Raw genomic sequence first — 72,089 nt, forward strand, 5'->3', positions numbered from 1 at the left:
ATTCAGACCGGGATTATGATGGTTCAGGGTATTTATAGCTCGTATGAGCCCAGTGATTGTTGTGTTGGAGCGAGTGAAGTATCATGGAGTAGTACTCGGTTGATAAGTGTGGTTATCAGAGGATGAGGCCGGTGACCGGCTTGAAGCGGTGGTTAGGACACCGCAAGAGGGTAGTTGGGTTTTGGGTTTCGATGGCTGTGTTTTTAGGAATCTGGTCTGGTTAATGCCAGGAGGTGCATTGTGAGAGTAGTTCTGGAGTTGTGCTGTCGTAGGCTTCGAGGATGAAGCCTAATTTAAGTGGGGGAGAATTGTAACATCCCAAGTTCAGGAGTGCAAGTTCAGGGTTCAAAGTGTAAATATGAAAAGCCAACTCGGCGAGTCCATGAGTGGACTCGGCGAGTAGGGTCACGACTCTGGTCGCGTGTTAAGTGGCCAACTCGGCGAGTCGGAGGCTGGACTCGGCGAGTAGGCGCTGAGTGGAGATAACCCTAATTTCGGGGGATGAGCCCTATATAAAGGATATTATACCCTCTCCCCAGCCTCTTTACCCTCTCTTGAAGTCCAGAAAACCCTAAGACGCGTTTGTGAGGGATTTAAGTGCATTTGAACCTTGGAGAAGAGAGTTTTGGAGAAGATCTTGGAGAGATGGGAGGCTTGGAGCAAGGGGCTTTGCTAGGATTCAGATTTATCTTCTTTTGGAGCTTCCTTTGAGGTATTATTTTGTTTCTTGGGCTGTTATTCATCTAGATTCATCATTTTGGAGTATTTGGAAAGAATAGCTTGTGATATTTTGAGTTTGAAGGTTAGATCTGGGGTTGCTACCTCAGATCTGGAATGGAGAAGGTCTAGAGTGCATTAAAGTCCCTGTTCTTGAGTGATTGGTTAAGCCATCTTGTCCCAAACCCTAACCCTAGAGTGTAAAATGCCTAGATCTCGTTGGATTCACGTAAAGCTTGCCACTTTACATGATGGATGGGTTGTATAAGGGCAGATCTATGTTTTGGATCATCTGCATGGCCTGGAAAGCTTCTGCATGGGTTAAGATCTAGAGGCACTCGGCGAGTCACAAAGGTGTACTCGGCGAGTTGCTTGAAGATGGACTGGAATTCGGCGAGTTGGAAGAACAACTCAGCGAGTAGGTTGAAGATGGCCTTGGACTCGGCGAGTCTGTTCTTGGACTCGGTGAGTCTGGTCATGAGGTCCAAACTTCTTCTGGTGAAGCCATGAATCAGTGAGTCAAGGGAGGAATCAGTGAGTGAGTGCGAGGGGACTTAGAGTTGTGAGACTCGACGAGTCTCCGGGTGACTCGGCGAGTTGAGTCGCGGTTTGGGGAAGTTCTGAGCATGGGGACTCGACGAGTCATTAGGTTGACTCGGCGAGTAGAGTCAGTCAGAAGGATGACTTTGACTTTGACCAAGGGTTGACCAGTTGACTTCTAGGAGCATTTTGGTAATTGTTGGCTTTTGTTTTGAGTTCAGTGTTGGTGTTAGCCAGTGGTGGAGGTCGTGTAAGTAGTCGGAGCATCTCGGTCTTATCTTTCCAGTCAGCAGTTGCGAGGTGAGTTATCCTCACTATATCAACAGGGTATAAGACACCAATGTCGACCCTTTATCGGATTGTAATCCGGGTATCGTTGTTATGTTGTTTCCTTGTTATGTTTGCATCTGGGTATTAGGATGGTATATACTAGTGACCTGTTAGGTCGGTATCCTGTTTAGAGTATGTTATGATACGTGATCTGCTAGATCGGTTTGACTGAATGTGAATTGTTATATGATTGTATGTTATGTGCACATGGTTGTTTGACTGGGGTTGGGTTGAGGTGGGACCTGCTTTGTGCTGTAGGCCAACATACCCAGGACAGACCGGTTATTCCGAAGGCCCAACGAGCGGTCCGGATAGGCTGTAGGCCCCACGAGGGCGGACCAGATGTGTCGAGGCTCAGAGAGTGGACCAGGCCGAATGAAGGCCCGATGTGGGCGGACCAGTCATACTGTAGACTCAGAGAGTGGACCAGGTGGGTTGAAGGCCCGGTGCGGGCGGACCAACCATACTGCAGACTCAAGGGACATGACTAGACTCGGAGGGTGGACCAGGTGGACTGAAGACCTGATACGGCGGACCAGTCACACAGTAGACCCGATATGCAAGGCTGTTTTATGATTTGTTATGATATAGCATGTTATGTGTGTATGGTATATGTGGTTGGTATTTTGGGCGTATCTCACTAAGCTTTCGGGCTTACAGTTGTGGTTTAATGTTTTTCAGGTTCTTCAGGAGACCGTGGCAAGGCAAAGGCGTGATCGTACCGCTCCTCGTGTTTATGTTTTATGTTATGGTTCTGGGAATACTCTGATAATAACTGTATTGAAAACCTTTTTGTAAAAACTTAAAGTAATTGGGATGTTTTTGAAAAGTTAAAATGTGTTGAAAATTTTTGGTCGTTACACGTAAAGTCTATGGCTTTACGTGATAAATGAGCCTTAAGAGTGTGGATCTGGAGTTTTGGAATGTATCATGCCTTAAAATCGTCTGAATGCATGTTGAGTTTGAACGTACTCGTCGAGTCGGCTCATCAACTTGACGAGTCCATTGAGACTTAACTTGCATTCAGACGAGTTTAAGGCAGGATACTTTCCCAAACTCCAGATTCACACTCTCAGGGCTTATTTATCACGTAAAGTCATAGACTTTACGTCCATGCATGGAATTTTGGGCATGAAATGCCAACAACATGATCTAAATGGGTTTATCACTCATAAATTTCCACTAAGGCTGAATAAAGTAGGAACCTTTAGATGCTAGGGACCTCCTAAGGTCCAGATCTGAAGTTCAAGCCTCCTCATGAACCCTAAATCCTCAAAGTACCAAAATATAAAGAAAATAAGCCCTAATCTTCAAAATGAGAGATCTACTCAGAAAAGATAAAAAGGTTCAAACTCGATACCTCTAACAGAAGCCCTTGGATGAATATTGACAGATCTAGCAACCTTTTTTTGCTCCTTGTTGAAAACCTTCTCCTTTCCTTGCAAAGATACACCAAAATGCTCAAGTTTAGCTCTCTCTCTATCTCTCTCTATCTCTCTCTCTCTCTCTCTCTCTCTATATATATATATATATATATATATATATATATATATATATATATATATATATATATATATAAGCTCAAAGATCGTTTAGGGTCTCTCTCTGGGTAATGTGGCCACAAAAGGAAGCTATAAGTGCCTTTAAATATGTCACGTGCTCGATAAATTAGGGTTTCCTTCAGCAACACTGTTGCGTCGAGTCGGCTCACAAACTTGTCGAGTCCATTCATTAATCCATGTCACCAGTCGCGACTCTACTCGACGAGTTGGGGCACTAACTCGTCGAGTCACTCCACAAATCTCAAATTAAATAATAAAATAATATACCTTGAAATCCGGTTGTTACAATTCTCCCCCAATAGAATCAGACTTCGCCTTCGAAGTCATGCTCAACTAAAAGCTCAGGATGCTGCTCCCGCAATTCCGACTCTAGCTCCCATGTCAAATTGGACCCCTCCAATGTTGCAACTGGACCTAAACCAGGGGCACTTCCTTATTTCTCAGAACCTTCACATTTCGATCTAGAATCGTGATCGCCCTCTCAATGTAGTTCAGGCTCGCAACTACCTGAATATCCTCCAGTGCTACTATTTCCATCTCATTGGCCACACACCTCCTCAACTGGGACACGTGGAAGGTGTTATGGATATGGTTCAACTCCGCAGGTAGATCCAACTGGTCTGCTACCTTGCCCACTCTGGCGGCCACTCGGAAAGGACCGATGTATCGGGGTCCCAGCTTACCCCGCTTCCTGAATTGGATCATCCCTTTCCATGGGGATACCTTCAGGAGCACAAAATCTCCGACCTGAAAGTCTAGCTCAGATCGTTGCCTGTCCTCATAACTCTTATGGCGACTCTGTGCCGTCAGTAACCTTTGTCTGTGTAACGCCCGCAGATCCAGGCTAGTCAATTTAGAGACATTAAGCATCAAAAAATGAGTTTTTGATGGAATATTATTTAGAAGGATTAATATTTTCCAAGTGGTAGTATATGTTACAAGGGTTCCGTAGATATAAAGAACGCCGAAATCCGAGTTATAACAAAGAAGTTATGACCCGTCGAAATTTTTTGGCAAAACAGGCACGACATCGGTAAACATAAACAGTGAATTTACGATGGAGGACTTTTTAGCCTTATAAATCTAAACAAAAGTTGTAGTATACATTCAACCAAGAACATACAAAAAATAACACCCAAATCTATCTTCGTATGAGAAAGTTATGAATTTTCTAAGAATTGGCATAGGAGTGCACGACCCGAAACTCGAATTTTAGTTTGAGCGGGTTTTGGCCTACGCGACCTAAATAAGAGTTGAAGATCTCATTAATAGGAACTCAACGATAAAAAGACAGACGAAAATGGAGTCCGTATGTAGAAGTTATGAATTTTACGTGAACATTTAACAGTATCATCTCCCTCTACTGTTAAATTTAAGATCAGTCGAGAATTAGTCGACAGAGTCTAAATAAAAGTTGTAGATATTGTTTTTAACTACGCGTGGATATAAAAAAAACATCAAAAATGGAGCTCGTATGTGAAAGTTATGAATTTTTGAAAATCGGTTGATTTCCACCCTGTGTGCGATACCACGTGTCAACACCAGGCTGTGCCTGGGTGTCTCCAGCTGGCTCACGATGTGAGCATCATAAAACTCACGATGTGAGTGACCGTATAGCCCTCTATAAATAATAATTGAAGCCCTCTTCATTCCTCACACCTCCCATCACTTCCCTCTTTCTTTAGAACCTTTCTCTAGCCCCGAAAGCCCCCGAAAAGCCTAGGGAACCTCCCTAGCATAAGGTGGAAGCCCCGGAGTGCCCAATGGCTCTGAGAAGAAGAGCCTTTCAGCTCAGGAATGCTACTCCAGCGGAGCCCAGTTTTGAGAAAAACCCGTTGTTTTGTCAAATGAGTTGTTTAAAGTAAACGAAGTGATGTCCGAGTACCGAGTCACCACCTTTACAAGTGAGCGTATAGTTACTTTCATCTTACACATAGATATGAAGTATTTGATATAAACTACGTGCTATGTATGCATATTACTTGAATACTTGTTGTTTATGTTGGATGAACTGTTTTATATATGTTTTAAATGATTTAAACCGTATACGTATTTTATATCTACAAAATGTGTTGGGTAGAACATGGGTAGATTAAAGATGAGATAAATGATGAGCGATGAGAGATGAGATGAATGATGAGTGATGATATATAAGTGGTAAAAAATGTTGAGAAGCGATGAGCCAAACGATGACCCAAGCGATGGCCCCATCATCTAGTAGAGTATGGATGACAACCATAGACTATTCTAGACAGTCTAGTGGAACACTCGTAGATTCGCAACCTGTAGGTGTTGTGAACGATGTGTTCGTCGGTGTACTCTAAAAACCCATTGACATGTATTGCGAGTGGACTCTCGAAAATGACACTTTCAATAAACGAGATAAACCTCGGCGACTATTGAGTTAGCGCCTGTTGAGTAAACCCCGACGACTATGGAGTTAGCGTCTGTTGAGCAAACCTTGGTAACTATGGATTTAGTACCCATTAAGAAAACCCTGGCAACAATGGATTTCATTCTCATTCCTTAGGATGATCCTTAGGAACGAATGAGCAAGAAATAGTTGATTCTTAGGGTAGATCCTTAAGAGTAAATAAGATAATGGGGATGGGTAATAGGGTCAATTGTTTGATGATTAAGCATAATAATTATATTATTTTGGGTTGAAAACCCTAAGTACTCACCAGGTTTCCCAACCTGACCCACTCGATTTATTTGTATCACAGGTTTTGATATGAAGTCACATTACACTGAGAGATTAAGGAGATATATATCACTAGTGATAATGAATGTAAGTTCTGTTTATGCTTATGTTTTTGTATTGATGATGACATCCCAAATGTTTTAAAAGGAATAAAAATACTTTTCTTCGGAAACGCCTTGATAACGTATTTATCATGTTTTACTGGGACACAAATTCTACAACATTTTTATTAAAATAGGTACTCTGATATTTATAAAGCATAAACAAAATCGGTCTTTTCTGGCCGTGAAAATGAGGATGTCACAGTCTGACTTGTTGAATCTGCTTGGTCGTTTTCAGCACTATCTCTGTTCCACCTATCACTCTATGTCCCACTTCTCCCCAACAAATAGGGGTCTGACACCTTCTCCCACACAGAAGCTCAAAGGGAGGCATACCTATACTCGAATGATAGATGTTGTTGTAGGAAAACTCAGCCAGTGGTATGTAGGTGTCCCAACTTCCCCCGAAGTCCATGACAGATGCACGCAACATGTACTCAAGTGTCTGAATCGTCCGCTCGCTCTTCTCATCTGTCGGTGGGTCATACACAGTACTGAAATGCAAGCACGGGCCCAACTCCTCATGAAACTTCTTCCAAAACCTGGAAGTAAAACGCACGTCTTAATCCAACACTATCGAGACCGGAACTCCATGTCGTTCTACACTTCTTTTACATAGATCTTGGCCAATCTCTCCGCATAAGACCTTTCACTAATAGCGAAGAAGTGAGCACTCTTCGTCAGTCGGTCCACAATCACCCAAATCGCGTCAACTCCCCGCGCAGTCCTTGGCAACTTGGTGATAAATTCCATCGAGATCTGCTCCTACTTGCACTAGGGAATCTCAAGAGGCTACAATGGACCAAGTGGATGCTGGTGCTCTGCCTTGACCCGATGGCAGGTCAAGCAACATCCCTCTTCATACATGGCCACCAATAGTCTCTCTTAGGGTATAAATACATCTTAGTGGCCTCGGGATGGATAGAGAACCTCGATTTATGCGCCTCCTCCGTCAGTATACAACGAACTCCACCTGTATAGGGCACCCACATCCGTCCTTGGAAAGTTATAAGTCCTCGGCTATCCATCACAAAATCGGACGCCTGCCTAATCACCCGCTCCCTCTTGCGGTTCTCCGGCTTCACGGTCTTCGCCTGGGCCTCTCGAATGGTATCCAAGACTGGAGCCATCACTTTCATCCTCATACACACATCTCAGATCGGGGCACTCTCTGCTCTACGACTCTAGGCGTCGGCTACCACATTAGCCTTGCCTGGATGATATAGGATCTCACAGTCATAATCTTTTACCACATCCAACCATCTCCTCTGTTGTATATTTAGGTTGGGATGGTCCATGAGGTACTTCAAACTTTTGTGGTCCGTGTATATGGTACACCGAACCCCGTACAGGTAATGACGCCAGATCTTGAGGGTGAACACCACCTCCCCCATATCTAGATCATGGGTGGGATATCTCGTCTCATGAGGCTTCAACTGCCTCAATGTGTATGCTATCACATGTTCTCTCTGCATCAGCACTGCACCTAATCGGGATATGGATGTGTCATAGAAAACCACAAAGTCCTCCACTCCCTTGGGAAGGTCTAACACTGGGGCTTCGCACAATCTCTGGTGAAGAGTCTCAAATGAGGTCTGCTGCTCAAGGAACGGTAACATGGTCTTTTACCCATTTCTAGGGCTAAGAGTGTAAGAGAGATCAATGAAGTGTGTATTCGAGTGTAAGGAGAGTATAAATTAGAGATATTATCCTTGTGATAGGCGAAGGCTAGATCGAGGATCCTGAGCATGAGATTTTACTAGCTAGCTTACGAGGTAAGTCTTCTCACTATACTTTACCTAGTGTGGTAATTATGTTTGACCAGAGGCTCTTATGTGCTTACTTAAGTTATGCATGTTCTGTGTGATATGTGTTGTATGCTATATTATGTGATACTTAGACCGGACCGGAGGGTCCAACAAACTATGAGGCTAGAGGGTTCTTACTTAGACCGGACCAGAGGGTCCAACGAGCTACGAGGCTGGAGGGTCCCACTTAGACACATTGACTGCAGGGTCTTACAGAGCTATAGCCTCGAATGGCTAATTATTTGTGCATGGTACTTCGGGGAACTCGATAAGCTTCGTGCTTACTGTGTTATTGTGTTATGTGTTTCAGGTACTTCTGAGGATCGCGGGAAGGCACCGACATGATTGTACACACCTGTTCAAGACCTTGTTGAGGATTCTGGGATTTGAATTTTTATTATGGATTTATGTTGACACTTGAGACTTGTGGTTTTATGAAATATGATATATAAGTTTATGTGTTCTGAAAATGAAAAATCTGGTTTGAAAATTTATGTTGTTACAAGTAGCTAAAATCTAGAAGCTCTCAAACGCTTCCAAAAGCTCTGTGTCGAACAAACCCATAAAAGAAAGACGCATCCACAAATAGAAGGAGAAACTAAAGATACTTTAGAATTTAATAGGAAAGGACTTGTATCCACTATTTTCTCTATTAAATTGTTTACATTAACTAAAAAAACACAAATATAAATCATCCTAAATTAAAAAAGAAGACACCATCTCAAACTGATTACCAAAAACATTGAATTCAGAGTAGCCTCAAATAAGTTAGCAAATATAATTTTTTACACTATAAAAAACACAAATGTTAAGGCATTTACTAAATTGTACAATTCCAACATTTGTTTTTTCTACAACTTGTTGGGTAATGCATGGTCTATCTGATCAGAGTAATTGCAATCTTTGTCTAGATCATGCAACTTAGGCTATCCACATTAGTGCAATGCCACTGATATTTCAATTGTGACACATTAGCTTTGCAATAACTACTCACATGAGTGCAATAAAACTCATATTTCAAAAGTGATCCCCACTGCCACATCAATAATTACTTTATATATATATATATATATATATATATATATATATATATATATATAGTTACTTAATAATAAATAAACATACATTTTATTATTACAATTAAAATAATATTTTTAAAATAAAATAACAAAATAATAATAAATATTAAATTTATTTTACTTTATTAATTATTTAAATATTAAGGCGTTACAAAAAACATGAATTATAAGACTAATATTACAATATTATTCCTCATTTTCTTCGTGTTCAAATCAGTTCCAAATCTCTTCAATCAAATCCACTTGTAGTTTTTGATTTGTGGATCTGTTACGAATTTTTGCATGACTCTGAAGATACATTTCATATGAAGGTAGACGATTTTGGGAAATTTCAGGCCTAACTATATTAAAATTAACATCATTATCTGTATAATCAAATTGATGAATATATGAATCACGTTCATATTCCACAATCATATTGTGCATAATGAAACAAGCTCTCATTATTTCTCCAATTATTTCCTTGCACCACATACGTGGTGGTCCACTAATAATAGCAAACCTTGCTTGTAATACGCTAAACGCTCTTTCAACATCTTTCCTAGCGCCTCTTGCTTCTTTGCAAATAGTGCATGTTTCGGTCCTTGAGGTAATGATATTGATTTTACAAAAGTAGCCCAATTAGGATAAATTCCATCTGTGAGGTAGTAACCTAAGTTGTAATCGTTACCATTCACTTGGAAGATAATCTTTGGTGTTTTCCCTTCTAACACCTCGTGAAAAATAGGAGAACGGTCTAACACATTGATGTCATTTAATGTACGTGGAAGGCAAAAAAAGCATGCCATATCCACAAATCTTGTGACGCAACAGCTTCTAACATTATTATTGGAGTTTTATGATCTCCTCTAGCATATTGCCCATGCCATGCAACTGGACAAATTTTCCATTCCCAACGCATATAATCAATACTACCTAACATACCTTGAAACCCTTGTTCGTGTCCAAGATGAAGTAATTGTTGAAGGTCTTCAGTAGTTGGTCTTCACAAGTACTCGCCCCCAAACACACTAATGATAGCTTTTACAAATTTCTTGACACGTTTTATTGTGGTGGTTTCCGCAATACGTAGATATTCATTAACGACATCTGCAGCTACACCATACACTAACATACGAATCGCGACAGTGCATTTCTGAATAGATGATAAACTTTGTTTACCCGTGCAAACTCTATTACTTTGAAAGTATGGATTGAACATCGTTACCGCATCAAGTATGCACTTAAATAATGGTCTTCGCACTTGAAATCCATGTTGGAATAAATCTTCATTATAGTTCGGATGCTCATTAAAATAGTCTTTATACAGACGTTCAGCTCCATCTTCACGATTCCTTTCAATATATCGTTTTTTCTTCTTTTTTTGTGTTTGATGAAGAAGCGTCGTCCTGTAGTTATTGTTTTAGCAATTCAATATATTGATTCATAAACTTGCAGTATGAATCATCAGTAAACCATTGGACAACATTTACAGGTGAAGATAAAGAAGAAGAAGAATTGGACATGTAAAAACCTTTTTGGCGATGAAATTAGAATGGGATGTATATAGAAAAAAATGGTCTAGTTTAAAATGAGTATCAATGTCACACAAGACGACATTTCATTTGTAACAATTGGCTCCACGTATAGTAACTTATCATGACACAAACTACTATGTAACTTATTATGGCACACACTACTATGTTACAGAGAAACAATATCTTACTATTCATATAATTGTATAGTAATTTATCTATGACACACATACCCAAATCTTAATCATTTAGCTCTAATATATATACATGTATACATGTACATGTTACAAACAACACTCATTTAATTCCATAATATGGATCCATCAAAGCCTCAATTTAATCCATTTTTCAATTTCCCCCAAGATTCATCTAATATCGCTGACGGTAATAGTCAAGACGCAAATCCTCGTATGCCTGTATACAATAATGTCAAACCCCAAAACCGGAACGGCGGAAACGTTCGGGGGTGGAGGACGTCATGTTTAGTATCACAAGACATGCATCATAGTAAGAAAAGTAATGAACAACCATTTCATTAGAAAGAAAGTGTTTACAATATGTGTGTTCACAAAACATAGAATACATAAGCAAATAAGAAAATAAGACTTGGAGTTATACTGCTCCATCTTCAGAATTCCTAGCGCGAGTACCTGTCTACTAGTTTCCTGAGAATACAAGTTATTTGAAATAGTTTATCAGCAATTAAGCTGGTGAGTTCATAAGATTTTAGTAATGTAAGTATGTTGTATAAAGTTATTGTAAAATGTAGTGAGTTATAAGTTATGCAGGTTGTAAGTTATGTTTAGAAATGTTCGCCTGTTCCTCCAGAAAATCCTATATTTCCTACTTTGATGAAAGATAAGTAACAATGACTCTACAATCCTTTCTATGAGTACTAAATGGATATAAGTTATATAAACTTAGAGTAAACAAACAATCAATTGTGTGTATCCGCCCTAATCCCACAACCAAACAAGGAACAGGGAATGAGGCGGATGACACACATCCCATTGGTTGTTAGAACCTTGTTGTATATAACCGTGGCGTATTCCCTTGGTACTCACAGAGTTAACTGTAATAGTTCCTTTATAGTTTATGAAAAAATTCTTTTAAGAAAACCCTTATTTCTTATAATAATATAGTAACCACAGTGGTTCCTTCTATAATCACTTAGTTTATACTAGCTATATATAATCTAATATCAAACAGATAGTTAATTGTGTGAATCTACCCTAAGCCCACAACCAAATAAGGAACAGGGAATGAGGCGGAAGACACACACCCAACTACCTATTGGATATTAAATATACATAACGTTCGATGTATAAACTAAGGTATGATAGAGTTAACTACCTAAGGTCCTTTAAAATGATGGTTTGATAAAATGGATTATGCATTAAATTAGTGTCCTATGACCTGACCCATACCTGGTACCCCTTATGTGTAACACCGTAAATTTACAAAATAATTTTTTGCATTTATAAAAACATAATTCATTTGTAAATCATAAAAACATCATTGTTTGAAACTCAATTTACAACATATAAAAATCCCAAGATCTCATATCATAAAAATCCCGTGTGTATACTGATCAAGTCGGCGCCTTCCTGCGATCCTCACTAGTACCTGAAACACATAACACAAAACACTGTAAGCACAAAGCTTAGTGAGTTCCCCAAAATACCACATATAACACATCTTAGCCACTCGAGGCTATAACTCTGTGGGTCCGTGCACCCAAAACTCTGTGAACCCTCAGGTTCTAACTCTGCAAGCATGCATAACATAAATCACATAGAAGAATGCAGTGCAACAAACAATATATATAAAACACTATATCACATAACTCTATTTACCTACTCAAGGTAAAGTATAGTGAGAAGACTCACCTTGCGTATCTCGGTAACTCGTAAATCCCTGAAATCACTAGTGCTCGATCTCCCAAGCTATAGTCCTCCTATACAAAAATATATCTCTAATTAACACTTTCCCAACTAGGATTGACTAACTTTATCAAGTCAACATCGGTCAATTCTGGTCAATGGTCAACAGTCAACCCAACTCGCCGAGTCCGGCGTGGACTCGCCGAGTCCCTACGAGGACCCGATTCCTCTGAACCCCTTCCGACTCACCGAGACACTCACCCAACTCGGTTACCCAACCCCTGGTTCAAAAACACGGAATAACTCGCTTCAACTCGCCGAGTCTGCCAATGGACTCGGTGAGTGCATTCCATGCATAACCCCAAACGATCTTCTGAGGTCAGATCTGTTCCACTAGCTCATAGATCCAGTCTTTCCAAGATTATTTATCACGTAAAGTTTATGTATTGGCGCTCATATCACACCTATTGACTCATAAACGGTGTTTTAACCTCACACACAATGATCCCAAACCAAAACCTCCATAGACTCATAAAAAGCTTGGACAAAGAGGCACTCTGGACCTCCATGGGTCTACATCCAGAACCTAACTCACTTAGGGGACCATGGGAGCACTAGATCTTGTCACAAAAGGTCTCAATAAGCCCTAAATCAACATGAACATCACCTCAACAGAGAATGGTTCGAAAATAGTACCTCAAACGTGATGTTCTGGACCTCAGATCTTCAGGAAGTTAACCCTCTTGCTTCCTCTTGGCTAAAGCTTCCTTTCCCTTGCTAGACAACACCTCCAAGGTTGATAATGGCTCCTTCTCTCACTCCAAACGCTCAAGTTCACTAGGGTTTCGCTTTGGGGGTTGGTGAGCACAAATGACAGCCATAGGCCCCAAACCCAAGAAATTAGGGTTTCATTAAACAGAATGGACTCGCCGAGTCCACGAATGGACTTGCCGATTCCGGTGATGAAATTGAATGAACATCCGTGTCCCTAGTCGGCGAGTCTTGGCACCAACTCGCCGAGTCCCCTCATAAACCCCAAAAATATAAATGAATAAAAATATACCTGGGAATCCGGATGTTACAATTCTCCCCCACTAGAATCAGACTTCGCCCTCGAAGTCTCACTCTGAAAACAACTCCGGATAGTGCACACGTATCTCACGCTCCGATTCCCAAGTAAGCTCCGACCCTTTCCGATGCTGCCACTAGACCTGTGCCAGGGGCACCTCCTTGTTCCTCGGAACCTTGATTTTCCGATCCAAAATCGCAACTGGTCTCTCTGCGTAGTTCAGGATCGCATCCACCTAAATGTCCTCTAGCGGCACTATCGCCGACTCGTCGGCTATACACTTCATCAACTGAGACACGTCGAAGTTATTATGAATCCGCTCCAACTCCGCAGGTAGCTCCAAGCGATACGCTACCCTTCCCACCCTCGCGATTACTCTGAACGATCCAATATACCAGGGCCCTAGCTTGCCCCTCTTCCTAAATCGAGTCACTCCTTTCCAAGGAGATAACTTTAGGAGAACATAGTCACCGACCTGGAACTCAAGCTCGGATCGTCGTCTATCCGCATAACTCTTCTGGCGGCTCTGAGCGGTCAACAATCTCTATCCGACCCGTTGTATCTGCTCTGTCTTCTGCATTACAATCTCTGTACTTCCCATCACACGTTGCCCTACTTCTCCCCAGCAAATGGGGGTCCGACACCTCCTCCCATACAACAGCTCAAAGGGCGGCATACCAATGCTCGAATGATGGCTGTTGTTGTAGGAAAACTCCTCTAAGGGAAAATACGTGTCCCAGCTTCCGCCGAAATCTAGCACACATGCTCGAAGCATGTCCTCAAGCGTCTGAATCGTCCGCTCACTCTGTCTGTCAGTCTGCGGGTGGTATGCGATACTAAAATGCAACCTCGTACCCAACTCCTCATGGAATTTCTTCCAAAATATGGAAGTGAAATGCATATCTCGATCTGAGACAATCGAGATTGGCACTCCATGTTGCGATACCACCTCTCTCACGTACAATTCTGCCAAACTCTCAGCAGAAGGGCTCTCACTGATGGCAAGGAAGTGAGCTTCGTCAACCTGTCCACAATCACCCAAATTACATCGACACCCCTAGCAGTCCTTGGAAACTTGGTGATAAAATCCATGGTGATCAGTTACCCCTTCCACTCGGGAACCTCCAATGGCTGCAACTTGCCATGCGTACGCTGGTGCTCAGCTTTAACCTTGCGACAGGTTAAGCACCTCTCAACGAACCATGCTACATCTCTCTTCATACAGGGCCACCAATACTCCTTTTTAAGATCTAGAAACATCTTAGTGGCTCCGGGATGGATCGAGAATCTCGATTTATGTGCCTCCTCCATCAAGATGGTATGTGTTCCTCCAACAAACGGTACCCAAATCCGACCCTGGAATGTCATAAGCCCTCTGCTATCGGTCACGAACTCCATCACCTGCCCGATAACTCGCTCTCTCTTGTGGTTCTCGAGTCTCATTGCCTCAGCCTGAGCCCCTCTGATGGTGTCCAATACCGAAGTCATCACTGTCAATCTCATACAAATATCCCGAATCGGGGCGCTCTCTACTGTACGAATCAGGGCGTCAACCACCACATTAGCCTTGCCCGGGTGGTACAGGATCTCACAATCATAATCCTTTACCACGTCCAACCATCTCCTCTGACGCATGTTCAGATTCTGCTGATCCATCAAATACTTCAAACTCTTGTGATCCGTGTATATCGTACACCGAACCCCATACAGGTAATGGCACCAAATCTTGAGGGTGAACACTACAGCCCCCAACTCTAGATTGTGGGTGGGATATCTTGCCTCATGGGACTTTAGCTGCCTCGATGCATATGCGATCACATGCCCCCTCTGCATCAACACCGCGCCCAACCCAGATATCGATGTGTCACAATACACCACGAAGTCCTCCAACCCCTCTGGAAGAGTCAACACCAGGGCTTCGCATAATCTCTGGCGAAGAGTCTCAAATGAGGCCTGCTGCTCTGGGCCCCAGCTGAACACCACACCCTTCCGGGTCAATCTGGTGAGAGGAACAACAATCTTGGAGAAATTCATGATGAACCTCTGATAATAGCCGACCAACCCTAGAAAACTCCTGATCTTAGAAGGAGATTTTGGCACCTCCTAACTCATTACTGCCTCGATCTTGGCCGGATCGACCAAAATCCCCTCTTGGTTAACAAGGTGACCAAGGAACTGCACCTCTCATAACCAAAAATCGCACTTGGAGAATTTGGCGTAAAGCCTCTCCGATCTCAGCACGCTGAGGATCTCCCGCAAATGCTCCTCATGCTGCACCCGGGACTTTGAATACACCAAAATGTCGTCAATGAACACAATCACTGAGCAATCCAACATCGGTCTGCATACCCTATTCATGAGATCCATGGATGCTGCAGACGCATTGGTGAGCCTGAATGGCATCACCACGAACTCGTAATGCCCATAACGAGTCCTGAACGCAGTCTTCTGAATATCCTCCTCGCGCACCCTCATCTGATGATATCCACATCTCAGATCAATCTTGGAAAACCAAGATGCTCCCTGCAGCCGATCGAACAAATCATCGATCCTTGGCAAAGGATAACGGTTCTTGACCGTTAACTTATTCAGCTCTCGATAATCTATGCACATTCGGTGCGAACCATCCTTTTTCTTCCCAAACAGGATCGGTGCTCCCTACGGCGAGCTACTCGACCGTATAAACCCCTTCCCCAGCAGCTCCTGAAGCTGCGAGGATAACTCCTACATCTCTGGAGGTGCAAGGCGATAGGGCAGCTTGGCGATAGGTGCTGCCCTCGGAATCAAATCAATGCGAAACTCCACCTGCCTCTCGGGAGGCACACCCGGTAACTCCTCAAGGAAACATCCGGGAATTCACACACTATCGGGACCTCCTCAACCGCACTCGGTCTCCCTGCACCAACCCACGTATCCAACACATACACTACAAAACCACTACAGCCCTGTTGTAGACTTTGCCTCGCTCTAGCAGCCGAACAAAACGCTGAATGTGGATGGGTACCCTCGTCGTACAAAGTAAGAACTTCCCTACTTGGGTCTCGTATAGTCACCATCTGTCGCTCGCAGTCGATAACTGCTCCAAATCTGCTCAACCAATCCATGCCTACGATGACACAGACATCCCCTATCGCAATCGGGACCAAATCAATAGGAAAATCTACACCGAAAATCTCGAGTACACATCCTCGAATCACTTCCGTGGCATATACTGCTCTCTCGTCGGCGATGGAAACTCTTAGAGATCGACTCAACGCCTCTCGACTAAGGCTGATGTGCCGACTGAAAGCCAATGATATAAGATCGACTCACACCCGAGTCAAATAACACCAAAGCAGGTACATAATTCATAAGAAAAGTACCTACGCATATCATAATATAAGCATAAAATTTTAAACATTAAATAATTACATGAAAGAGTACATACCAGCCACGACATCGGGCGCTGCGCATACCTCCTCCGCGGTCAACTGGAAGGCTCTCCCTCGCGCCTTCGTTACCTCGGCCTTCACTGGCCGGCTCTCAGTAGCTCTAATAGAAGCAAGGGCAGATCCCTGTGATGCTCCCTGGGTAGTCCCTCACAACAGCGGACACTCTACCTTCCGGTGTCCGGTCTGGTTGCAGTGAGAACATACTGTAAACCCCTTTGGGCAGTCCTTGGCCATATGCCCCTCCTTGCCACACTTATAGAAAGATCCCGCTCTACAAACTCCATCATGACCCTTTCCGCACTTCCCACAAGTGCGGCCCTTCTGGCTCCCTGCTTTGGGATCAGTAAGCTTGGCCCGCTTGGCTACCGGCTGAGACTGTGCTGGTCGCCGATCCCTCCCCTGAGACTCCGCCTCCTCCCTCGCCTGAGTCTCTAGCTCAATCTCCCTCTTCCGAGCATTTGCCTGAGGCTCAGCAAATGTCCGGTGTGAGGAGTTCGCCACGAACTCCCGAATGTCTCTCCTCAAAATACTCAAGTAACGGCTCATTCGTGCCTGCTCAGTAGACACGTGCTCAGGGTAGAACATTGCCCTTTCATGAAACATCCTGGTAATAGCCGTAACAGACTCCGTACCCTGCTTAAGGGTCAAAAACTCTTGTGCCAACTGATCTCGTTCCACTGAGGGAACCTACTCATCACGAAACATGGTGGTGAACCTCTCCTAGGTCACCGCAGCAAGCTCTGCTGGAGAATAGTGTGCTGTCGCGAACTTCCACCAGTCCTTCGCCCCTAGGCGAAGCTGGTTCAGTGCAAACCGAACCCTCAAGTGCTCCGGACACGAGCAAGTATAGAAACATCCCTCAATGTCAGATACCCATCTCATCTCTGCAATTGGATCCTGCGTCCTATCGAACTCTGGAGGCATCGTGTTGCTGAACTCCCTGAACAACAACGAGTCACCCCCTTGTGGCCTAGCAGCAGCGACGGCTACAGTGGCCGCTGCGACAGCAGCCTCAGAAAGAGCGGCATAATGCTCGTCAAAAGTCTCAATCAGCGTGGTCTTAATAGACCCAAACATCTCTAGTATCTCTGCCCTGATGGCCGCAGCCACCTCCTCATGGATGATCTGGCGGATCTCCTCATCACTAGCCTCGCTGTTCCCTGGCATAAGTCGTGTCCTCACCATGATCTACCTCTAAAATATAACATATGATATATTAGAAATTCATTCGAGCATACTCGCACTCGATAACGCATCCCCCCTTAATCTCTGGCACCCCGAAGATTCTTGCTTGAAATGTACACCGCCCCGGTGTTTTCAGTATAACGGGCCCAATACTACTGTCCGCACCGTATCAGTGTACACCCTAAGTCCTCCTCTTAGGATCCCAAGTCCCAAGTACTCTATTATGCATAATCCACTCTCTATAGATCTCTCATAGCTCCTCACTGCTACCTACTCACTCTCAAGCATCTCATAGCAGCTCACCTTCCCCTAGGCTAAGGCATCATAAATCAGGCCACCCTATTCCTAATAGGAATACCTAGCCCTCTCTAGCAAGAGAATACATCAAATCAATCTCATAAACATATAACATAAGGGTATTTTGGGAAATCACCGTTCGGGCGCTGACTGATCGTACACACGTCTCTGCTCTGTGTTTCTCTGAAAATCTTTTAATTGTTTTAGAAAACTTGGTTCTCTTTTGAAAATATTTTCCAAATTCTCAGTTTGTGTTCAAATACTCCCGAAGGTGTACCCGAATCCCTCAAACCAAGGCTCTGATACCAACTTGTAACACCGTAAATTTCCAAAACAATTTTTTGCATTTATAAAAATATAATTCATTTGTAAATCATAAAAACATCACTGTTTGAAACTCAATTTATAACATCTAAAAATACCAAGATCTCATATCATAAAAATCCCGTGTGTCTACTGATCAAGCCGGCGCCTTCCCGCGATCCTCACTAGTACCTGAAACACATAACACAAAACACTGTAAGCACAAAGCTTAGTGAGTTCCCCAAAATACCACATATAACACATATTAGCCACTCGAGGCTATAACTATGTGGGTCCTGTTGGATTAATGTCTAAGTCCATAACTATAATTGGTAAGACTTGACCCGACCCGGCATGGTCCATTTGGGTTGCATGGCATCATGCACTTGGATAGACTATAATGAGAGAAATAAGACACTTACGGTTATTAATATATTATAAGTTCTAGTATATTAATAATAAGAATAATGAGATTATTTAATTAGTATTGATCAAGAATTAATCTAGAATTAATTAAGTGATCAAAAGAAGACTAATTAAATATATGGGTTGATTGTGTAAATCATTCATTCTTATATATGTGGGCTTGTGATCCAAGATTCCTTATGTTGGACTAAGTCCATGGGATGACCCATGGATACTCCATGGAGGTTAAAACCCATGGAGCATAAGGAATGGGTAAAGTCATGAGTTACATGGTGTAACCCTAATAGCCACCATATAAAAGAAACCCATGGCTCAAGAAATCGTGACTATGACTAACACTATGTGTATGTATGAGGGCTACACGATTTCATGAAGTGTTCTAATTTCTCTCTAAGTTATTCCAAGTGCTTATGGTGTTGTGTGAACCATTTGAGGTGTCACACTTGGGGCACTAAGCACTCAAGCTTCATGAAGACAAGCACTATCAAAGAGGTATGTATTCTATCTTGTTATATCCATTATTTTGTATGCTAGATTAGGATAATACCTTGGATGTTCATATTTGCATGTATAATAGAGAAAACATAGATCCAAGGTATTTAGGGTTGCATGTACACTTAGGAGTGTTAGAATGCTCAAAACCCAACAGGTCCGTGCACCCAAAACTCTGTGAACCCTCAGGTTCTAACTCTGCAAGCATGCACAGCAAAAATCACATAGAAGAATGCAGTGCAACAAACAATATATATAAAACACTGTATCACATAACTCTATTTACCTACTCAAGGTAAAGTATAGTGAGAAGACTCACCTTGTGTATCTCGGTAACTCGTAAATCCCTGAAATCACTAGTGCTCGATCTCCCAAGCTATAGTCCTCTTATACAAAAATATATCTCTAATTAACACTTTCCCAACTAGGATTGACTAACTTTATCAAGTCAACATCGATCAATTCTGGTCAATGGTCAACAGTCAACCCAACTCGCCGAGTCCGGCGTGGACTCGCCGAGTCCCTACGAGGACCCGATTCCTCTGAACCCCTTCCGACTCACCGAGACACTCACCCAACTCGGTTACCCAACCCCTGGTTCAAAAACACGGAATAACTCGCTTCAACTCGCCGAGTCTGCCAATGGACTCGGTGAGTGCATTCCATGCATAACCCCAAACGATCTTCTGAGGTCAGATCTGTTCCACTAGCTCATAGATCCAGTCTTTCCAAGATTATTTATCACGTAAAGTTTATGTCTTGGCGCTCATATCACACCTATTGACTCATAAATGGTGTTTTAACCTCACACATAATGATCCCAAACCAAAACCTCCATAGACTCATAAAAAGCTTGGACAAAGAGGCACTCTGGACCTCCATGGGTCTAAATCCAGAAACTAACTCGCTTAGGGGACCATGGGAGTACTAGATATAGTCACAAAATGGCTCAATAAGCCCTAAATCAACATGAACATCACCTCAACAGAAAATTGTTTGAAAATATTACCTCAAACGTGATGTTCTGGACCTCAGATCTTCAGGAAGTTAACCCTCTTGCTTCCTCTTGGCTAAAGCTTCCTTTCCATTGCTAGACAACACCTTCAAGGTTGATAATGGCTCCTTCTCTCACTCCAAACGCTCAAGTTCACTAGGGTTTCGCTCTAGGGGCTGGTGAGCACAAATGACGACCATAAGGCCCTTTAAATAGGCCCCAAACTCGAGAAATTAGGGTTTCATTAAAAGCGTGGACTCGCTGAGTCCACGAATGGACTTGCCGAGTCCGGTCATGAAATTGAATGAACATCCGCGTCCCTACTCGGCGAGTCTTGGCGCCAACTCGCCGAGTCCCCTCATAAACCCCAAAAATATAAATGAATAAAAATATGCCTGGGAATCCGGATGTTACATTATGATGACTTAATGTATATGGAACATATATATAACTAATATCAAATGGATAATAGGTTGGGTGAATCCGCTCTAAGCCCACAACCAAACAAGGAACAGGAAATGAAGCAGAAAGCACACATCCTATTACCTATCAGATATTATTAATATATCTCTCTTGATGTATACATTAAGGAATCATAAGGTTATCATTATGGACCCTTTCTACTGAATGTAGTAGACCCGACTATTCTGTTTGTTGTTTTGAAAAGATGTAAGTTTTTCCCTAATTTATAACTATCTTGACTCGAAAATAGTTTGCATTAACTTTCAAGTGGAACTATCACTTTATGAAAGTAATGGGAAAATATAAGTACTCAGTTGTCTTATAAATAACATACTGATCGTACTAATTACCTTAAAATATATTTGTTTTATTAAGGTCATAATGTGAAGGCTAGTTCCGATACTATACGCTCTCCCTGACAAAAGATTCTGGGAACCAAACACAACTTCAGCAAACCAGTTGCTATCTCGTGTAACTTCACACTAAGGTTATGTGTGTTGGGTTTTGGTATAATACAACATCCTATGGTTCACATACAACCCTAAATACCTTGGATCTATGTTTTCACTAATTATACATGCAAATGGTTTCCAAGGCATTAAACCTATAACTAGCATGCATTTGACATAAACCATATAATATACTAGTTAGGGAAACATACCTTTTATGTGGCTTGAAGTCTTGATGTATTTGGTCTTAAGAGCTTAGCACCAATAGTATGAAATGCCTCAAATGGAATCACAACACACCTAGGACAAAGATGGCTCTTGAGAGAGAATTCCATGCACCAAAAAACCTCCATATTTATCTAAGAAAAGAAGTGGTGATTTTGGCTATGGAGTAACCTATTTATATGTAGGATTCCAAGGATCATTGGTATAACCCATAATCCATACCCATGGGTTTTATGATCCATGGTTCATGTGGCCCAACTCTTTATGTATCCATACATAAACTTGGTCCAACATAGATCATAAGCCCAACACATATAAATATAACTAATTTTCATAATTAGTCCCCATAGATTTAATTAGTCTCTTTTGATCACTAAATTAATTCCAAATTAATTCTTGATCGATACTTATTAAAACATATGATTTCATATTAATATATTATAACTTGTAATATATTAATAAACCATAAATAACCTTCTCTCAAAAGTCCATCCTAACAAATTGTCCTGATGATATGCAACCTAAATGGACCAGGCTACTCTCGGGTCAAGTACATACCAATAATAGTTATGGGCTTAGACATCTAATCCAACAGTCTCCCACTTGGATAAGTCTAAAACTATTATTGCAAGTACAACTTCATAACCCGACTAGCAATCGTAGCTCTTAAAGCCACTGTCGAACTCTGAACAAATCAATGATGCGTCCATTAGATAAGGAATCATATATTCCTCCATTCTAAATATCATATGGACTGAGACATGGATTATAATCATTCTCTCTGTCCATTTGTTGTTTCCCGATTTCCGATTTATGACGACTGACTAATTGAACAAATCAAATCAGTCCTGGCCCGGCCGAGCACTTCCATTTGTCATCATCAAATCATCGAGGGGCCCACAGATATTGCTTTTATCCTGAAGTTAAAAGGAATGGATAAACTTCGATTCATATGGCTTGTTCTAGTACTTGTTGAATCATACACAAAGGCACGTTTTATAGCACCGAGTTACCAAATGCGTTTTCGTGCAATCAATGTACAACCAACTCATAGTAACAACTCATATCTCTAGGTTTGAAGAATATAAGATATTATCATCTCATGATCACTCGTGATAAAATCCATGAAGTGATTCCAATGAGCGCGGGTTGAATCCAATACTCAGAACATATGAGCACTCATGAGTGTTGTATCCCTTTGTCCAACATCTTAGACCTCTACAAGCCAACCCATGACAGTCTTGATTCATATCTACTTCCAACATATGACCGAATGTGGATGGTTTGAATAACTTAGTCATTCCGGAAGAATAACCTGGTTTATTCTGGAAGTCAAAACATGCAAAATGAAACACAAGAATAATTGAATCCAATATGGTATCAAAACCTATGAACATAAATAAAACACCTTTTATTTATCACCATATGATTACACATTATTCATTGTATACTGTTTCAGCTATCAACTATATTCTTGAATTTAAAACAATAGTTATCCCATGCTCCAAGCATGTACACTATGTTTTCTAAACACTAGTCATGTCATACAGCAAGTATGCATACTATGTTTGTCTATGATCTTTACTTTGTGAACTAGATCAATTGAACATAACTTCAATGATTCTCTTTCACACTCCCAAATCCTTACTGCAAATACAAGAATTCCAAATTCATGTCATTTACTGAAATCTGTTAGATTCTAAACTTATATGCATTGATCCTCTCGTAACGATTATGCACAAATTCACAAAGACTTGGCAACAATCATTACAGAGTATTCCAAAGGAGATCAATTCCTTGGATAAATCCTTCTTGCATTAAGTTTCCTTAATCTTACACAGATTGAAATTTCTGACTTTGAAACATTTCCAGATTCATTTTGACTATCACTTCTGAACAAGAGTTGCCTCCTTACAGATTATGTCAATATGGTCCTTCCAAAATTATCACTATACTTCCAATTGTCCTTGAGCAACCAATCTTTGGTAAGCCTTAGATTGTCCTCGATAATTGTTTAATCCTTTTAGTCATATCCAGTTCTAAACCTTTTCCCTTCTTAATGCCCCACGCATTTTGAATATTTTAGAAAGGATGAATATAACACATGTAATCGATCCTATATCCGAAGCATATGGGACACGATTCATGATGTCTCACATAAAGACTAAACCAGTCTTTTGCTATACTATATGCATTTCAATTTGCCAAGTTCTCATAATTCAGATTATGAAAAAGGATGCCGTAATCATAATCGAATTTAAGAACGCAAATAATGGACCCATATATAGAATTTCCTTATGTTGAGCCATCCAACATGAAATTCATATATATTTCCTTGACTAAATGATTAAAACCTCACGATCTAAGCTTATAGATTTGAGATGAAGTATAATTTCCTCTCCCTTAATTATAGCAAAACAACTTTTTCCTAATTGAAACCTTTTGTTTTCTATAATTAACATTGCTAGCTTGCAATACTTATCATAATTATCATGCTCCCACTAACATGATGATTATTAGCATAACACTTATTCTCCCACTAGCTTTGACATGTACTCAGAAATTAGCTGACTTTCTTACCAAAGTTCAGATTTCTAATACTAGATTGTTTTGATAAAACTTTATCAAAAACATACACCTTCCCTTAGATAGTACACTTGTGTGTCTAAACAATTATGAAGAGGGATGCCGTAATCATAATGGTTAGACCTTTTTGCCACTTCTCACAAGTCCAGGTTAGTGTGCCGGTAAACCACACACGCTCCACTAACGACTTTGAGAATGCAAATATCACAATTGCTATCTAACTAAAATCTACTTAGTGAAAGTGTTTCCTCACCATCATTTTCATGAATCGGAGAGAAACCTTATGACACTTAGATTTAATGGTTTTTGTGTTCTTATCCATGTGAATTGTCAAAACCATAGTCACAAGACAAGGATAATGAGAAATTGTCACACCCCCAAACCAAGGATGGCGGAAACGTCCGGGGGTGTAGGACTTCATGTATAGTATCATAACCACAATTTCAATAGTAATTTAAGCAAACACAACCAACATATATATAATTGAAAAAGTTACATCACTTGTATGAATTACATGTTTCAAAATCAATTACAATATGTTGACAAAATATGAAAAGTTTGACGCCTTAACGTCCCATCCTCAAAAGCACTTGATTACCTGTTTAGTGTTTTCGTGAGAATACAAGTTGTTTGAAAAGTGTCAACACAAAGGTTGGTGAGTTCATAAGCTTTTATTAATAAACTTAGTAGAAGTCTTTCACATGTAAATGTCGCGTTTGTTTCAGAAAAATCCGATATTTTCCTTGAAATCCGTAAAATGTAGCCTCATAACCAAAGACCAAAATGTATAAGAAATCATCATTACTTAGTAGAAATGTCGTGAGTTTAAAATGACATGGAAAGTAAATTTTTAATCAACCTAAAACCTACTTCGGTTTTATGAAATCCTGTAAACTTTATGAATTGTTAACTCCCTAGGTGAGTCGCTATAATCATACTGTGACTATGTAAACCTGCCACAACGTTTCTCAGGCGTCGCGAAAATGAAATGACATTTGTCACCCGTAGACCTGCAGGTCCCACTGTAGCTAGCAGCAAGGTGTGGGGTGTCAAACCCAATATAGATCTATATACAAGTATCACGTTCTCCCTCAAGGAGATTCTGATTATAACTACCAGGAATTATATCCCGCACTCGGACGTACGGGGGGAGAGAGAGTCTCACAACATAGGTTAACAAGTTTACGTGGAATGTGTGTGGATATAAATCTTTCTTGTATGAATGTACCCTTTTTGTACGAGTGTGTTGAGTGATGTATCATAAACTATACCTATTATAGTTTATCTAAAATGTATGTAATATGTATGAATTCGTTTATGGAAATGTATTAGTGTTGTGAATTTATCAAACTATACTTTTTATAGTTACATAATACGTGTTCTAAAATGAATGAATAATATTTAATATGAATGACTTAGTTTCAGTTCATAATGATAAACTAACAAGGAAACACATTCAAATATTAGAACTTATGATTATACACTTTGCTCAACATAATACAAAGTGTTATGATATTTACATGCTGTTGGCTAACTTTAGCCATTCTGCCCTGTTTTGGAAAAATCATAGAAAAATCATACAAAGTCAAAAACTAGATCCGTAAATTCTGAGAGTTCACAAAATGTGTCTAGTTTACTCATAATTTTTATCACGATTTTTAATGACCTCCAACTTGGGTGAAAAAGTCCATAATCACAGACTGGTCCGGATTGTTGTTTGAAATGATAGGCAGTTTTGTAAAAATCACAATAAATTGTAGAAAAATCGTATGGAGATGTGCAAGTAGTCATTTTAAAGCTACAAACTTGAACTATTTGCACCTTGTACAGTTTTGAAAACAAAAATGTTTAAGATGCCCAAAACAGTCCGTGAATGGAGTTGAACTTTTCTGATGAAGGTTGTTAGAAATATTTAGTTATATTCTTGATGTTTTAACTTGTATTCCCCCCCTGAAAACTTGAGAAAACATGAAAATGTAGGGGTATGAACTCACCTTAAGTGATTTCAGTAGATGATTGTTGAAGAATGGAAGTGTTTAATTCAAGAACACTTGGAGATGTCTTGAAGGTTTTCGAGAATCTAACATTATAGTTATGAAGTTTGTGTAAGCAATCAAAGATTTGAGTAGAAGGAAGTGAAATAATAATAGGAAGGATGAATTTTTACTTACTAAGAGTGGAAGAACACTTGAAATCAGCCTTGAATCTTGAAAATTTGTGTAGAAAAAGTTTGAGAGAAAAGTGGTGTTTGTTACTTAGTGGAATGAGAGAAATGAGAGAAAATGAGGAGTGTGGTTGTTTGTTCCAGCTCAAAAAAACGTGGGAGTGAGTGAAATTTGAGTGTAAGGGGACATTGAAGTGACATAGGTAAGGTGGGGAGGTATGGCTGGTCATAGAGTGGGTGTGGGGTGGTTGCTTGTGTCATAAGTTAAGGCAAAGTCAACACTCCACCTTAAATAAATTCCCCATTAGATCTTTATTATTTAGATAATGATTTTCATAAAAATATGTTTAAATTATGAATATTTAGAGTTTATTATGTTAAAATATGATTTTTGGGTGACAATCCCGCGTTAAAATAATTAAAAACGGGCCTTAAATGCAAAACTACGCGAAAACCGGGAAGAAAGGCATTTCCAGCGAGACCTCTCGGTCCCTAGGCCGAGGTTCGGTCCTTGCTGGGGGCTGTAGCCGGAAACGAAATGAACAGAGGGAAGCGAAAGGGGCGAGGAAGCGAGAGGCGAAGGCGAGAGGGGGTTCGGTCCGGAGATAAGAGGCGATGCGTCCGACCGAAAGGTGCCGAATGAACAGTGGTGAACAGTACCTTCGGGTTCGGTTCCTCCAGGGAGAGGTTCGGTTCCTCTTAAGCGGGGTTCGGGTTCGGTTCCTCTTAAGCAGGGTTCGGTTTCGGTTCTTCCAGGGCGAGGTTCGGTTCGGTTCCTCTTAAGCAGGGTTCGGTTTCGGTTCTTCCAGGGCGAGGTTCGGTTCGGTTCCTCTTACGCAGGGTTCGGTTTCGGTTCTTCCAGGGCGAGGTTCGGTTTGGCTCAGGAGGGTTCGGCTCCTCCTTGCTCTCAGTCCCTAAGAGGACCTTCGGGTCCTAAGAAGCTTCTCTCTTCTCGAGAGGTTTCGGTTCCTAATGTCTATTTTTCTCGTTTTTACCCTGTTTTAAGCCGTTTTTGACACGGTTAAGCGTCGGAATGACCCGAATGATTCTAAAAAGTTACGGGAAACTTTGGAGAGAGATTTGGGAGAGATTTTACATACTTGGAGAGATTTGGGAGAGATTTGACATTCTTGGAGAGATTTCTCATACAGAGAGATATTTGAGAGAGATTTCACATACTTGGAGAGATTTGGGAGAGATTTGACATTCTTGGAGAGATTTCTCATACAAAGAGATATTTGAGAGAGATTTCACATACTTGGAGAGATTTGGGAGAGATTTGACATTCTTGGAGAGATTTCTCATACAAAGAGATATTTGAGAGAGATTTCAAGTGTGGCATTTGTGAGTGTTTGGCTCCGCTAAGCAAGTTTCTTGAGCCCCGTTAAGTCATGGTTAAGGATCCCACACACTCCCAATGAGTATGCAACATGGTTTTTATCAGTTTAGTTCATTGATTAGCACTAGGGCTTAGGAAATTTTTAACACAAGACTTTTCTCAAGTGATGTTTTCCCATTAATATAGCAAGTTATACAGTATGAACATAACACAAACCCTAATACACAAGGTTTAATCGAGTTGACCGGCTTGACTTGATGACTTGACTTGACTCAAGATTGACGATTGTCACAGAAATCCAAACTCATATGGACTGAACTCAATCTTAATTTCTTGCCACCTGGAAGCTCAAAGGCCTGCATTTGCTTCGAAGTTGTTGTGCAACCAATTGAGAACTCTAAGAACTCATATGCAAAGCCAACTTTAATTGGAATGGGCACAAAATATGTCAACACGATAGGTTATAAACCTTAAGTCGTGTGCTAGAGAAGAACTCCAGGTTCTATTCTTGATTAGTTCTTGAGACTTTCAAGACCTTTAAGACTCCCACTGTCCTCTTGACCTATAAGACTCCCTTGTCAAACATCCAAGAGATAGTGCGGATTCTAATCAAGACAAACACTACACACAATTGGCCTTAGTTGGTCTTTGTTTTATCTAAAACATCACAACTTATCAATTTCAAATGTCCAAGAGTAGATAACTTTTACTCTTACATTTGACTCGTGTTTTTAAACTTTCTCTAAGACTTGTCACTCAAATTACAATCTTGGAGTATGACTCTAAGACTTGTATTGGAACGAAGTATGACTCATCTTCTTGATTTAACCACTTCAACAATTCAAGTTCCTCTTCTTTCCTTAGAGAACTAATTTTGATATGGTTTCTTAATCATTAAGATGATCACAAAACTGATACTAAAGTACTCTCCCATCTTTTCAGATTTGAGAAACTTTTATCCTTCTGCCTAATTTGATTCTTCTTATTCGCTCTGCCATACATTGGAACCTTTTCCAATGTCTCAGAGTTACACTTAAGCTTGTAAGTATAATCATAGTTACTGAGCTTTAGTAAACTATGACGAAAAGTCTTATCAATCTTTTGTGGTGGACTTAATCAGTGCACATGACTATGTACTCGATCCCTTAGTCCATTACTTGACTCACACATCCATGTGAACAAGTAAGTAGTCTTAATTTTTCCAATACTTGAAGGTTCTCATTCATCATGCTATACAACTTGCATTATTCCAAGTCCCGGTCCAATTGAAACTTGGGTGATGAGAATCTTTCCTTATTTGGTAAATTTAGACATTACCACAAATGAAAGAATCAATTTCATATTTCCACTCTTGCTATTAGTGGAATCATATAAGCAACAATTTTTCCTCAAATGCCATTGTAAGGATATTTTAAAATAACTAAAATCAAAAATTTTCTTTTATTTTAAAACTATGCGGAAAAACTTATCCTTACAATCCATATGAAAACTTGTTGCTATCTATTCCTAAACAATATCTCATAACTCCTAAGAAGTAGCTTAAGAATCCGATTTTCAAACTACGTGATAGAAATCCATCTATGCGATCAGATTCAACATATTCTTTCTTTAAGTTTCTTTACTTTTCTTTGATTCTTAAAACATTTCCACGTGACCCAGTCACATCATGTATCAGGAATCTCAGAATAGAAACTTAACAGAGTTAGATTAGTGGACTTTACCTGAAGTAGAGTCAACCTTATTGACTTTAACATCCTTAGGTAAATTTGGCAGCTTCGCATCTAATGACCCTTCCTTTGGCAATATAAACATATGGACCCTTTGATAATGGTACACAAGACTATTACAGACTTAGTCTTTTCTCTTTACCATTTGGTCAACCTAGTTGATTATGGTCAATCCCTTTCCTTGGGAAGAGAATGCCTTTTCTGTATTTCCAGTGTCACCATTGTCAATGTCCATAAAGTTTCAGGAAGTTGATCTTAGCAAATAGATAAGATCATTAAGGGTTTTGTCATAGTCTGTTTCATAGGTGTTCCAAACGAACTCACTATGTGACTTGGAAAGTAGTTGAACCACCAAATTCCTCAAGACTTTGACACCCAACTCTCCCGACTTGTCAATATGTGACTACATCTCCAAGATGTGACCACAGCTAGACCTTGCCTTGCCAATAGGGCTCGAGTGACCTTAAACTTTTTAAGAACTTGTGGGTTAGGGAGAATAATTGGAGGAGGTGAAAGAAGTATGATTTCCAAGGGACATCATCTTCATTTAGGAAAGCTTGTTTCAAGAGATTTGGGAAGATCATAAATGTCTAAACCAGACATGTTATGGGAGATATTCAAGATAGTTGATTTATAGTCCTTAATATGACACCCAATATGAAATATTAAGGCTAGGACCCAACAAACTATTTTATAACTTAGAAGAGGGATGCCGTAATCCAAGCTATAAAATATTTGAAGGTAGGTGAATGATGATTCACCAATTTCCACCATGAAAAACGAAATAATAATTAGGTTTTAATTGGTTTTGAAACTCCTAGATCTTTGAGATTCATTGAATTGTTCAATGGCATGTTTCAATCTCGAGTGTGCCCTTCAGGTTTTGTGACTGGGATGTCGAGGATCACAAAACAAGGTGTGAAGTAACCATGCAAATTACTTGGCACCCTTAAGTGTTTACCCCTCAATCGATGTCTCGGTTAACCACACACGCTCCATCAATACTATGATAAACATTAAGTTACCCTTTGCCTACCTTGTTAAATACGAGTTAGTGTGCCGGTTAACCACACACGCTCCACTAACCGACTTAAACAAAGTGCAAAGTGTAATTTCATGGATTAGCACCTTATTCACATTTTCCTAAGTAACTAAGATTGGGTATTTATAAAAGGTTTAGTTACTTAGTATTTATCATTAATACTTTTAATGAAGGGAGAATTATAGTCCTTGTCCTACCCGTTCGGCTAACGACCCTCCACCAGTCAAGGAAGCCGTGGGTGAGAGTGGACACCCATTAAACTACCATTTTACAGGCTGTAACCTTATACCCCCCTTATAGACCGACTTCGTGAATGAGGCCTACTAACGGTAAGACTGACTTTACTCTTATACATATATATAAATATTATTAACTTATAATATTATAAAGTATAAGGGTTGAATTTTAACTTTTAAAATTCTAAGGTCTAGTTTGGAATTAAAGTATACATGGGGGGTAACTTTACAAATTCCAAAACTTGAGGACAAGTTTTGAAACCTTTCAAAACTCTTGGATTTTTCATAACTTATGAGTTTAATTAAGGTTTAATGAAAAAAAAAATCAAGTTCCATAACTTGAGGACAAGTTATGGAAGACATTAAATCATTTAATGATGACATTAAAAATATAGACTCTTCTATTTTCATAACCTATGAGTCTTAATGACACTTTAAAAAGAAAAACTCTTCACTTTCCATAACTTGAGGACAATTTATGGAGTTCATAAAAACCATTAAGATCAAATATTCCAATTAACACAATAATCAAATAATTTTTCTATGATCTAGATTAAACTCATAAGTAAAGATAATTCATATCAGCAATTTTCAAGAAATTAGATAATCATATAAACTAATACAAATCTTGAAACTTTGATAATTATCCTTTGAAGACTCTTGAACTTCATAACCTAAAGAGTTAATAAATGAGACATTTCACATCCATAACTTATGGAAGTTTCAAAACTCTTAAGATCATAACTTAAAAAAAAAACTTTTGAGTTCCAAAATTTTATGACAAAATTTGTAACTCCTTAAAACCACTTAGATCAAACTTTTAAAACAAATAAAATAATCATATCATTCTATCTTTTAATAAATTGATCTAATTCAACTCTTGTAGTAAAGTGACTCAAATTTTACAAATTATTAGTTTTTCATAAAATCAAGTAATTATCATAAAATTTGACAAACTTCATGTTTTTTTTCCATCAACTTGAAAAAAAATACATTTGCATCAAATATAGTAGAAACAACCCATGGCTCTGATACCAATGTTGGGTTTTGGTATAATACAACATCCTATGGTGCACATACAACCCTAAATACCTTGGATCTATGTTTTCACTAATTATACATGCAAATGGTTTCCAAGGCATTAAACCTATAACTAGCATGCATTTGACATAAACCATATAATATACTAGTTAGGGAAACATACCTTTTATGTGGCTTGAAGTCTTGATGTATTTGGTCTTAAGAGCTTAGCACCAATAGTATGAAATGCCTCAAATGGAATCAAAACACACCTAGGACAAAGATGGCTCTTGAGAGAGAATTCCATGCACCAAAAAACCTCCATATTTATCTAAGAAAAGAAGTGGTGATTTTGGCTATGGAGTAACCTATTTATATGTAGGATTCCAAGGATCATTGGTATAACCCATAATCCATACCCATGGGTTTTATGATCCATGGTTCATGTGGCCCAACTCTTTATGTATCCATACATAAACTTGGTCCAACATGGATCATAAGCCCAACACATATAAATATAACTAATTTTCATAATTAGTCCCCATAGATTTAATTAGTCTCTTTTGATCACTAAATTAATTCCAAATTAATTCTTGATTGATACTTATTAAAACATATGATTTCATATTAATATATTATAACTTATAATATATTAATAAACCATAAATAACCTTCTCTCAAAAGTCCATCCTAACAAATTGTCCTGATGATATGCAACCTAAATGGACCATGCTACTCTCGGGTCAAGTACATACCAATAATAGTTATGGGCTTAGACATTTAATCCAACAATGTGATCATGTATACCCAATATAACTATCACCTTTTGTTTAGAACAATGCGTTAGTGATTCATTGGTATAATTAGATCATGTAGTTGTCCCATGCTATAGCACCTTATTATGCTTGTTCTGTTATAGTATCTTAGTATGTTCTTTCTGTTATCGTGTATTGTATCTTCCTCCCTGTTTCTCTTTATTGTGTGTTCTCTTATGTTATCGTGTATTTTATCTAGTATGAACTGACTCTCTAAACTATACCCATTATAGTTTACTAGTGTTTAACTTGAACTGTTGTTGAAAAGACTCTTTTTACTTACTAAGTTATGCTTGTACTTTAAAATGGAGTTTTGTTAAACTAAAAAGTAACATAAATTTAAAAGAGATTTTGAAATGTTTTGATTATTTATAAAAGACATAAGTAATCCTTTAAAAGATGTTTAACAAACAATTACACAATTATAAATTATGTTCAACCTGTATTCCCCCCTTAAAAGCATTTAAAACAGTTTTAAAAGATTCATTACGGGTTATGAACTCACCTGATGTGGTGAATCAAACGAATACGCGTGTAAGGATGAGAAGCTCCACAAATGATGTCTCGAGACTTAACAAGTCCTAAATGACATATATTGACATAAATATAGGGTTTAGAAGCAACCAACTGTAAGAAAACACCTCACGGGACTAGGTAACACTTGGAATGAAGTGTTGAATCACATGTGATTGACCTAAAGGGTGTGGAATGGAACTAACAAGAGTTTACTACCATGGGTTTACGGCCAAAGGGAGTTTAAGACCATAAACTCATGGTGAAACATGCATAGGTGTTGGTTTGAAGGCTAGGGAAGCTTGAGGGACTTTTTCTCTTCACAAGGATGAGAAAGACCCACTAATCGGAGAGTGTTGAGGTGTTTACGGCCCAAGGGAGTTTACTCCTGGCCGTAAACTCTCTAAATGGTCATATTTAGGGTCTTAAAGGTAAGGAGTCTTTAGGGTTCAAGTGTTCTAAGGTTAAGCAAGAGTCTAGATGTGTTTAAGGTCCACAATTTGACCATACTTGGAGTTTACGGCCAAGGGTGTTTACTCTTGGACTGTAAACTCCCTAAATGATGATTTTGGTGATGTTTTCAAGTCTCTAAGCATGTTTCCTAACTAGATATCAAGTGTAGGGAAGAGCACTTACGATATAGAGGCTTGAAATGGTCAATCTTGCCCAAGAACACTAGTATGTGTTCTTGGTGAAACTTGAAGATCTAGAAAATGGGATGATTTCATGGATGGAATCATGTATTAACACTGGATAATGAGATATATCAACAAATCAAGGAAGAATACTTACAACTTTTGAAGATCTAATATGAAACGTAGGATGATACTTGAGAGAGAATGGAGAAAAATTAGCCAAGGAAAGGAGGAATGAGAAAAATGGCCAAGACTTACATATATAAGAGTGAGTTTATGGCCCACTTAGAGTTTACTGCCGTAAACTCTAAGTGTTGTGGCCGTGAACTCATGGTGGTGATGGTTAAGGCTTGTATGATGTCCAATGGCTCTAACATGTACTTTGTAACACTTATTCCTTAAGTGTACTAGGCTCAGAACACTCAAATAGGCTCCAAATTGTGCTAAATGATAGCAGGAGTGAGTTTGTCACTGAGTTGAGTTAGCTGACAGAGCTTTCAAAGCAAAAATTTTCAGGTTGTCACAAATAATCAAATGAGGAATCCTAGTTATCAAATGTCTAATGGTTTCGGTATTGGTCCACCAAATTTTCAAATGCCATTTTACCCGCATTTACCAAATTTTCAACCACATCCAGTGCAATAAAAACCAAACAATAGTAAAAGAAAAACTACACAAACAAGAAAGAATAGTCGATGGACAACACAAGATGACATATTGTTGTGTAGTTCATGGCTTAACATAGGTAAAGATGCAACAATTGGTACTGATCAACATAGATCAAACTTCTGGCATCGTGTAGCCGGATATTACGATATGTATTGTAAGAAAAGTACCCAGGCGGAGAGGAATAGTCAGGCCCTTCAGAATCGTTGGAGCAAACTGAATCATGTTGTTTCTAAGTTTGTTGGATGTTATGAACAAATCCAACATAGGCGTGAACGTGGTTTAAATGAAGAAGACAAAAAATAGGGCTCTAGCATTATATATTTCATCAGAGGGTTCCGAAATCACTTTTTTGCATGTTTGGATGGCATTACATGATGAGGAGAAATGATGTACCAATATACAAGAAAGATAGAGAGATTCCAACGAAATGGAATCTATTGGGCTAAAGAGGACTAAGAATAGTATATCCGGCGAATACACATCATCATCCTCAAATACAAACATATCAGTTAATGAGCCAATATCAAATCCTCGTCCAGTGGAAAGAAAAGCTTCTAAAGGTGAAGGGAAACAAACACCGATGTCAAGCACCTCTCTTGAAAGTATACAAGATACGATGCAAACCCAAATTAATATTGAGATGGAAAAAATGAACATAATGAAAGAATACACAACAACTTTGAAAGACCACGATATGAAAAAAGATGAACGTCAAAAGAGTAAACTAGCGATGAAATTATTAGAAATTGATCCTTCAACATTACCAGAACAACAAACAAAGTTGTATGAAATGCAACTCGATATGTTATTAAACGTAAAATGATGTCAGTTTTACCCACTCTAATCAATTACGTTTAAATAATTGTATTTCTTTTAATTTAATATGTTTATGGTCATTTATATTTTAAATAAATAATAATTATTAATATTTGTTAATTGAATATCAGTGTTTTAAAAATCGGTTTTTTAGTTGAACCGATCTGGTGACAGGTTTCGGGTTCAATCGGTTCTACCACTGGTTCAACCCGTTCATGCATTTTTATGTATTTTGTGGTCTATGTTTAAATTAAATAGTTGTATTCATTCTAATTTAATGCTTACAATTATTCTTTTTAAATAAACTATAATATTTGTTAATTAAATAATAATTAAATTAAAAATTGAAGTTAAAGTAAACACAAATAAAATGAAACTTGGAAAACAAAATAAATTATTATATATATATATATATATATATATATATATATATATATATATTAATATGTTAATGTAATAAAAACATGATTAAGTTGAAAAGTATTAAAAGTGAAACATTATTTTAATATTAAATATGATTTGCAAGCCTTTCTAATATTGAAAGGAGTTAGTCTAGGTGGCATGTAAAATGAAGTATGTGGTATTGTAAAAGATATTGACAGTCTGCGATGTGGATGCTCTTACAACACTACAACTTTTACACTCCTATCCTAATCATCACCCATAAAATGTAAAGCTCTTACCTTGAAATTAGGGCATCCAACAAGTTGCGAGCTGGGTTTTTGAAAGTCCACGAAGTCCACATTACAAACATTCCACAATTTCACCTATTCCACACACCTTGCATGACCCTACAATTAACACTAGTAGCTGAAGAGGAAGAAGCCACTCTCCATTTCCCTTTTGCGATATGGTGCTTGTGATAATTAAAGAGTGTGCATTAGGTTTCAGCAGGCCCGACCCGACGCAAGCTTGCACTTGAAACGATACTGGAGGTGTAATCAACAACGCCTAGAAATATGAAGTTTGTAGAAGATCGAGGAGTCGAATTCTTCTCTAAATCGGTTGGTTCTAACTTCTAAATCTAATTTCTATTTTCTATTTCTTATTCACGATTTGCCTATTTGTATGAGTTGGGGTTCCAACTAAGATTGTCATTCTTGTATTTCTGATTCCATATTATAATTATCCTTTTTTTATCACTATTTTGATTCGATTGAAGTTTAATTGTTCAGGTTGGAGACCTGGAGTTCATCTGTTCAACGCCATCCGTTAAAGATGTAATTATGTGTTCTATTTTTCTATTTCTGATTCCCAATTTGTTCGAAATGTATCAATTATTTTTCGAAATTTTCATCTTTGATTTTGTGTTTATTTGTTTGATTATGGTAGTTTGCTTCAAGAAGTTTGATTTTTGATTTCTTGTGGTTTGCTTCAGGATTTGTTAGTTCAAAATAAGGATATGTAAGAGTTTGAATATGTGCTGAATTTTTTAGTTCAAAATAAGGATATGTAAGAGTTTGAATATGTGCTGAATTTTTTAGTTCAAAATAAGGAGTTCATAGTTCCGATTTCTCCTATTAATTTCTAGAGTTTCTTTCTGGATTTTTATGGTGATTTAGGAGGTATACTTTACTGTTGAGTTATGATTATTTTGAATATCTCAAGGCAGTATATAAATTTTCCAATGTTATTTGTTGCTATGAGACATGTTGAGTTATGATTATTTTGAATATCTCAAGGCATTAGCTAGGGGCATAAGTATATAATTTTTCCAATGTTATTTGTTGCTATGACACAGTTTTTTTTAAAGGATCTCTTGTTTATGATTCTTTGATTCATTTTCTATATCACTTTTAATATTTTGGAAAATGGAAAAAACACAAACTATGATTTTTTTTTTGGTTTTTGAAACAGGTCAGACTTCTTCTTCTTTTTGTTTGGTTTTGAGATAGAAGGGGTAAATTAGGAAAAATCTTATTGTATTTTTCTGCTTCATGTTTGTAGTAGAATGTTCTTTATTTTTCCTAATATTGAAAAAACACATATTTTTGTCTGTATTTTTGTTCTAATTTTATATCGTTGACATATCTATTAACTTTTCTTTACTTTTTGTTATAGTAAGTGCAAGAAACAACAACGTTGAACAAATGATTTCGGAAGCAATGTGTAACATTGTAACAAAATGCATTGTCACCCTTGAAGAAGTAAAATTTGTTGAAAACTAATTATATATTGGAGATTTTTTTTTTTTTTTTTTTTTTTTTTTTTGTGATTTATATATGTTATTGTTTGTAGTCATATGGATTTCGTTTGATTATAATTTTCTAGAGATGAGTTTTATATATAACACATTTATTTTGTATAAATAAAAAAGCATTATTTTATTGTCTTGTCCTGGATATAAAAAACCAATAGATCGGCCTGAGTTTCCGTAATTTAGTTTAACCCTAACATCCACCTAAACATCTTATTAAATGACATGGAATCCAGTTTAGCCAAACAACCAATCACAAATGCGGTAACCATATATTATACCTATTTTGCAAACATTAGCCAATATCATGATTCATGGGCTTAATCATTAAAACTATCATGTTTTTTTCATTATTAAAGTCAAAATTTAAGGATTTTTCTGTAGATACATTACAATGTACATGAAAATAAGTAGAAAAATGTAATTTTGCAATCATTTGTTCCTATTTGAAATAGACTTTACTATGAGTTCGACCAGAAAACATTATCATGTATGTGAACTATGAGACGGGTTAACAAAGAAGTCTTTTGGGATGCGCTTAGGTGAAAAACACACAAACGTAATTTTGATTACAAATTTACGGAGGGTTGCATAAGATTAGGTTGAGTAGTCAAGGGGTTGAAGTGCAAATTTTATAGTGGAAGGCTGGGAGCCCAATAAATTGAGACACAAATATCCAAAATCCGACACATCTATTCTATCTCCATTGCCAAGAAGTCTGCAAAATCTAGGGTTTGTGTTGCGTCTTAAATTCGATCTCATCTTTCCCAAATTATTTAAATTGCCCACATGAAACCGCCAAACTCATCACAAATCGTAGTGGGACTTCTCTGAACTTCTATATCTAGCGTTTGTATTCGATTTAAAATCATCAATTAAGCTTTTTCTTGGGATTTGTTAATATGTTTGACATTTCTTGCCTGCCATCATCATCGCTTTCTTTATTCGTGATTAAGCTTCAAAATCTCCGTGTGCTTGGTCCTGGATTGAATCCTTTCGCTCCCTACAACATGGGCAATCATTTCTGCCGTTAAGTTTTTTCGTTTTCGTTTAGTTGTTTACTCAAAATCATGTAAAAGAAGTCGTCAGATCTTCGATTCGAGTGGTTTTTCTAGTTCACCAATTAGGGTTCTATTGTTTTAAAAAGCAAACGTTTTTAGTTAATTTCTACACATATATCTGTTCTGTTCTGTTTAATTTGGGTATATTACGGAAACGATTGAAGAATGACCCAAGATTACTTCTTGGTTCCAAATGGCCATCGGAGGCGCATCAGGCGCTCCATCAGTTGTGGGAACGATAGGGACGACAGAGGCTGGACTATGCTTCATGTTGGCGCTCGGAAAGGGGATCTTAAAGAGGTGAAATGAACCTACATTATTTTCAACGAATAGTTTAGTTAAAGTAGCAAATCGTATGCGTAGCTCATTTCTGTTCAGTAATCTAATCTTCCTTTCTAAGAGTGAAACACATTAGTTGATGAAGGTTATAGTTTTATGGAGAACAAATCAAAGTAATATATTATAAAGTAACAATTTGATATGGGTTTTTGTCAATGGTAGGTTAAAAGGCTTCTTGACGAAGGAATGGATGCAAATGTTGCAGCATTAGGCCCCAAATCGCATGGGGTAACCCCTCTTCATCTTGCTGCAAAAGGTGGTCATGTAAAGGTTATGGATGAGCTCCTTGAACGTGGTGCTAATATTGATGCAAGAACCAAAGGCGCATGTGGCTGTAAGTCCATTACATCTCTTCATGTAACAATGATGTAAAAAAAAGAATTAAAAACACATCCATAATGCATTGATTATAGAGAAAGTTGATTACTTGTGTTGTGTTAAATGACAGGGACTCCACTACACACTGCAGCAAAAGAGAAAAACAGAAAGGCGATAACATTTCTGATTGAAAATGGTGCATTCTTGCCTGATAACATGGAGGATACGAGGTTTAATCCACCAGTGCACTACTGCCATGGTCTGGAATGGGCTTATGATGAGATGAAACGTGTTCAACAAGAAAGTGGCTCAGGCTCATCATCAGGAGAAGGGGAGGGCTCATACAGCTCTGAAAGCTAAGTGTTTTGACTTTCAGGTAAACATGTTGACCACAAACTATATAAATATTTCTGCTGCTTGGTTTGGGTGTTTGTGTGTTGATTGTGTGTGTTTGTTTGTGTGTTGACTATGTGAAAAGTTTGAAGTTGGTTTGTCTTGTTGAGAATCTTGAGATTCATGGATATGATTGTGGATGGAATTGGTCTTAATAAATGATGAAATGGGTTTATTTGAGTGTTAAAAGGGAAATATACTATCTATTTATTATTTGGTATAGAGTTATTTACTAAAATGATTGTTTTTAGGGTCTTAATATTATATTTTTGAAACAATTTGCAAGTTTTGTTGATACAAACTTCAGTCATTGCGAAATGGCTGATTGAGGCTATGAAAGGCGATGATGAACAGAGGGAGGGTTTTAGAGGGACTTGGAACGACTAAACCCTACTTGCAGATTATATTTTTGATACTATAAAGAGCCTTAAAAAATGTTGAGTGTTCTTTTAACACTGCCTCAATTTGAATTGAAAATAATATTGTATGCCTTATAAAACTACATTGAGCATTAAAAGGCTAAACTGTACTTGCAACAAGAACATTTTTAATATCCATTGATCCACCTGCATAAGGTTGAGTGGTATGGTCACTATATGTGCATTAGAAAAGTGACGCCATTTATGTGTCACATCGCCTTCACTATATGTTCACTACATATTCACTAGCCCTAGGAAATGATTATCACTTTATATTCTCACGAACTTGTTTTTGGATTTTTAGAAACGTGGTTAAATTTTTTGGATCCATATCCGGTTGTGGTTTTGAGAAAAACTTAAGAGTTTTCTCAATTTTTTTCCCAAATACGTCTTTACTACTTGTTTTTCCGCTTGAAGACGCTGGTTTTTTCCCTTTGTCTATTCTCGGCAGTTGACAAAGTTGGACTTCAGGTTTCGTTGAGGTCGACACAAAAACCCACATCCGACTCGGAAGTTCTTGACCTTTTGTTGGAGCTGGTGGTCGATTCCAAATGCGAAGTCTTAAGGATTCATTTTGGACCCTTACGACAAATTTCCCTCTCTTTTTGGTGGCCGAATGCTTTACCGCCGTTGGTGACCTTGTATTGTTGGCAAGCGGTTGATAGAATATTGGAATCGTTTGTACCACTTTTATGCATATTTTTCAGATTTTAAAATATGCCGTTAAACTTGGTGCAAGTCGCTCGCAGTTCATGCCATTTTCCATTAACCGCATCGTACATTCGATCCTTTTGCCTTTCCAAAAGCGAGTGAAAGTGATCTAAAACACGATCCTAAAAAACTGTTTTCCCGTTTGTGCGTTGCCCGTCCTCGAGTCACACGATATAGAAATCCAAGCTTTAGCCAAAGCTTCCTCCTTATCTTTGTTCCAAGCTGTCCTTTTTGTAGCTTTTCATTTCTGTTGCTTTTTTTAGATGGTTGTGTTTCTTTGACCCGGTCGTCCTCATCATTGTCTAACTTTATATGTGGGGATTGATATAAAGGGACTTGAGATGGTTGTGTTTGGAATTGTTGAAACGGTTGTGTTTGGAATTGTTGAAAATCTTGAAAATGAGGTTGATTGAATTGTTGGTACATAGAGGTTGTTGGATTGAGGATATTAACATTTGAATGTAACATTGATATTGATCATTTGGAGTGTTTGAAGTGTTTGGAGTATTTTGATTTTGCTCCATACTTTTGAGAAAAAAAATGAGAGAATAGAAAGATATTTGAATGATTTTTTGTGTGAAATGGTGTAAAAATGTTTGACATTTATATGGTTTTTAGTAATGTTAAAAAGTTATTTATTTATTTATTTTAATTTCTAAAGGGTCAAAAATTGACCATTTGCCACAAACAAATATGATTGGTTGATAACAACATGAAACACCCCGCCACATCACCATTTACGCATAAAAAACCCTCCCATATTCTTCGGCCTAAAGATTAAGTGATCTTTGCTTGTTTTGCAAGGTGGAAGGGACAAAATATAGACAAAATGTGACAAGAATGAACTAATAAACGTGGGGACTTGTGGAGCTTTTGTCTAAACGGTTTTGCGAGTTTATTTTCGTGGCCTATATGATTTTTTTTAATTAGAGAAAATGAGGGTTATAACCAAATGGCCATTTAAGTGAATATCTCATGATCATTTAAGTGAATAACTCTATAATTTTTTTATCTGTATTAACTATATATCTAATGCGGATATGTTTGACAAAATTAGCAAATATTTAAAAACTAAAAGTTGTAATTTTTATTTGTATAGGAATATTTATATATGTAAAATTATATAAAAACTAAAAATTAAAAGCTGCTAAAAGCTCTTAAAGGAAATTAAGCAGCTTTAGGATTATAAGTTTTTTTTTTTTATTTTTTTATTTTTTTATTTTTTATTTTAAATAAAGCTTTATGGTGGTACTCATGAACAAAGTTTGTTCTTGATTCTAGTTGTTTTTTTTAAATAATTAAAAACTAAAAATTCGTACCTAACACAACCTATGATAGCATACTATACTATAAAATAGATATTTTTCATATCATTATATGTATTTGAAACCTTTATGACCATTCGATTTATAGTTTAATCTAATTAATCTATTAATTTAAAATATATTAACTGTTCAATTTTTTTTAGATATGTTATAAAATATAGGGTATTATTTTGTTATTTGTATACTTTTAAAATATTATGATAATACACTTCTTAATTTAAATATTATGTTTAATCCAAAACATATATCAAAATAAAAGGGTTATCTACAGAAAAGTCTTAAATTTTTTTCAAAAGTTTCAATAAAATCCTAAAAGTTTTTTTTTTTGAACAGAAAAGTCTCACTATTTTGATTTTTTTTTTGCTTAAATTAATGAAAAAGTCCCTTTTTATATTTGAACAACAAATGATAGATTATATGATTTTTTTCAAAATATTGAAACTGCTCTTTTCAAAAAAAAAATAATAAAAAAAAATTGAACTTTATTGAAACTTTTGAAAAAAGTTTGAAACTTTTCTATAGATAACCCAAATAAAAAATATGTTTAAATACTATTTTTCAAAATAGCTAAAAATGTTTAAATATTGTAAACTAGCTGTGAGACCTATGTATTATATAAGTTTATTAAAAAAAACACATATGAAGATCTAACAATTTAGAAAATTTAAATTTATACGAAAAAAAGAAAAATATTTAATTATTAAAATTGAAATGCTCATTTATCTATTAAATTTAAACTAATAATTTATATAAATAAACAATTAAAATAATTAGATTCAATTTAGAAATTTAAAAATTATAAAGGAAATTACATTAATGAATTGGATATATATTTATTATTAAAATTATTACATTTAAGTATTATATGAACTTTAATACAATGATAAAAAACCACAAAATGACACATGGATATAATTTAATCTAAACTTACCACAAAATGACATGTGACATAATGCATAAGAGGATGATAAGTGGCAAAATTATTTTCATTTATTAGAAGGATGTAGAATAATGGTGTACCTGGGTCGGTCGAACCATCGAATCCCGACCCAGATACACCATAAAGTAACAATCAAGAGTATTCTTCACAAATACAACAATTAACAATGAGTTGGTAGCAATATATGATATGTAAAAACCCTGGAACAAGTATATCTTGGAAAATGGCAACGTATAGATATTCACAATAAACAAATATAGAAAAGTACGAAGCAAGCAACTATCCTTCCCAAATTATGCAAGAAACTAGGTAAGAGGCTGATACAACTCTTTCCTAAGAAGCCTATAAAAATGGACTTGACCAAAAGAAATGTATGGGTTTTTTTCTTCGAGAAAAGCAACATTCATATCAGCAATCTAATGCTTGCTGGCCTAGTGTTAGCTTTTTTTTTTTTTTTTTTTTTTTTTTTTTTTTTTTTTTCAGCTTGACTTCTCGCATGAACCTTGGAAGGAGAATTCTCCCAAGTACCACAAGACATACAGTATGTTACATAACATCATTGGCAGATCATACCAAGTTATGATCATGAGAAACATGAATCCTAAGGGGCTGGAAAACGACACCCCAACCAATTTGCAATACCATTTTGCCAGGTCATACCAAGTTATCATGAACAACATGAATCCTAAATAAAGAATGACACCCAGACCAGTTTCCAATATACCAAGTTATAATAACAAGAAACATGAAACCTAGGGGGAAAACGATACCCCAACCAGTTTGCAACACCATTTTGACAAATCATACCAAGTCATGATCGTAAGCAATATGATTCCTAAGGGAAAACGACACCCCAACCAGTTTGCAGTACCATTTTGGAAAATCATACCAAGTTATGATCATAGGGAACATGAATCCCAAGGGGCAATCAATACCCCATAAAGTTTTCAACATGAATCTAATATATCAAATAGAGTTATGATTACAACTAACATGAGTGCCGAATAACACCTCGACAAGGTCATGGTACCAGCCCGACAAATCATATGAAGTAATATCAGCTTAGCCTAAGGCCACTAAGTAAAAAGAAACAAAAAACTTACTTCGTACAGGTAAGGGAATAAAGCACTTGTTTCGGTAAGCCTTCTCTTTGAATCGATTAAAAAAATGGTTTCACACTTCGCCGATAAGAAAGTTATCATTTTACATTTATGTCCCAACCTTTTACACGAATCTACCCTTATGAAAATTGAAGTCTAATTACCCAAGTTGTGCAATCATTTTTTAAGATGCTTTATAAAAAAATTGTTTAACAAGACATCACTAAAAAAGAAACGGGTTGGAACAATTGTTTAGCCCATGTGTTTCGGTGGTTTTTTGGATCAAGAATAAATATGATTATTTTTACAATTTTAGCCTTTACATGAGAGATTTATGACATTTTTGTTCTATGTCCCTTCTTAAGTGACTAATTAATCCGTTAGTTGATTTTATTATATTTATATGTCATAATTTTATTATTATATTTAAATGTCATAATTTGTTCCAGTATTATGACATTTCGCTTCTGGTTCACAACAACAAGAAAGAAATTGACTGATTTCACCTATTACTTTCCTCATATCGTCTCTGTTATAAAAGACAATATGAGTACGTGGTAGTCTCTTGCTAGCTATTAGTAGTGAAGTGTCTTTTCTAAAAAAATATAGCGTTTATGTCATGTAAAATATCCTCATTTTCCAAGATTAAATTTACACTACCGTTTAAGGGATATGTGATGCTCTTTGTGAATTGTTACCAGATACACTTCCATAAAAAGCATTTAAAAAAGAAATTTATCAACTATTATTAAAATAAATGGTTCTTTTTGTTAACATAAAAATTATCTTCTTAGGCCTGATAGTTTCAATGTAACATCCCAAAATTTCAATATTAAATTTTCATTTTTAATATAATTAAAGCACTATTGTAAATTTGTTCACACATAGATAAACATTTTAAATAAAACATTTATCAAAGTTCATTCCCAGAAATCACACATTGCACATGTGTATGCGATGCGTTCGTCTCGAGCTCCTTTATTTGAAATCTGGAGGTACCTGAAACCAAAACTGAAAACCGTAAGCACGAAGCTTAGTGAGTTCCCCAATCATACCACATACCATACAATAAAAATACTGCCTAGCATATCCGGGTACTGGCCTACCCCTTCGGTCTTTTTCAACCGGATACTACCTAGCATATCTGGGTGCTGGCCTACCCCTTCGGTCTCTTTCAACCGTTTACGGGGTCTATTTCACCCCTACCCCTACCACTATCACATAATATCATACAATATAAGAACATAAATCACATACTGCCATACATAATCGTGAGCCATACATATCATTCATATATCATAATCAATAAAAGGTGCGATGTGCCGCACATAGTCTTTCCATTATGCCACGAGCCACATTGTGGTATTTCTTGCCAAGCCGCGGGCCACCCCCTCGGTCTTACAAACAAGTTCCAAGAGCTACCTCCTGGTTTTCCATGCAAGCATCACAAAGACAACTAGCATACATACTATTCTATTTAGCTAATTAGCATATAATGTGCCAGGAGCCACCTCTTGGTCTTTCGTACATAATGCCTGGGGCTAACCCCCATGTCTTCCTACAATACATAATAACATACAGTGTGCCAGTGGCCGACTCCTGGTCTTTCATACATAATGCCTTGGGCTAACCCTTGGGTCTTCCTACAATACATAACCAAATGGGCTGACATTGGTGCCTTCTACCCATACAAGCAGTAAGGAGACTCACCTCGAATGTTGAAACTCGCTGCATGAAATGCTTAGCTGCCGCCCTGACAATTCCTCGAGCTATTAATACCAAAATATCACCCAATTAGCAATCGGGTTCTAATCCATTACTATAACTTCATACCCGGGGTAAAAAAATACCATTTTACCCCTAATCTTTCCATGTCAAACTATTGTCAAAACTACAACCTGAAAGGCCCAAAGGCTCATTAATGAACCAATGGCCTAATTTTCCAAATTGGGCCCAATCATCTACATGGGTCTTGCCATGAGGCCTAATCTTTCTTTTCATTCCAACACACTCTATATTCTGATGGCCTAATATTAATCCAAACACTTAAGCCCAAAATGCTAAAAAGACACTCGTGGACTAAACCATGGACTAATTTTCCAAATTAGGCCCAAATCCTTCTGGGGCCTTTTCAACATTACTGACAGCCCACAACCTGATGGCCCAATGAGCCCAAGATAAACAAGCCAAACAGTTGGCCCAAACTGAAGCCCAATAATCAAAACTCCACCTGACTGAGTACGCGGGACGTACTCAGCTGTAAGCTAAGCGTGAGAGGGAGGCTGATCTTAAAGGCATAATGTTCCTTATATAGCGCCAAACCCTCAAATCTAGGGTTTTGGTCTGAAGAGAGTATGCCTCGCGTACCTCTTAGTACGCCCGACGCACTCACAAACCTCCCACGACTAGATGGCCTTATACGTTGGGCGTAACCCAGATTACGTTAGGTGTACCAACCAAACACACGCATGCATTCCTTGCATGCATGAGACTGCCTTGCCACTTATCTCCATTAGGGACCAAAATTGTCAATAACTTCAAAGTGCCTTAACTTCCTCATCCGAGGTCCGTTTCCAACGAACCTTATATCCACGAAAAGGTGGCGAGAAGCCCTTGGCTTCCGGAGACACAAACGGATACTTGGGTCACTCATGCCATGACTTCCACCTCCGAACTGGGCCAAATGCTTCCTTTCCCAAGGCCCTAAACCCTTTAACAATGATAATTGGGCCGCAGCCCTGAGCAACGATACACTTTCAAAACCTGGTGTTACAACTCTCCCCCACTTAAATTAGATTTTGTCCTTGAAATCGCTCCTTACTAACACCCCAAAACAAAACCACAATCTGGAGATATCCAACCCTGAGTCTCCGAAAGAAACCACTTTTTCCTCCCCAAAACTGGATATCCACATTGGTCTGACTTCCTGACAGACCACCCATGTTGAGCCTTACCATGCTTAGTCCTCCTCGAATGACTCACCAAAAGCACACTTCCAATCCTGATTATCTCGATGCTACCATCAGAAACAAAACCATTAACCATAACGACTGTAGAATACTTATACTTGATAAAAGGCTCAGATAATCCTTCAGTAGAAGATTCACCCCTGTAACGGTTAGAATCAGATGAGAGCTGCGCAACAGGGTCAAATCAATAACTCTGAGATTACTTAATGTAATGGTAAGTGACTTAACACTTTCAATTCGCAAGCTACTCTACACACAAGAATCCCCAAGTCACTACTACTTTCCGAAGCATCACGCTGCCTCCTATCTGCTTTCCAAAGGCAAGCGAGACCTCCTTGGTCCCAAACATATCTAGAATTTTGAACTCCTGTCCGGTTGCTGAGCCAAGAGCAACCTCACAGTCGCCCCTCGCGACTTCCGAAGAGAACTTCGACTATCGAAATTTGTCTAACCATATTGTCACTAATGGATCCATTATTCCTTCTGATCTTCTCGATCATGCCAGTCCGACTACCTGTTACCATCGAATCTAATACGAATAGTGAATGCTACTAGAACAACCATAGTCTTACATCACACCTGGTCTCCAACGACCTACCGTTTACCGAATCCGATCATACTGTAGCCTACTCATATTCGTGTGGATGACCCGCCCTAACCTAAATCATCTGAAGGAATCTGTGATTGAATCACAAATCTGTCACATTCTCATTGTCGAATTGAGACCGGTGAATGCTACGGGCCACCCCGCAGTCTTACAACACTCCCATACTAACTGACTACTAGTGAATTCTACGATCCACCCCTACAGTATTAATATACCACTATACTAACGGCTAATTAACGAATGCTATGGGCCACCCCCGTAGTCTTACAAAGTTTCTACTTTAACTGCTAACTAGTGATTGCTACGGGCCACCCCGAAGTCTTACAACACCTCTACTCTATCTGCCAACTAGTGAATGCTACAGGCCACACCATAGTCTTACAACACTTCCACACTACCTGCTAACTAGTGAATGCTACGGGCCACCCCGCAGTCTGTAACGCCCGTAGATCTGGGCTAGTTAATTTAGAGATAACAGGGGTCGAAAACGACTTTTCGACAAAATATTATTTAGAATAAATAATCTTAACCAAGTTGTAGAATATATCTCAAGGGTTTCGTACATATAAAGAACGCCAAAATCCAAGTTATAACGAAGAAGTTATGGCCCGTCGAAGTTTCGCAACGGAACTGTCACGACACCGGGAAGCGTAAATAGTGAATTTACGATATATCAATATTTAGCCTTAGCGATCTAAATGAAAGTCGTAGAATACATTAAACCAAGTGCGTCCATAAAAAGAACGCCCAAATCTGACTTCGTATGAGGAAGTTATGATTTTTCGAACTTTCGGCTTAGTAGTGTACAACCTGGAGTTCGAATATTAGATCGAGCGGTTTCTAGCCGACACAACCTAAACGAGAAGTGAAGATCTCATTAATATTAGCGTAACGATAAAAAGATAGGCGAAAACGGACGTCGGAATAAGAAGTTATGGATTTTTAACGGACCAATCTTGTCCCGACCTGTTAATAATATAAAATTTAGAATAAAATCAAACTTAGCTGACGGAGTCTAAACGAAAGTTGTAGAGTATGTTCCCACCTACGCGTGGATATAAAGAACATCGAAAAAGGATATCGTATGCGAAATATACGAATTTTAGAACTTGAGGGTGCAATGTGCGAAATCTGATGCAAATAGTGATGATGTGGCCAAACCACAGCTGTTCGATGAGCTCGCCTCGGATCTGCGACACGTCACCTCGCTACGCCCCGCGTAGCTCTTCCGAACGCCCAACGTTCCGAGAGGGCTCGCGGCTATAAATACCCTGCGAGGGTTGCCGAATTCTTTGCACATTTCCAATTCTCTCTCTAACTTCTTTCTCTCTCTAGACTATCCTAACCCCTCTAAACCCTAGGGAACCCCCTAGCACTCGAAGGAAGCCCCGAGGCTCCCTGAGTCCCGAAATAAAGGGTCTTTCGGTCCAGAAACGCTACTCCAAGCGAAGCCCGGTTTTCTATAAACCCGCTGTAAGTGAGCTACGCCTACGCTATTTTTAATATAGCTTTTATTTAATTATAGTAAAGTTATTAGGAACTTATAATAAGTACTTGGGCTATTATTATGGGTTATATAAGTATTGTTTAATACTTATATAATAGTAATAATAGCTAGACTATTAATTAGTCTTGGTGAATATTAGAATAAACTCTAGTGGTAATGATACTAGGTTTTGTCCAAGGAAAATTGTATCAACAGTAACGAAGTGCTGTCTGAGTGCCGAGTCACCACTTTTTTAAGTTAGTGCATAGTTACTTTCATCTTACACATAGATATGAAGTATTTTATTTAAATTACGTGCTATGTGTGCATATTGTCTAAATACTTGCTGTCTATGTTGGGTGAAAGATTTTTATACATGTTTTAAATGATTTAAACCATATATGTATTTTATATATATACAAATATGTTGGGTATAACATGGGTAGATGAATGATGAGGGATGAAAGCTGATATAGAGGAAAATTGGTAGTGTGGACCTAATGCCCTATAGGTGGACAATGGTAGCAATGGACCTAGTACCCTATAAATGAGCATTGACAGATGCGCCATAACCTGTAGATGTTTTTAGATCTATGGGGTACTCTAAACATCCTAGCAAGTGCGCTCTAAGGATAGTATCGACAGTTGTGCCTAATAAAGGACATTATAATCGTGACGGTAGCTTTTAAAGGACAATACCGGCATAAGCGCCTTATAGAGGATGTCAAAATTTTGGCAGCTGCACCTACGTGATAGGACTAGCAGATGTGCTTGACAACTATGTCATTGGCAACGATGGACTTAGTGTCGTTTCCTTAAGATGATCCTTAGGAATGAATGAATGAGGAATAACTGATTCTTAGGGTAAATCCTTAAGAAGATAATGGGGATGGGTAATTGGGTTGATTGTTTGATGTTTAAACATAATAATTATATTATTGTGGGTTGAAAACCCTATGTATTCACTAGGTTCCTACCCTGACCCACTCCATCTTATTTGTATCACAAGTGTTGATATGAAGTTACATTACACTGAGAGATTAAGGAGATATAAATCACTAGTGATAATGAATGTAAGTTCTGTTTATGCTTATGTTTCTGTATTGACAATGACATCCCAAAGTTTTAAAAAGGAATAAAAATACATTTCTTTAGAAATGCTTTGATAACGTATTTATCATGTTTTTCTGGGAACAAATTCCGCAACACTTTTCCTTAAAAGGTTAGTCTGATTTTCAAACAAGCATAAACAAAACCGGTATTTTCTGGCCGTGAAAATGGGGATGTCACATTTGGTATCAGAGCATTAGTTTAAGAGAACTAGGAATATAGATTTATTTCTAGACTTAAACTTAGAATGCTAAGCAATGATTGTGAGGAGTGTGTCTAATAAAATTTAGGTAATGCACCTGAATAGACACAAGCACTAGCTAATTTAGGGAAAATGCCTAACATGCTTTTATGTGCTAAATTATTTATGATATGCATTGTATGATTGGATCTATGGTTTGATGCCGACGGGATCTGGAAGATTTATGTGTTCTGATTTCTAAACGTTTAATTACAGTATTAGAACCGATATATAACTTTTCGGAAAAATAGGGAGATTTACAAATCGATCGTAGATAAAATCTTTCCTATCTTAATTCTCGTCATTGCACACTTAACATCTGCTACACATCAATCGGATGTGGTCCCAAAGTCGGGAAGTGTCCCGAACTTCCAATTCACATTATCCACCATATAGGCAGCCACTCGGGCCACCTTTTCCTTTCCTGATGGGGATATGAGCTCATCCCAATTTCACATTTGCTTCTGTCCTGCATACATGAATGGCTCTCCCCCACTTCGATCCGACTAAGTCTTCATGGCATATGAGAAATGGAAGGATATCCGATCCTTCCTACCTTCCAATGGTCGATCTACTGACAACCAGTGCTTACTAATGCTAGCGATTCATTACTAGCCGAACTTACAAGACCATACAACCTTTAAAGACTAGAAGAACACTTTATGAATCCTAGCAATGCTGATAACTCCAGATGCCTTGAATTGATACCGTACTCAGATCTTGAATTCCAAGTAACCGATGCTCATAGAAAAACTTCGATAGTAGACCACTTCCTTTGGCAACCCAATGAGTCAATCTAAGCACAATGACTGAACCCTCCAAATCCTGATGAGGGTGGGTAACCACCCTGCTGAGCCCTGACCGCAGACCTTCCACATAATGCCCTTGAACCAATCTCGACAATAAACCAAGATAATATTGAACACTTTGAACCAACTAAAAGGGTAGCGACCTTTCATTCATCACTAATGATTCACTGTATAGAGATGACATATGACATTACTTGAAGATATAACATGAACATGAGCAAAGAAATGAACTGAATATATGCTCACCCAAACTGACACAAAGTTCCCACAACCATAAATACTGATATAAAGGACCCAAAAGAAGACAAAAGATATTTATCTACAATATTTCCCGATGGAGTCAAGACCTCCCTTGTCTAACACTGCAAAAATCAAATCCTCTCCGCTAGGGCTCCTGCCGTACCTTCCCATCCATCGATGATCCTCAAAATAGCTGGAGCAGGTGCGCTTAGTACTCCTTCCCTCAACATTAGACAGTCGGCCTTCTTGTGGCCCACCTGATTGCAGTGAAAACATAATGGGCTTGCCCCCTGAGGGAAATCCTTGCTGATGTGACCAACCCTGCCACACTTGTAGCAACCTAAACCTGTGGAACGACAAACTCCATTGTGCAGTTTCCAGCACGTACCGCACTGAATCCGACCCTGCTGGCCTCTCAAAAGCTTATTAGAAGTCTTGGTTCTCTTCTCGGGACCCTCCAATATATACATCTGATCTGACCCCCTCTTCCCAATGTGCTTCAAATCGATCTCCAGCTCTCGGGCTCTAAAAATCATATCATTTAGGGTCTCGCACCCTGAAATACTCATAAACTCCTTGTTAGCCATAAACTTCTCACGGAATGCACCCAAACAGTCATCCACTATCTCTGAAACACATCGAGAGATCTCTGATGAAGTGAACTCCCGCAACTACTCGCTAACCGGCTCAACACCCACACCTGAGCCAGAACTCGAAATTGAACCATTTCCATGCAAGCTCATCTCCCAATTAGAAATCGACAAGCCAACAATCAGAAAATACCCAAGAATCCACCTCCCATAAGCTTCTTATATTCTCCAAGACTCTCAATGATTTGAGTATGGATCATGTGCTTTCAGTAGTACGAGCCCAATACTACCTTCAACACCTATCTTCACTTTCCTCAGCAATCCTTCCGAATCCTCTAAGTCACTTCCTCAAACTGATGCATCCGAAACTCACTAAACCTCACTGCTAATCCAATGAAGCATATCCTAGGCCTTCCTAGGTTCCTGAAACCACCCAGTCCTCTGTTGTTGAAGGATTCCCATTAATGTCCACTAGCTACTTCCTGAATATAGACACATCACACATGCAACAAATATCAGATAATCCTTCGAGTAAACGACTCATCCCTATAACAATTGGACTCAGACGAGAGCTGCATAATAGGGTCAAGTCCATCACTCTGAGATCATCCAACTTGTGGCACGTGTGACTTAGCATATCCACTTAGTAACTAACTCACATTGCTAAGAGTCCCACAAAGCACAAAGCAAGCAACATTTAGACAATGGAAAATCTAACCACATACTCCAATCAAACCATTCTATCCTCTAATCAGGAATCTATACTAGCATGCATTTCTAAGGCTCATACAATCAGGCATAACCTAAACATGCCATCCTACCATTGGCTGATGAGTTCTAACATGCAAATCTACAAGCTCATATAAGCATACAAAGGCATCTCTCCTAGATCCTTATCTCTAATCTAGCATGCGAATCACATAATCATATGATATCACATAACAAACATGTATTGGTATTTTGGGAACCACTTACTTGACCTCGGTCGATTGCACACATCACACCCCTTTCTTTGCTTGGAAATTCTTTTTAAAAAATGAGTTTCTTTTAAAAAGTTTCATACCATGTCCTCAATTTGAGTTCAGATATACCCGAGAGTGTGCCCGAATCCTTCAAACCAAGGCTCTGATACCAACTTGTAACATCCCAAAATTTCAAGGTAAAAATATCATTTTTAATATAACTAAAACACTATTGTAACTTTGTTCACACATAGATAAGCATTTCAAATAAAACATTTATTAGAGTTCATTCCCAGAAATCACACAGTGCGGAAAAACATGGGTGTATGCGTTGCGATCGTCCCGAGCTCCTTTATTTGAAAACTGGAGGTACCTGAAACCAAAACTGAAAACTATAAGCATGAATCTTAGTGAGTTCCCAAATCATACCACATACCATGCAATAAACATACTACCTTGCATATCGGGTGTTGGCCTACCCCTTTGGTCTCCTTCAACTGGATACTGCGTAGCATATCTAGGTGTTGACCTACCCCTTCGGTCTCTTTCAACCGGTTACTGAGTCTATATCACCCCTTACCAGCACCACAAAATATCATAGCATATAAGCACATAAACCACATACTCCCATGCATAACCGTGAGCCATACATATCATTCATATATCATAATCAATACAAGTGTTATGTGCTGCACATAGTCTTGCCATTATGTCACAGGTCACCTCGTGGTCTTTCTTGCCAAGCCAGGGGCCACCCCTCGGTCTTACAGACAAGTTCCAAGAGCCACCTTCTGGTCTTCCATGCAAGCATCACAAATACAAGGAGCATACATACTACTCTACTTAGCTAATTGGCATATAGTGTGCCAGGAGCCACCTCATGGTCTTTCGTACATAATGCCTTAGGCTAACCCCTGGGTCTTTCTACAATACATAATAACATACAGTATACCAGGAGCCACCTTCTGGTCTTTCATATATAATTCCAAGGGCTAACCCCCGGGTCTTCCTACAATACATAAACCAAATGGGCCGACATTGGTGCCTTCTACCCATACAAACAGTGAGGAGACTCACCTCGAATGCTGAAGGTTGCTGCACGAAATCCTTAGTTGCTGCCTTGATAATTCCTCGAGCTATATATACCAAAATATCACTCAATTATCAATTGGGTTCTAATCTATTACTATAACTTCATACCGGGGGTAAAAAGACCATTTTACCTCTAATCTTTCCTTGTCCAAACTATGGTCCAAAATATAATCTGAAATGCCCAAAGGCCCATTAATCAACCAATGGACCAATTTTCTAAATTGGGCCGAATCCTCTACATGGGTCTTGCCATGAGGCCCAATCTTTCTTTTCAGTCCAACACGATCTATATTCTGATGGCCCAATAATAATCCAAACACTTAGGCCCAAAATGCTAAAAAGACACTCGTAGCATATTGATCTAGGGCTTTCACTTTTGAATGAGTTTGGTCATTTTCTAATATTATGCTTTTAATTTTCTGTTTAAACTCCTCCTTAAGCTCAATAGTTGTTGTGTTATGTTCTGATCTACCCATTTTACTGAAATCTCAACTAAAATCATACAGTAGGCCTAGTATTTACTCATCAAAATCTACCGAGTTGACTAAAGTCATATATTGGACCTAGTGTTAACTCATCAACGTCTATTGGGTCAGGCACATTAAGAAGGGTAATTTGGTCTCATTCATACTTGTCTATAATATATTGTTTCTTCCATTTTAACAATATGGTAAGTGACTCTTTCACATCTATCCTGTTTTTATATTGCATTAATTCATCTCCTTCTCGCACAAGTCTGATTGTGACTTCCACTCTACAAATGATAAAAATAAAATCTTCATAAAGTTTTGTAAAAAATCATATATGTATATAAGAACATGCTTCCCTCTCTCTCTCTCTCTCTCTCTCTCTCTCTCCATCTCTCTCTCCCTCCCTCCCTCCCTCCCTCCCTCCCTCTGTCTTGTGACTACTACATTGTCCCTCTGTCTTGTGACTACTACATTGCTCTGATAATCAGCATTGCACAACTCGCTAAAAATGATCAAACACTTGCTGGGCAAATGAAAATCCAAGACCACCTATAAAAGTTGATGTATACAACATTATAAATGAGACAGATAACTAAAAGATAACATAACTAGTTTTTTGAATTATTAGAAATCTAAATTGTGGAGTTGATAAATAACTAAAGCATGTAAAGCATAAATATATTATTTGAGAAGAGAACAAAATAAAAAAGATCCGGTGCTACACTGCTAGGTGCTTAAAAAAAAGAAAAAGAATGTAAAGAGGCAGAAAGACACAACACTTTAAGAACAGTTGCAAAGATGTGTCTGATGGAAGAGGCGAACATTCACCAAAAACAAATAAAAGAGAGAAGGGTACCATGACGGTAAAACCTGCAAAAAACAAGAATTTATTCAAAATTGGACAAGAAATCAATTAGACTGCCACATAATAGATAAAAAAACCGATGTCCTCCATTACCTATTGTAGCTTTTCTAATACACCACCGCTCACTATCTCCAAACATGGACAACAACATACATAAGTTTAAAATCATTGATAGAGGTGAAGGTCATACCATTCTCAATAATACGTTAAAAATGAATGATATAAAGAAATGAAATTATGGTTCATGTCCTTTACCTGGATCGATTCCAGACATGGTGAAGTAAAGAGAATAAACATATGGATTTTAACATATATCTAGAAAAACAAAATGATAGAAGATGAATTTAAGTCAAAAGGGATGAAAAAGTAAAGCTTTAATACGAATTACAATGAAAATCCAACCAACCCTCATGAACTCATGAAATGGAATCCAAATTGAAATCTAATCCTATATACTTTGTTGAAAAGACCTATGAATCAAATGATTGGGAACATATAATCTTCTTTATTTCAAAGCCTATAAAAGAAAAGGTAATAAAGATGAATCATGAGGTGTTCAAGAGGAAGATGGAAAAAAAACCCTAGAACGGAGCTGGTCGGACCGATTAAAAAGTAAGGAAGTGGAGGAAAACACCTTGAAAACATAAGACAAATAGTATCAGGCAGGAACTTTTGGGATGAAATGAATCGATTAAGGGAGTGGTGTATATCATTGTAAGGAGGAAGCAATGAGGTGAAGTGAAACAGGATTAGAAAAGACATACACGTTTCATTTAGAAAGAAGGACTTTATGGCTGGCGTCAAGAACCACCTCAGTGGCAGGAGGAGCACTTCTCATGGAAGCTGGAAAAGCTACAAGCAGCTGCTGCCAAGGGTATGAGCAAAAACCAACTGCAAGTTTCTTGTGGCAGCGGTTGGAGCGCTTGATAGAGGGTGACTGACCAATGGTAAGCAGAGGTTGCAGCCTGCACAACACATTTCATGCATTTCATGGCACTTCAAACCAAATAGGATGTGGCAAATAGATTTAGGGGAAATTCTTGGTAGTTTTGTACTTATCGGGGTGAGGGAAGGTATGGTCATATTAGTTAAGAGAGGCCGCCAATGATTTTTTTTATTGGATGAGGAAGAAGCTCATCGACGTGGACCAAAGTGCTTTACTTTGATGTATAGTGTGACATCCCCATTTTCACGGTTAGAAAAAACCGATTTTGTTTATGCTTTATAAAAATCATAGTACCTCTTGTTTTGAAACTATTGCGGAATTTGTTCCTTGTAAAACATGATGAATACGTTATCAAAGCATTTTCGAAGAAATGTGTTGTTATTCATTTTAAATTATTTGGGATGTGATCGTCAATACAGAAACATAAGCATAAATAGAACTTACATTCATTTACACTAGTGACCTACATCTCTTTAATCTCTCAGTTTAATGTAACTTCCTATCCACATATTTGATTTAAATAAGCTTGAGTGGGTCAGGCTGGGAAACCTGGTGAGTACATACGGATTTCAATCCCACAATGTTATATCATATATATAATTTAGAAATCACAAAATATACATTTTCACTATATATATATATATATATATATATATATATATATATATATATATATATATATATATATATATATATATATATGTATATAAAAGCAACTCTTACCCCACCCCGTTAATCCTTACAACGAGACTATCCATACTCTCAAACCTTAAATTTTACCTCTTACTTAACCTATACTCTCGGATCTAATTCATGCTCTATCAATAACTGTGCCCATTCCACACTCTCGGATTAGGGACAAGTGTCTATGTGTAAATCCATTCTCCCGGATTAATGACGAATGAATATGTCCTATCCATACTCCCAGACTTAGGACGACTGACTATGTATTAATCCATACTCCCGGACTAAGGATAATGACTATGTCTAATCCATGCTCTCGGATCAATGACATATACTAAAGTTCTATTCCCTGAGTATAACTCACTCGCACTCGTAAGAAAATACTACCCAATATTCCTCATAATTAATTTATTTTTACTCTTTATCCTAAATTGTCATATATAATCAGGTATGTTCTTTAACACGTATTTCAGGCAACATCAACTAACTCATACATAAACATATAATTAACACTTCAATCAATACTTGTATTAGAATCATGTTCATGAAAGAGACTATGCACTCACCTGAGAAGGTGGTGATTCAGTACTTGGATGACACTTCGTTTACTTTAAAAAACTCCTTTGACAGAACCTAGTATCATTACCACTAGAGTTTAGTCTAATGGTCGACGAGACTAATTTATAGTCTAACTATTATTATTATATAAGCGTTAGCACAACACTTTTTACCCATTATGTACAGACAGGGGCCATACATGGAACACCGGAGGCAACATTATTTTGGCATATAACACTTCTGAAATCTAGCAACCCAAGCGACCCTCCAAACCAGATTCCCCATACCTCGAGTGGTTAAAAATAAATTATAACAAAACTTATATAACTCAGAATAATAGCCCAAATATTTATTATAAGGTCCTAATAACTTACTATATTTAAATAAAAATTGTATTTAAAATAGTGTAGACATATCTTACCTACGAGGGGGTTTGGCAAGAAGTCGGGCTCTGCAGGGGTAGAACTTCTGAGCCAAAAGCTCTTCTTCTTAGAGCCGTCGAGCGCTCCAGTGCTTTCTTCTAGCGCTAGGGGAGTTTTGGGAGGTTTAGAGAAAGTGTAGAGAGAAGAAAGAATGGAAAAGGTGTGAAGAAAATAGGGGTGGGAGAGGTTCTATTGTAACATCTGGATTTCCAAGTATTATATTTTATCATTATTTTTGGAGTTAAGAGAGGGAGTCGACGAGTTGACGCCTAGACACGTCGAGTAGGATCGCGTATTGTTGATTGATAAATGAGGGGACTCGACGAGTCGGTAAGGGTGGACTCGATGAGTCCGTGGTGACGACTGAAACCCTAAATCCCCAGGCCTGAGCCTTATTTAAAGGACTTTATAGCGTCCATTTGCGGCTACCAGTCCAGAGAGAGATACCCTAGCGAATTTGAGTGAGTTGTGAGAGAGTTTAAGCTTCTTTGTTCGTTTTTGGTGTGATTTAGCCAAAGCGGAAGGGTTTCCAGCATGATGGGGGCAAGAGGACTTCGTCTCAGGAGGTTTTCAGCTTGGGTCTTCATTTTGAGGTAGCTATTCGACCTTATTCCTCTGTTTTTGCTTAAGAACATTGAATTAGGGTTTTCTATATCTTTTATGGCTTGTGTGGTTGAGATTTAGTGTTCCATTGAGTAATAAACTCTGGATCCGGACTTTTGAGGTCCTAGGAGCTTGAATCACCTTGCTTTTTGTGGTTCTATGGAGGAAAGGGACATAGGTTGCCATGTTAGAAGGGATTTCACCAAAATAAGCCTAGATTGCCTTACATATGTACCAAGATTTCAACATTTATGTGGTTATTGGCTATGGGAAAGCCAGATCTATAGATTAGAGAAGCATATCTGACCTCAGAAGGTCATTTGAGTGTTGTCATGGGAGCAACTTGCCGAGTTCATAAGTGGACTCGACGAGTCGAGTCGGGGTTGCCCCACGATTCGTTGCTGAGTAACCCGACGAGTGGAGAGGGGACTCGTCATGCCAAGTGGGGATTGGAAGGATCCAGAGGACTAGTGCGGGCTCGCCGAGTCGCTTGAGTGCACTCGACGAGTCTGGTCAAAGTTTGACCGTTAACTTCCTTGACTTTTAGGATTTAGTCAATGTTTAGACTTATGAGCCATTAGAGGGGTAGAATGGCCTTTTACCCTTCTTAGAGGACTTAGAGAGAGGGGTTAGCCTAGCCTTTAGAAGTTGTATTAATTAGAGTAATTATTATGTGATTAGGCGGAGGCTAGCACAGGGTTTCAGATTTCGAGGTTTATCGAGTTATCCGAGGTGAGTTTTCTCACTATACATTACCTTGAGTGGTAATTAGAGCTATGTGATTGAGTATCTTGTATGCTATTTGTGTGATGTGTTGCACAACATTATTTCTATGTGACTTCTGTTGTGTGTATATCAGAGTTTACAAAGTTAGGACTGGAAGGTCCACAAAGTTAGGACCAGAGGGTCCACAGAGTTAGAGCCAGAGAGCTCACAAACTTATAGCCTCAAGTGGCTATTATGTGTTAATTTGGTATTTTGGGGAACTCACTAAGCATTTATGCTTATAGTGTTTTGTGTTATGTGTTCCAGGTACCAGTGAGGATCGTGGAAAGGCACCAGCATGATCATTACACACTCTTGGAGTTTTTATACATTTTGATCTTGGGATGTGTTTTTATGGATTTGATATGTGATACTATGAGATATAAGATATTTATGAATTAAAATTTTAAATTTTAAAAGTGAAATTTTTTTTTGAAATTTACGTTGTTACATCTATTTATAGGGTGAAATATGGCTGAACTTGGTGCCACATGTCACTATCTGGTGGCAAGACTTGGGGAGAAAGCAATGGCCAAGATTGTGCCACGTCACCCATTTTCGCACAACACACTTCCATAAATTTTTCATACAAGCTCTGTTTTTGATGTTCTTTATATCTATGCGTAGGTAAAAATAAGATATACAACTTTCATTTTGACTCCGTAGGCTAGTTCTCGACCGATCTTAAATTTAACAGTAGGAGGAGATTATACTGTTAAATGACTGCAAAAAATTTGTAACAGTTTCATACATATTCCGTTTTCATCTATCTTTTTATCGTTGACTTCCTATTAATGATATATTCAACTCTCATTTAGGTCGCATAGGCCAAAAGCCGCTCGATCTAAAATTCGAGTTTCGGGTCGTGCACTGCTATACCAAATCTTAGAAGCTTCATAACTTCCTCATACGAAGTTAGATTTGGGCGCTCTTTTTATGAATTCTCTCGGTTTAACGTATACAACAACTTTTGTTTAGATCACTAAGGCTAAAAAGTCCTCTATCATAAATTTACTATTTACGTCTCTCGGTGTCGTGCTAGTTTTGCCGTAAAACTTCGACATGCCATAACTTCTTCGTTATAACTCGGATTTCAGCTTTCTTTATATGTACGGAAGCCTTGTAATATATACTACCACTTGGTTAATATTAATCCTTCTAAATAATATTCCATCAAGAACTCATTTTTGATGCTTATTGTCTGTAAATTGACTAGCCCGAATCTGCGGGCGTTACATATAGGTAATTGATATATATATATATATATATATATATATATATATATATATATATATATATATATATATATATATATATATATATATATAAGGAAGGTTTAATATGAGATAAACATATTTTATGAGGCAAATGGACCAAATCTTGACCACTCATGTCAAATAATTAATGGCTAGGAATAAAACGTAAAAACACTATAAAAAGGTTGATGCAGGCAGTGGAAATTTTGAAAATATGTCAAAGTTTGTGATTAACTATGGACCAGGAAGGATAGTTCTGTCATTTTGCACTCAAATCATGTGAGCTGATTCTTTTCTTCCTAGTCGTGATTTGCTTCTTCTTTCTCCCCTATACTTTTCTTGATCTGGATTTTTCTCAAGCTTAATTCCATAGAATATGAAATCGATCCAAATCTTCTCAACAATAAACCCAAGTTTTGGCTCTGTATCAATTCAATGAAAATCCACTGTCGCATCCCTAATTAACGAGATTTATTTCTTTAATGCCTAGATTTATTTAGATAAAAAATGAGAGTGGTTGTTTCAAACACAAAAACCTCTCCAAATGGGAAAATTACCTATGTTATAGGTTTTCTAGATTTTATATTTTGATAAATTATATTTTATCTTCTCTGAATATCTTAATAGTATGTGAAATGACTCTTCGATCAATAGTATATGAAATCACATAATTTAACACTTCATTAGCAAAATAGGGTTTGATAGATTAGTATTATGTTTTGATGAAATAATGGTTTTATATTTAAGATACTCTCAATGGAATCTATTAGTTTTATGCTTCTGACTAGAATACATTTTGAGAATCTGAGGATTTGTTATTCTATTGTGACATAATCAAATTCATCTCTCTGTATTTCTAGTCCGACAATATCAAATTTAGATTCATATTCTAGATAATATAGATTCTAAATTGTCCCTTGTAATAGGCTTCGGGAAGTCGTTATTTTGTTTATTTTAAATTGCGAATTATTTTTCTTAATATGTTTATTGTATCTATGGTTTATATTTGATCCAGATTCACTATAGCTTGAGTTTGGAATGAATTTGTTTATTGTAGTTTTGGTTAAATGTTTTTTTGAAATTGTTTAATGTAGATATGATTAGTGTTCAATACCCTTTTAAATCTAGTGAAATTGTTTGTTTAGGTTGGTAGTGGTTGTTAACCTAAGGTCTGATTAGGTCTATTCTTTTGTATTTTATATTAAATCTTTTGTTTTGAATTATACTAGATATTACTAATCGAAGTTAAGTAAATGTGTACCTGATGACCTGATCTTATACATATTCTTAGTTGATAAGGTAGATCTTGATTTTTTTTATATAGATGTTACTTTGTTAGAAACTACTTTCTTTAAACCTTTTATGATGAATTAATGTGAAATATTCTGAAAGTACGTGTCATATTATGATTTTTGACATTATGATTTTCTTGGAAACAAATTATTTTGAACCTTTTGTTGAATAATGTGTAATATCTTATTTTACATATTCTTCTTTTGTTAGATACAACTCTGATTTGAACCTTTTTGTAAAGTATTGTGATAGTACTTGATTAACAATGAAGGAATGTGATATATTCAGGAATTATGTGTCGTATTCTGATGTAAAATATGTAATATTCTAAGTATTATGATTAGTAAAATTTGAGTTCTAATGATATTGTGTTGATTAATTAGAGAATGTAATGTAAATACATTGAAATAAGGTTTTGTACGTAAATATTCTAGGCATTATGACTTACCACATTTTCTTATTCCTTCTTATTTGGATTTTCAACCTTGTGATTCTGATTATGAAACTAGATTAAGTTTCAGATCGTCAAATATTCCTAAATCAAAGAAACTGAAGCTTTTTATTCCAACAAATGGCTTATTCTACACAATCAGATTCAGAGTTTGCATCCAGAGTTATTCCAGGTAATGTATAATACTATAATTTCTTCACAATTATATATTTGTGTGTGATTTTGAGTTAATGTATTATAACTGTTGATTTAATCTTTGTATGTGACTTTGAGTTAATATAGTCATCTCTGAGATATTTTGTTAATCTATCTGTTTTGACTACAATATAGTTTTAGTCAAAATCAATGTGTTTCTTCAACGATGTATTATAATCAATATCTTTCACTGTATAGTTATCTCTGAAACTCACGACGTAATGTTATATAGTATTATATTACATATCATTTAGAACTACCTCTATGTGTACGATTTATGTAGAATATATGAAATCGTGAAGAAATTTGCATTTAGATGTTAACGGTATATGTAACTCAAAAGTATTTTGATTATAGATTTTGAGTTATTATTAAAACTCAAAATTACTAAAAATGTTCTAATATTCTAACTAATTGTTCAAATAACATTCCTAAAATGTTTAATGCTTCATATTTAAAATATTTATTCCTAAATATTATTGAAAACTTTATAATAATGAAATCAAGTTATTTGATGCAAATCATAATACTAAAAATACCAAAAAGAAAACGCGAAGGGCTAATGTATCTATTCATGATCTTCCAAAAAAAAATTAAAGATAAAAATAAATAACAATCATTCTTAAGATCTCAAACTCAAATGTGAAAAGCTCAAGGAATATGTTTTTCTCAAAAGAAAAATTAAAAAAAATAAAGGATAACATTAAACAGATTTTATAATATTTTTGTGCATTCTTGTAACTCACCATTTCTGGTATGTAATTTAAATAAAGTATTTTTCATTTCTTAAGGGGTACTCGACGAGTCTGTAGCCCGACTCGTCGAGTTGAGATGGGGTAATCGCGCAAATGGAGTTGGCTACTCGACGAGTCCATACACTGGGACTCGGCGAGTCCGCCTGTCTGGATGAAGCCCTAATTTCAAGGGTTTGTACCATATTTAAACATCATTATAGCCTCACACCCTAGCCTCCAGCACCTTTAGAGCATTTCCCCAGTAAACCCTAGACCCATTGTTGAGTTTGAGTGTGATTGTGTTAGCTTGGAAGCTTTGGAAGAGAAGGAAGGAGAGAAGGTCCATAGAAGAGAAAGGAGATCCAGGAGTAGGTTCATCTGTTTCTCATTCAGGTAATGAAGTTATGACCTTGTGTATTCCTCCATTAAAACCCCTTATATGCTTTTTATGTCTTCTTTGGAACCGTTTATGATTCAAAACTTGAGATATGGACTTTCCTTCGGATGGAAACCTTAGATCTGGACGTTATCGAACCCCAGGAACTCATTATAGCCACCTTTATGCAATCTTGGCCTTGTTCCAAACCCTAAGTGCTTAGTATTTGTTGATTTTGGGTATTTTAGCTTCATACTCTTGTGCATGCACGTAAAGTTGGAAACTATACGTGTAAAACCAGTCCTAGAAGCTCAGATCTATGTTTTGGAAGCACTGGAACCGATTAGAATCGACTGTGTAGTAATAGCATGCTTGGGACTCAACGAGTTGTTCATCTGATTCGAAGAGTCACAGTCTGGGCGTGTTCATATGTTGAAGGAGAAATCGACGAGTTGTTCATGCAACTCGGCGAGTCGGATGTAGTTAGACTTGATGTTAGCATTGAAGAAGAACTCATTGAGTCTCTGCCAAACTCGACGAGTAGAAGCGGGTAGAGGACTAGAATGGTTGATAGGGACTCGGCGAGTTGACGACCCAACTCGGCGAGTCTGGTCAACTGAAAGTTGACTTTGACCAGGGGTAAAATAAGCATTTTACCCTGAGGGTGTTTATCAGTAACTGACCTAGTGTTTCTGGGATTTGTAGCCGAACAGTTCCGGAGCAGCAGTCAGCCAACGTTAGAGTTAGCATCTCAGTAGCCAACGTTATGAGGTGAGTTTTCCTTCCAGTAGGAATGGGTCTATGGATACAATGCCGGCCCGTTTAGTTAGCAGTAGTTCCAGACTTTAGTCCGATGCAGTAGTTTAGTGTGCTTGATGTCTTTGTGATTCAAGCATGACTTTGTGTTACGTGTTCCGGACTTCGGTCGATGCAATATGCAGTATATGTGCTTATGCTAGTTGATATGTTTATGCTATGCTATGTTATGCTCAATCAGTTCTGGACTTCGGCCCGATGCAGTCAGTTCCGGACTTTGGTCTGATTCAGTTATGCTCAATCAGTTCTGGACTTCTTATGCTATGCTATGTTATGCTCAATCAAGAAAGAGACATACTCGCAGCTGCATTCGGCACTGCCCTGACCTCCTCCGCTGTAAGCTGGAAAGCACGACCCTGAGCCCCTGGGGGTTCCGCTCCACCCTGACCTCCACCCGTGATCCTCAATGTGGCTGGTGCTGGAGCCTGTACCGGTCCCGCAGCAAGCTGTGGACAACTGACCCTCAAGTACCCAACCTGATGACAATGATAACAGATCCTCAAATCTTGACCCGGGACTACCTGCCGACAATCCCTCGCATAGTGCCCCTCCTTTCCGCACTTGCGGCATGCACCACCGGACCTACAAACTCCGGTGTGACCCTTCCCACACTTCCCACAAGTATGGCTGCTCTGATCTCCCAATCTAGAATCGACGGTCTTAGACCGTTTCGGCGCCGGCTGCGACTACACCGAAGCCTGCCTCTTCTCTCGTAACTGTGACTCAATCTCCAACTCACGCCACCTGGCGGCCTCCTGCAACTCTAACAAGCTCTCGCACCTTTGCATAGACACGAACTGCCTGATATCCCTCCTGAGAATACTCAGATATTGGGACATCTGAGCCTGCTCCGAAGCAAACTCAGGGCAAAACATCGCCTTCTCAGTGAACATCCTAGTGATTTCCATCACCGACTCCGAATCCTGCTTCAGCTCAAGGAACTCCTGAGCCAATCTCTCCCTCTCAACCCGTGGAACATAATGGGTGCTAAACATATCTCAGAACTGATCGCATGAAACCACAGCCCTCTGTGCATCCGAATATGACCCCGTGGTCAATCTCCACCAATCCTTCGCCCCAAGCCTCAACAGGTTCAGAGCACATCTCACCCTCTGATCAGCAGGGAATGAACACGTGAAGAAACACCCTTCCACGTATGACAACCATCTCATAGCAACAATCGGGTCCTGAACTCCATCAAAAGTAGGGGGCTTCCTATTATCGAAATCCCGTTACTGGAAACCTCTACCAGCTCCTCCTCCTGCCGTTGCTACAGCCGTTGTAGCTGTCGCGGCAGCTATCTCTGTGAGAGCCGCATAACGCTCATCAAAATACTCAACCATAACGGTCTTGATCGACCCAAACAGTTCCGGCAGCTCGGCCCGGAACAACGCAGCAACCTCATCATGCAGGATCTCATGAATCCTAGCATCCAACTCGCTTGTGCTCATCTGACCAACAACCTTGGGCGGTACTGGCCCGCCCTGACCTCCCTCTCCTTCTCCCGATCCCGACCCGGATCCACTCCTACTATACTGAAAAACACCACAAAATCTCAGATACTTCCCACTAACCCAGGAACTAACTCCCAACTCAACCCTAGAGGTCATGGTTTCCCTGATACACATATGGGTCCTATGCTTTCAGTAGTACGGGCCTATACTACCTTCCACACCTACCCATATTTGTATGAAGTACTACCACAACACCCTAGTGACAAATATACACAACAAGCACTCAATCCTCACTCCTAAGGAACACTGGATATCTCATACAGAGGGAAACCCTAGGCTAGTAGGCATCATAAAACAGGCAACATTATCATGAAATCCTAAAGATCCCTAGCCTAGTACTAGCATGTTGTTCTATCAAAGCTCGAAAAAAAATATCATGTATGGTATTTTGGGGTTACTTACTGGCTTCGGATGATCGTACCTCCGCGTCCTCCTTTTACTTAATTTGAAAACCATTTTAAATTCTCCTTTAAAAACTCTCCCTGATTTGAGACTGAATTCACACAAATTTTCCTCCAATTCACTCAAACCAAGGCTCTGATACCAACTTGTAATGACCAAAAGTTTCAACAAAATTTTAAACTTTTCAAAGCATCCCAATTTCTTTAAGTTTTTACAAAAAGGTTTTCAATACATTTATTATCAGAGTATTCCCACAACCATAACATAAATCATAAACACAAGGAGTTGTACGATCACGCCTTTGCCTTGCCACGGTCTCCTGAAGAACCAGAAAAACATTAAACCACAACTGTAAGCCCGAAAGCTTAGTGAGATACCCCCAAAATACCAACCACATATACCATACACACGTAACATGCTATATCATAACAAATCATAGAACAACCATGCATATCGGGTCTATTGTGTGACTGGTCCGCTGTATCGGGCCTTCAGTCCACCGGGTCCACCCTTCGAGTCTAGTCATGTCCCTTGAGTCTACAGTGTGGTTGGTCCGCCCGCACCGGGCCTTCAACCTACCTGGTCCACTCTCTAAGTCTACAGTATGACTGGTCTGCCCACATCGGGCCTCCAGTCGGCCTGGTCCACTCTCCGAGCCTCGACACGTTTGGTCCGCCCTCGTGGGGCCTACAGCCTATCCGGACCGCTCGCTGGGCCTTCGGAATAACCGGTTCTCCCTAGGTATGTTGGCCTACAGCACAAAGCAGGTCTCGCCTCAACCTAACCCCATTTAAACAACCATGTGCACATAAACATACAATCATATAACAAATCACATTCAATCAAACTGATCTAGCAGATCACGTAGCACGGCGTATTCTAAGCAGGATACCGACCTAATCGGTCACTAGCATAACATCACCCTATATACCAGGATACCGACCTTAACTAGGTCTTTAACATATACCATCCTAACTACCAGGATGCAAACATAGTAAAACAGCAACATAACAACAATACCCGGATTACAATCCGATAAGGGGCCGACCTTGGTGCCTTAGACCCTGTTGATATAGTGAGGATAACTTACCTTGCAACTGCTGATTGAAAAGATAAGATCACACTGCTCTAACCCCCGACACGAACTCCACCCTTGATAAAGCCGAAAGACTAAACCCAATAAATACCACAAAATGCCCTTAGAAGTCAACTGGTCAGCTCTTGATCAAAGTCAAAGTCAAAGTCAACCTTTTGGCTGACTCTACTCGCCGAGTCAGCCCGCTGACTCACCGAGTCCCCCAACACTGAAAAGACCCATCTCAACTCACTGAGTCATCCCTTGACTCACCGATTCTTAGCTTAACCAGGAAAGGCTAAGACCTCAAGACCAGACTCGCCAAGTCCAAGAACAGACTCGTCGAGTCCAAGGCTATCTTTAACCAACTCGCCGAGTTGTTCTTCCAACTCGTCGAGTTCCTGCCCACCTTCAAGCAACTCGCCGAGTACACCCTTGTGACTCGCCGAGTACCACTAGCTCTTAACCCATACAGAAGCCTTCCAGGCCATGCAGTCGATCCAAAACGTAGATCTACCCTTCTATAACCCATCCATCACGTAAAGTGGCAAACTTTACGTGAATCCAAAGAGATCTAGGCATTTTACACTCTAGGGCTAGGGTTTGGGACAAGATGGCTTCACCAAACACTCAATAACAGGGACTTTAATGCACTCCAGACCTTCTCCAAGCAGATCTGAGGTAGCAACCTCAGATCTAACCTTCAAACTCAAAATACCACAAGCTAAACTTTCCACACTTTCGAAGATGATGAATCTAGATGAATAACAACCCAAGAAATGAAGTAATACCTCAAAAGGAAGCCCCAACAGGAGAGAAATCCGATTCTTATCAAATCCCCTTGCTCCAAGCCTCCTATCTCTCCAAGATCTCCTCCAAAATCTTTTCTCCAAGGTTCAAATGCCCTCAAATCACTCACAAACACACCTTAGGGTTTTCTGGACTTCAAGAGAGGGTATAATGTCCTTTATATAGGGCTCATCCCCTGAAATTAGGGTTTTCTTCACTCAGCGCCTACTCGCCGAGTGCAGCCTCCGACTCGCTGAGTTGGCCACTTAACACGCGACCTGAGTCGTGACCCCACTCGCTGAGTCCACCCATGGACTCGCCGAGTTACCCTTTCAAATTTACACTTTGAACCCTGAACATGCACTCCTGGACTCGGGATGTTACATATGTGTTATTGTATGGTATGTGGTAGTTTGGGGGAACTCACTAAGCTTCGTGCTTACAGTTTCAGTTTTGGTTTCAGGTACTTCCGCAAGCAAAGGGAAGAGCTCGGGATGATGACATCGCACACACCACAGCTTCAGTTTATCATGGGAGTTTATTTCAGATGTTACTATGATTGATACAGATTTGTTTCACACAGTACTATGACATTTGAGTTGCTCATTCCGTTGTTTTACCATATATGATGTGATTTTTAGTAATATTAATTTTTTTGGGTCGTATTTAGGGTCGTTTTAATTCCTCATGGCATTATCATATTGAATGTGAGTACCAATGTAACCTTATCTAAACCTCATGTGGAGAATTCAACTTATTTTTTTTACTGATAATAACAGTATGTAATCTAACACATGTGATCACTTTACAAAGATTCAAATTACTTATTGGTCACATTGGTTAATAAATGAAATTATGTTGCTATAAAGGTTAGAAGTAAAGTAAAATGTCTATATAAGAATCAAGAGTAAATTATGTTGCTATTTTAACTAATTATAAGTATTATGATATGACAAGCTTATGGTTTCATAATTGATAATCTAGGTATTCTGATAAGAAAAATCATATGTTACTTGATAACCTGAGTTTTCATTGACTTTATTTAGATGATATAGGGTTGTATAGTATGAAAGTTTAATTGTTTCTCATTTGTGCACAATTTATAGTATACGTTTATATTTTATGATGTTAGTATTATAGTTTATGATGTTTATGATGTTAATATTATGGAATTGTTTATAATATTACTTAATAATCTATTTTTTTTTCGATTCTTTATGATAATCCTTCAATAATATAGAAATTAATGATGAATTGTTGAAAACCGATGTTGTAATCTCGAAATTACTTGTAGATGTATATAATAGAGAAAGTGATGATGAATTGTTAAACATTGATGTTTAGTATAATATTCTAGTCATTCTAATTTTGTATAATATATTATTCTTTTGATTTCAATTTTAAAGTAAAATATATAATTTTGTGCTGTGTATTAACTTCTAGTATAATATTCTAGACATTCTGTTATGTATTGTAACTTCTAGTATAATATTCTAGCCATTCTGTTTAGTATCATGCTCATTCCCATTGTTATCATGAATTGCTGAAAACTGATTGCCGATGAGTTGATAATCTTATGTATCAACAAAGTTTATGATAAATTATTAATTTTTTGAAAATCGAACCTTGCTTATAATCCTTCAGTAATAGCAAAATTCTTTGATGATGAATTTCAAAAAATAGATGTTCTGATATGAAATTATATAAAATGGATAGGTAATCAATCCTTTATTATAATCATTTAGTAGCAGATAAACTGAAGATGAATTGCTGAAAAATTAATGTTAAGATATCGAAATTCCTTATAATGTATGTAACAGAGAAACTGATGATGAATTGTAGAACATTGATGTATAGTACTGTAACATCCTGTTTAAAATAGAATAATTAAATAATAAACTCGAAACTCCGAGAAGTAAGTTTTATTATTATTTTATATTATTATAGACCAAAATCAAATAATAATTAGCGGGGTGTTGGTTTCGGGGAGCCAAACGACAAGCTTTGAATCTCCAGGGGATTAAAGTGTAATTTGGGAGTTATTTTGTAAATATTTTCAGAAGATAGGGGGGTGTTTGGTATTATTTGGACTTAATATGTTAGGATTTATTGAAGCAGAGGCTATAGAGTAGATTCTAGACCTAAGATGAAAAGATTTTGTAGAGGAGGGGCTAAGTGGTAAAATTTCGGACTTGATTTGAGAGGATTTTCAGAAGGCGGAGTTTAAATGGTAAATTATGGATTCGCTTTGAATAGAATAATACAAAGAGGGACCATTTTTGTTATTATGGGATAAATCTTAGAGAAATCGGGGTATAAAACCCATCGCTACCCTCTCTAACCCTAACCCTAGCAGCGACCATCACTTTAACATCCAACCACCACCACCTTATACTACTTCATCTCCGGCGCCGTTGCCACCCTTATGCCTCCACCACCGGCATCATTCTGCTGCCACTGAAGACATGAGCTACCACCCATGCTCTCTCCAGTCGTCATCATGGAGCCTCTCAGCCACCGGAGCCAACCACCATTGTTGTTGTCGACGAAGCTTACCGCAGCTGCTCCCAACGGCTGGTTTGTGACAACCCCAAATATATTGCCGTTACAAACCCTATTTTCACTAACGGAATGCATCACTATATGTTATTTCTCGGTATCATTTGGGTCGTCAATAAACAAATATCTAGTTAATCATATGTTCCGGTATTATCATAAGTAATTATAACTTGTAAATGTTAACCCCGTTTAACTAAATAGAGATATATTACTTTTCAACCACTTCACCCGGGTAAAAATGTTTTAACCCCGTTAAACTTTAGCATCGGATAGCCGTGTATCGGGTGCAATACCCGAGACATATAAAAATGATTGAACACTACAATTAAACTCTTTTACCACATCTTCACCTCTCTCTCACTACTTTCTCTCTCTAGACCCGAAATCGACCCCAAATTCGCGAATTTCCGACTTCCAAACGTAAGGATTCATTCCCTATCTTAATCTAAACATACTTTACTGCATTTAGAGTCCAAAATCATAGAAAACAAGGAACAAAAAGGAGTTTACGGCCTAAGAAGCCCCTTAGGCCGTAAACCCCAAAAAACATGCCAAAAACCTCATTTTTCCTTCCTTTAAGCTTATGGACTAATTAAGGTATAAACCTAGGAGGCTTTGGACACTAAAACACAAAGAATTGAAGCTTAAAAAGGAGTTTACGGCCCAAGCTTGTGCTTACGCCGTAAACACCTCGAACACCCCAAAAACCCTTGTTTAAAGTCCCAAAAACTCATCTAGGGTGTTAGGTAATTTAGACTTGACAACAAGGAAGGCTTAAATGCATCAAACAACATCAATTGAGGGAAAAAAGAGGAGTTTACGGCCAAGGCTAAGCTTGGACCGTAAACACCCATGTTTTTGTGTCAAACAAGTCCCTAAACCACTCAAATGCATGTAAGGAATTTAGCTAAGGCCTTTGGATGTGTGTTGCACCATTAAACTTCCCATTCTGAGGCAAAATGAAGAGTTTACGGCCAAGGATATTCTTGGGCCATAAACTCCCCAAATTTCATGCCAAATTGTCCCAAAACTCATTATAGGGCCTTCTAGGATTTACCTAAGGTGAATGGGAACATGTTGTACCACTTAAACACCCATCTTGAAGGATTTAATGGAGTTTACGGCCCAAGAACAAGTCTTGGCCGTAAAATCCCCAAAATGTCACAAAACAAGAGTTAAATCCCTCAATTTTGGTCCAAGACACATACCATTAAAGTAAGGAAGTGTAATAAGGCCTTAAACAAGCAATTTGGGAGACCACATGAGCTTACGGC

At 38.2% G+C, this 72,089-nt stretch overlaps 3 protein-coding genes and 1 long non-coding RNA gene across 4 annotated transcripts; 2 read left to right on the forward strand and 2 right to left on the reverse strand.

Moving 5' to 3' along the window:
* Positions 1 to 9,054: 9,054 nt before the first annotated feature.
* On the reverse strand, positions 9,055 to 9,629 carry LOC145045720 (uncharacterized). The gene is made up of 2 exons (XM_078994044.1): positions 9,344 to 9,629; positions 9,055 to 9,206 (listed from the first exon to the last, which is right to left on the reverse strand). The coding sequence occupies exons 1-2, from the start codon at positions 9,627 to 9,629 to the stop codon at positions 9,055 to 9,057; spliced, it is 438 nt and encodes a 145-aa protein (XP_078850170.1).
* A 197-nt stretch (positions 9,630 to 9,826) lies between these two features.
* LOC145045721 (uncharacterized) lies at positions 9,827 to 10,346 on the reverse strand. The gene is made up of 2 exons (XM_078994045.1): positions 10,273 to 10,346; positions 9,827 to 10,229 (listed from the first exon to the last, which is right to left on the reverse strand). The coding sequence occupies exons 1-2, from the start codon at positions 10,344 to 10,346 to the stop codon at positions 9,827 to 9,829; spliced, it is 477 nt and encodes a 158-aa protein (XP_078850171.1).
* Positions 10,347 to 35,857: 25,511 nt separating this feature from the next.
* On the forward strand, positions 35,858 to 36,678 carry LOC144998344 (uncharacterized). Its single transcript, XR_013660265.1, has 2 exons — positions 35,858 to 36,137; positions 36,309 to 36,678. It is a non-coding gene; the product is annotated as an uncharacterized LOC144998344 (long non-coding RNA).
* A 1,343-nt stretch (positions 36,679 to 38,021) lies between these two features.
* Positions 38,022 to 39,630, forward strand: LOC145048943 (phytochrome-interacting ankyrin-repeat protein 1-like). Its single transcript, XM_078997592.1, has 3 exons — positions 38,022 to 38,691; positions 38,893 to 39,064; positions 39,179 to 39,630. The coding sequence occupies exons 1-3, from the start codon at positions 38,557 to 38,559 to the stop codon at positions 39,406 to 39,408; spliced, it is 537 nt and encodes a 178-aa protein (XP_078853718.1). The 5' UTR covers positions 38,022 to 38,556; the 3' UTR covers positions 39,409 to 39,630.
* The last annotated feature ends 32,459 nt before the right edge of the window (positions 39,631 to 72,089 follow it).

Source organism: Lactuca saligna, chromosome 5, assembly GCF_052625555.1.
Source record: "Lactuca saligna cultivar CGN05327 chromosome 5, ASM5262555v1, whole genome shotgun sequence".
NCBI classification, from domain to species: Eukaryota; Viridiplantae; Streptophyta; class Magnoliopsida; order Asterales; family Asteraceae; genus Lactuca; species Lactuca saligna.

What these genes read in the sequence shown, in the direction of transcription:
- LOC145045720 (XM_078994044.1), bottom strand. Translation starts at nt 9,629, where the DNA reads ATGGCATGCTTTTTTTGCCTTCCACGTACATTAAATGACATCAATGTG. An exon ending in TTTAGCGTATTACAAGCAAG is followed by an intron (nt 9,207 to 9,343) that starts GTTTGCTATTAT and finishes TTGATTATACAG; the next exon opens with ATAATGATGTTAATTTTAAT.
- LOC145045721 (XM_078994045.1), bottom strand. Translation starts at nt 10,346, where the DNA reads ATGTCCAATTCTTCTTCTTCTTTATCTTCACCTGTAAATGTTGTCCAA. An exon ending in ACTGATGATTCATACTGCAA is followed by an intron (nt 10,230 to 10,272) that starts GTTTATGAATCA and finishes CAATAACTACAG; the next exon opens with GACGACGCTTCTTCATCAAA.
- LOC145048943 (XM_078997592.1), top strand. Translation starts at nt 38,557, where the DNA reads ATGACCCAAGATTACTTCTTGGTTCCAAATGGCCATCGGAGGCGCATC. An exon ending in GGAAAGGGGATCTTAAAGAG is followed by an intron (nt 38,692 to 38,892) that starts GTGAAATGAACC and finishes TGTCAATGGTAG; the next exon opens with GTTAAAAGGCTTCTTGACGA. An exon ending in AACCAAAGGCGCATGTGGCT is followed by an intron (nt 39,065 to 39,178) that starts GTAAGTCCATTA and finishes GTTAAATGACAG; the next exon opens with GGACTCCACTACACACTGCA.